We start from the raw sequence: 72,089 nt of genomic DNA on the forward strand, positions 1-72,089 counted from the left end.
AAAAGATATACCAAAAGATACGATTTATCTGATGTCTTTCAGAGTTCAATAATGGACTGTAACTGTCACACCCTGATCTGTTTCACCTGTCTTTGTGCCTGTCTCCAAACACCCCCTCCAGGCGTCGCCCATCTTCCTCCATTATCCCCTGTGCATTTATACCTGTGTTCTCTGTTTGTCTGTTGCCAGTTCATCTTGTCTCGTCAAGCCTACCAGCTTGTTTTTCGTACTCCTGTTTTCTTGAGCCCCTGTTTTCCGGTTTTGATCATTCTGCCTGCCCTGAGCCTGCCTGCCATTCTGTATGAATGAACGAATAGGAGTCGAAACTTCCCGATTCTACCGGTGGAACGAAAAATGTGTGAGTTCTAGCTTGTGGTTTGGATAATGTTGATGTTTATGATTTTTTTTAAATGTTGTCAACATAGTAATAACTATATGCCGTGGCAGAGCCAGGGTGAAATTCCCCTTTAACGGCCACGAACACAGTGCTGTGTACTGTATTTCAGTGCTCCTAGTGAAGGACAGTGTGAAGCACGCTCATTCCCTCTCTACACTACAAAAACCTTCTCTCATTCACTCAGTAGATTATACTGAAGCAACACCTCCCCTTACAGCTGCATTTGAGGTCTGCATACATCACTGATGAGGTCACTTCCTTGCTCTCCTCTCTACTCAGTAAAGATGAGATATCAGTTTGGTTTTCAACAATCATTGAGAGTCAACATGTACAAACCTCTTATCATTATCACAGTCCCCCTCTTCTGGATCACAGGTAATTTAGCTACAGTTTCCTCCAATATTTATTAAATATGAACGTGTAACAATGTGTATTAAATCTGTAACAATAATTACTTCACAAATGTTCATGCAAACATAAATAATTTTGGTACAATTGGTCGTTATGTATTGTGAAGTAATGTTAATGCTCAGTCTCTCCTCACTTTCTCTCTCCTCACTCTCTCTCCTCTCTCTCGCTGTCTCTCTTTCTCGCTGTCTCTCTCTATCATCTCTCTCGCTGTCTCTTTGTCGCTGTCTTTCTCTCGCTCTCATTCTCTGTCTCTCTCCCTGTCTCTCTCTCCTCTCTCTCCTCTTTCACTGTCTCTCTCTCCTCTCTCGCTGTCTCTCTTTCTCGCTGTCTCGCTCTCTCTCTCTCTCTGTCTCTGTCTCTCTCCCCAGGTGTCTCTCTCAGTAAAGTAGTGTACCAGTCTCCCTCTACACTGCTGGTAGAGCCTAATGCGTCTGTCTCTGTCTCTCTCCCCAGGTGTCTCTCTCAGTAAAGTAGTGTACCAGTCTCCCTCTACACTGCTGGTAGAGCCTAATGCGTCTGTCTCTGTCCCACTCAGCTGCAGTCATAAAATCCCTAGCTATAACACTATCCTCTGGTACCAGCGTCCTGTGGGAGACACAGCTCTGAAACTCATAGCATATGTATACATTACAAGTCAGACTGTTGAACCGTCATATAAAGGTTACTTTGACGTGAAAGGTGATGGAAGGAACGAAGCCTTCCTTCATCTCCTCAAACTGAGACAAGCTGAAGACAGCGGGGAGTATTTCTGTGCTGCTAGTTATGCACAGTGTTACAGAGGCCCAGTCTACTCTACAAAAACCTCTACCTATCAGACCCATCTGGTACTGTATCAAAACACCTGCATTAAACCACATGAACTAACAAACCTTTGTTCAGATACTGTCAGAGAGGTGAGAGGGAGATTTAACATGGTGCCAATATTCTGTAACCACAGATCAAGAATGAGTACTAGAATGAGCCTCCTTATTTAAGTCAATGATGTCATAATGCTGTGCACTGGCAGACATCCTTTCAGAGATTCTACTGACTATTCTAGAGACATTCTGTCATAACATCTCTGATGATGTCACTTCCTGTTCCTCCTCATCTCTAGTCAGTTGAGATGAGATGTCAGTTGGTTTTCATGTTCAGCTCTGAGAGTCAACATGTACAAACATTTCTTCATTATCATTGTTCTACATCTTTGGCTCACAGGTAATAACATTCATCTTGGACATTGTCAATTATTTAGCTGAATTGTAGGCCTACAAATGTGTATGTTCAGCCTTTATCTATGCATATGATAGTGAAAGTGTTCTCTCTATCTCTCCCCAGGTCTCTCTCTCAGTGTTGAGGTTCACCAAACTCCCTCTGAAGTCTTCAGTAGACCTGGAGAGAATGTTCAACTCTTCTGCCACCATAACAAATCTGACTATAGGGTTATTTTGTGGTACCAGAAATTACAAGGAGAAACTGCACTAAAACTCATAGGATATCTGTATTATCAGAATCCAACCATTGAAAGTTCATATGGAAAGCATTTCAACATGAGCGGGGATTTGGGCGGAGATCGTCCGAAGAATGTCTCTCTTAATATTTTCAATTTTCAACATCCCGAACACAGCGCTATGTATTTCTGTGCTGCTAGTGATGCACAGTGTTGCACAAGCCCCTCTCTACACTACAAAAACCCCTCTCAGTAGATTATACAATAACGATTTAACATCTTCCTCACACCTGTTTTTGAGGTCTGGATTTGAATCAGTGTCAATTTAACAGGGATTTGTCTTGACATCACTGATGAGGTCACTTCCTGTTCCTCCTGCTCTCCAGTTAGTTGAGATGGTTTGTTGGTTGTTTCAGATTAGTTGGTTGTTGATGATCATCAACGATGAGGTCACTTCCTGTTCCTCCTGCTCTCCAGTCAGTTGAGATGGTTTGTTGGTTGTTTCAGATTAGTTGGTTGTTGAAGATCATCACTGACAGTCAACATGTACAAACCTCTTATCATATACACACTACTTTTCTTCACAGGTAAGAGTCCAGGAAATGATCGTGTTTTAGATTCATAGTATGGGTATGGTATGTTCATTCCTTATCTATTCATATGATAGTGAAAGTGTTCTCTCCATCTCTCCCCAGCTCTCTCTCCCAGTGTTGAAGTTCACCAAACTCCCTCTGCAGTCTTCAGCAGACCTGGAGAGAACGTTTAACTCTTCTGCCACCATAACAAATCTGACTATAGGGTGATGTTGTGGTACCGGCGTACACCTGGAAAAGCAGCACTGAAACTCATAGGAGATCTGTATTATTAGAATACAACCATTGAAAGTTCATATGAAAAGTATTTATTTATTTATTTATTTATTTACTTCCGCCGAAGTTGGTTCCTCCCCTTGTTCGGCATCGCCGGTCTTCTAGCCATCATCGATCCACTTTTCATTTTCCATTTGTTTTGTCTTGTCTTCCCACACACCTGATTTCAATTCCATCATTACATGTTGTGTATTTAAACCTCTGTTCCACAAATGTCCTTGTCCGGAATTGTTTGTTTGTAAGTGCTTGTGCACGTTATTCTGGTGTGCGACGGGTTCTGTAACCATTTATTGATTGTTCTGTTTCCGGTGGTTTTTATTATTAACCTCTCTGGGCTAGGTGGCACCAAATCGTCCCACCTACGTAACAGCCAGTTGAATCCTGTGGCGCGATTTTCAAATACCTTAGAAATGCTATTAGTTCTATTTCTCAAACATATGACTATTTTACAGCTATTTAAAGACAAGACTCTCGTTAATCTAACCACACTGTCCGATTTCAAAAAGGCTTTACAACGAAAACAAAACATTAGATTATGTCAGCAGAGTACCCAGCCAGAAATAATCAGACACCCATTTTTCAAGCTAGCATATAATGTCACAAAAAACCCAGAAGACAGCTAAATGCAGCACTAACCTTTGATGATCTTCATCAGATGACACACCTAGGACATTATGTTATACAATACATGCATGTTTTGTTCAATCAAGTTCATATTTATATCAAAAACCAGCTTTTTACATTAGCATGTGACGTTCAGAACTAGCAAACTTCCGGCGAATTCACTAACAATTTACTAAATTACTCACGATAAACGTTCACAAAAAGCATAACAATTATTTTAAGAATTATAGATACAGAACTCCTCTATGCACTCGATATGTCCGATTTTAAAATAGCTTTTCGGTGAAAGCACATTTTGCAATATTCTAAGTAGATAGCCCGGCATCACAGGGCTAGCTATTTAGACACCCAGCAAGTTTAGCCTTCACCAAAATCAGATTTACTATAACAAAAATGTTATTACCTTTGCTGTTCTTCATCAGAATGCACTCCCAGGACTTCTATTTCAATAACAAATGTTGGTTTGGTCTCAAATAATCCATCGTTATATCCAAACAGCGGCGTTTTGTTCGTGCGTTCTAGACACTAGCCGAAATGGTAAATCAGGGTTACGAGCATGGCGCATTTCGTGACCAAAAAATTCTAAATATTCCATTACCGTACTTCGAAGCATGTCAACCGCTGTTTAAAATCAATTTTTATGCAATTTATCTCGTAAAAAAGCGATAATATTCCGACCGGGAATCTGCGTTTCGGTAAATAGAGGAAAAAAAAGAAAGACGGGGGTGACCAGTGCACGCGCCTAAGCCCACTGTCCCCTGATCGGCCACTTGACAAAGGCGATAATGTGTTTCAGCCTGGGGCTGGAATGACGACATTCAGCTTTTTCCCGGGCTCTGAGAGCCTATGGGAGCCGTGGGAAGTGTCACGTTACCGCAGAGATCCTTTGTTTTGGAAAGAGATGTCAAAGAAAGCCAATAAATGGTCAGACAGGCCACTTCCTGTAAAGGAATCTCTCAGGTTTTTGCCTGCCATATGAGTTCTGTTATACTCACAGACATCATTCAAACAGTTTAAGAAACTTTAGGGTGTTTTCTATCCAAAGCCAATAATTATATGCATATTCTAGTTACTGGGCAGGAGTAGTAACCAGATTAAATCGGGTACGTTTTTTATCCGGCCGTGTAAATACTGCCCCCTAGCCCTAACAGGTTAAACTGCGCCGTTGTAACACAGTTTTTGCTCTCCTGCGCCTGACTTCTCTGCCGCCAGTACGCACCCCTTACATATATTTTTCAGGATGAAATCACTTGAGATGCACTGTCTTGTTTGCAAGAGTGTCCAAATGAAAACAACTCAACAAACCAACAATAAATAGTAACACAGAACAATATGGCAACTACTGTAATAATACAAAAAAAAATGTAAGTACATTATAGCAGCAATATGTAACTTTTTGGGCAACCCTTCCAAATTCACATAGACATTTTTGTTATAGATCTGTCATTCTCATTGAAAGCAAGTCTAAGAAGCGGTAGATCTGTTCTACGTGTTCTATTTCTATGCTTCCTTTTATTTAAAAAAAATTCTTCATCTTTTACTTTCAGTTTTGTACAATAGCTTCAAACAGCTGAAAATACAATATTTTTGGTTATGGTGAAGATATTTCACTGTGATTTCAATGGTACAATGATTCTCTACTACACTATCCTTGCTTGTTTTGTCACATAAACTGAAATATATGCGAACTATTCTAATTTTAGCAACCAGGAAATGACGGAGTGATTTCTGTATATTGAACAGCATAATAAAGTTGTTGTACATTTTTGAATAGATCTGCTAGAGGATACATTCTAACATTTGCAGACCACTTTATACATTTGGGTTCCAGTCCATCTAGGCCTCCGCCTTTGTTGATATTGATGTCATTGAAGAGAAGCATCAGTTGGTTTAATCTTTTTAAATTGAAACGTCTGATTTGGGGTGTTTATCTCCTGGTTCCATGTACAGTGCTTTCAGAAAGTATTCAGACCCCTTTACTTTTTCAACATTTTGTTATGTTACAGCCTTATTCTAAAATTGATTAAATGTGATTTTTTTCCCTCAGCAATCTACACACAATACATTATAATGGCAAAGCAAAACATTTTCGCAAATGTATAAAACAACAAAAAATTGAAAAATCACATTTACAGAAGTATTTATACCCTTTACTCAGTACGTTGTTGAAGCACATTTGACAGCGTTTACAGCCTTGAGTCTTCTTGGGAATGATGCTACAAGCTTGGCACACCTGTATTTGGGAAGTTTCTCCCATTCTTCTCTGTAGATCCTCTCAAGCTCTGTCAGGTTGGATGGGGAGCATCGTTGCACAGCTATTTTCAGGTCTCTCAGGAGATTCAAGTCTGGGCTCTGGCTCGGCCACTCAAGAATATTCAGAGATTTGTCCCGAATCAGCTCCTGTGCCGTCCTGGCTGTGTGCTTAGGGTCGTTGCCCTGTTGTAAGGTGAACCTTCGCCCCAGTCTGAGGTTCTGAGCGCTCTGGAGCAGGTTTTCATCAAGGATCTCGCTGTACTTTGCTCTGTTCATCTTACCCTCAATCCTGACTGGTCTCCCAGTCCCTGCCGCTGAAAAACATCCCCACAGCATGATGCTGCCAGCACTATGCTTCACCATAGGGATGGTGCCTGGTTTCCTCCAGACTTCATACTTGGCATTCAGGCCAAAGAGTTCAATCTTGGTTTCATTTGACCAGAGAATCTTGTTTCTCGAGTCCTTTAGGTCCCTTTTGGCAAACTCCAAGCGGGCTGTCATGTGCCTTTTACTGAGGAGTGGCTTCCGTCTGGCCACTCTACCATAAAGGCCTGATTGGTGGAGTGCTGCAGAGATGGTTGTCCTTCTGGAAGGTTCACCCATCTCCACAGAGGAGCTCTATTAGAGTGACCATTGGGTTCTTGGTCACCTGCCCGACAAAGGCTCTTCTCCCCCAATTGCTCAGTTTGGCCGGGCGACCAGTTCTAGGAAGAGTCTTGGGGGTTCCAAACTTCTCCGTTTAAGAATGATGGAGGCCATTGTGTCCTTGGGGACCTTCAATGCTGCAGAATATTTTTGGTACCCTTCCCCAGATCTGTGCCTCGACACAATCCTGTCTCGGAGCTTCATTTGACCTCATGGCTTGGTTTTTGCTTTGACATTGTTAGGTTCTAATTTTTCAGAGTAAATAACTTACGGACACTAGAGAAGCTTAACCAAGTTTAATTCTTCCCAAAGGGTCGTTACAGCTATAATTCAGACAAAGACACATTCCCACCATCACAAGTATATATACTCCACTTTAGACACCCCTCCTTCTCTCCAATCCTTACATCTTATGGTTCAACAGGAAGAGGGTAATAGGATAATAAACCATTATTTCTTCCTTCAGGGGATCTGACCTGACCTCTTGACCTCCAAGTACCCCTCCTTCGCCTTATCCACAGATGTCCTCTCGTATCACCTATCGCACTCCTGTGACTCCCTCCCGTCCACCCAGCACATTCCACAGCCACTCTGTCTTTCTACATAGAACCAATAACTTCTCACTCCTTTATATACTACGCGTCTGATCTATCATGTCTTTTATATCTCAATGTTCAAAGTTTACCCCCGAATCCAACAACATGCACTGCTAACTGTGGGACCTTATATAGACAGGTGTGTGCCTTTCCAAATCATGTCCAATCAATTCAATTTATTACAGCTGGATTCCAATGAAGTTGTAGAAACATCTCAAGGATGATCAATGGAAACAAGATGCACCTGAGCTCAATTTCGAGTCTCAAAGCAAAAAGGCTCTGAATATTCTGTTTTTTCTGGGGTTTGTAAAAATAAATTACAAAACTTTATAAAAAACTTTTTTTTTCTCACTTTGTCATTGAGGATTTGTATTTATTTAATCAATTTTTGAATAAGGCTGTAACGCAACAAAATATGGAAAAAGTCAAGGGCTAAGAAAATCTTCAGAATGCACTGTATATTGTGTGGAAAACATTTCATCACAGGTAAGACATATAACTTGTTTAGTATAGTCCCTTAGTAATTCCCCTCACTACTTGTAGTTGTATAGTCTGTTAGTAACTCCACTCACTACTTGTATAGTCTGTTAGTAACACAAATCACTACTTGTAGCTGTATAGTCTGTTAGTTACTCCACTCACTACTTGTAGTTGTATAGTCTGTTTGTAACTCCACTCACTACTTGTACAGTCTGTTAGTAACTCCACTCACTACTTGTAGCTGTATAGTCTGTTAGTAACTCCACTCACTACTTGTAGCTGTATAGTCTGTTAGTAACTCCACTCACTACTTGTAGCTGTATAGTCTGTTAGTAACTCCACTCACTACTTGTAGCTGTATAGTCTGTTAGTAACTCCACTCACTACTTGTAGCTGTACAGTCTGTTAGTAACTCCAATCACTACTTGTAGCTGTATAGTCTGTTAGTAACTCCACTCACTACTTGTAGCTGTATAGTCTGTTAGTAACTCCACTCACTACTTGTAGCTGTATAGTCTGTTAGTAACTCCACTCACTACTTGTATAGTCTGTTAGTAACTCCACTCACTACTTGTATAGTCTGTTAGTAACTCACTCACTACTTGTAGTTGTATAGTCCCTTAGTAATTCCCCTCACTACTTGTAGCTGTATAGTCTGGTAGTAACTCCACTCACTACTTGTAGCTGTATAGTCTGTTAGTACCTCCACTCACTACTTGTAGTTGTATAATCTGTTAGTAACTCCACTCACTACTTGTAGTTGTATAGTCTGTTAGTAACTCCACTCACTACTTGTATAGTCTGTTAGTAACTCCACTCACTACTTGTAGTTGTATAGTCTGTTAGTAACTCCACTCACTACTTGTATAGTCTGTTAGTAACTCCACTCACTACTTGTAGCTGTATAGTCTGTTTGTAACTCCACTCACTACTTGTATAGTCTGTTAGTAACTCCACTCACTACTTGTATAGTCTGTTAGTAACTCCACTCACTACTTGTAGTTGTATAGTCTGTTAGTAACTCCACTCACTACTTGTAGTTATATAGTCTGTTAGTAACTCCACTCACTACTTGTAGTTGTTTAGTCTGTCAGTAACTCCACTCACTACTTGTAGCTGTATAGTCTGTTAGTAACTCCACTCACTACTTGTAGCTGTATAGTCTGTTAGTAACTCCACTCACTACTTGTATAGTCTGTTAGTAACTCCACTCACTACTTGTAGCTGTATAGTCTGTTAGTAAATCCACTCACTACTTGTAGATGTATAGTCAGTGTGTTTGGTCTTGGCTAGCTTAATGTTCCAGTTGGTAGCTTGCTAGCACTCACGTGGCTGCTAGCACAGTCATGAAAAGACGCATGAGGGAAGCCCTACAATAGTATGTTTTTCGAGGGAGTGAGAACGCTTGGGTGCAGACAATGTTTAAAAGTAATCTTTAGACGTGGTACTTTTCTTAAATGTAGTTTTGTAATTGACTAAAACAAGCAGACAAGAAAATTGCATTTGAAAAAGGTGATTTTTTTGTTGTTGCTGTGAGCCAATGGGGTATCCTAGGTAACCACAGGTTTTTTTCCCAACAGGAAGGCAGGGTCGCGAACATTCTATCTAATACCAACTACATCTATGGCTTGGTCCTTCATAATGACATCAGCATGTGTTCAGCATGTTTATTTATTTATTATTATTATACAGTATTTTTTTGTGACCAACTTTTTATTTAGTTGTGTCCTTTTTTTTTTAGAAACATTTTGACCGAATTTTGTGACGGAAATCTCTCTCCTGCTTCTTGGAAGGTGGGGCTGAGCTGAGGGGTGGCCATAGTCTGGGTATTTTTTGCTAACATTCCACTCTTCGCCACTACTGTCATTTTCCAAAGAGACTGGCCCTTTTTTAATAGAAATTCCATGCATGTTGAAGGATACGAATTCAAATGTGTTACAGAAATCTATACATCCTCCCTGACCAAGGCCCTTCTCCCCCGATTGCTAAGTTTGCCGAGCGGCTCTAGGAAGAGTCAAACTTCTTCCATTTAAGAACGATGGAGGCCACTGTGTTCTTGGGGAACGTCAATGCTGCAGAATATTTTTGGTACCCTTCCCCAGATCTGTGCCTCGACACAATCCTGTCTCGGAGCTCTACGGACAATTCCTTCGACCTCATGGCTCGGTTTTGCGCTGACATGCACTGTCAACTGTGGGACGTTATATAGACAGGTGTGTGCCTTTCCAAATCTTGTCCAATCAAATTAATTTACCACAGGTGGACTCCAATCAAATTGTAGAAACATTTCAAGGATGATCAATGGAAACAGGATGCACCTAAGCTAAATTTCGAGTCTCACAGCAAAGGGTCTGAATACTTGTGTAAATAAGGTATTTCTGTTTTTGTTTATTAAGATAAATTAGCAAAAATGTCTTTGTCATTATGTGGTATTGTGCGTAGATAGATTTTTTATTTTATGTAACCTTTATTTAACCTCTTACATCTAGATGTGCCGCTAGCGGAACGCCTCGCGAATATCCAATGATAGGGCGTGGCACGAATTACAAAATCCTCAAAAATCCAAAAACTTAAATTTTTCAAACATATGACTATTTTACACCATTTTAAAGACAAGACTCTCCTTTATCTAACCACATTGTCCGATTTCAAAAAGACAGTTTTAGAAACTTTAGGGTGTTTTCTATCCAAATCAAACAATTATATGCATATTCTAGTTTCTGGGCAGGAGTAATAACCAGATTAAATCGGGTACGTTTTTTATCCGGCCGTGAAAATACTGCCCCCTATCCTAAACAGGCTAACTGGGCAAGTCAGTTAAGAACAAATTCTTATTTACAATGACGGCCTACAAAAAGGCAAAAGGCCTCCTGCGGGGACAAGGGCTGGGATTATATATATATAGGACAAAACACATATCACAACAAGAGAGACACCACAACATAAAGAGAGACGTATGTGGAGGATGCGGGCTGCAGTAAATATCTCAGATAAGGGGGAGTAAGGCCTAAGAGGGTTTTATGAATAAGCATCAACCAGTGGGTCTTGCGACGGGTATACAGAGATGACCAGTTTACAGAGGAGTATAGAGTGCAGTGATGTGTCCTATAAGGAGCATTGGTGGAAAATCTGATTGCCGAATGGTAAAGAACATCTAGCCACTCGAGAGCGCCCTCACCTGCCGATCTATAAATTACGTCTCCGTAATCTAGCATGGGTAAAATGGTCATCTGAATCAGGGTTAGAATGGCAGCTGGGTGAAAGAGGAGTGATTATGATAAAGGAAACCAAGTGTAGTTTTAACTTTAGCCTGCAGCTTTGATATGTGCTGAGAGAAGGACAGTGTACCGTCTAGCCATACTTCCAAGTACTTGTATGAGGTGACTACCTCAAGCTCTAAACCCTCAGAGGTAGTAATCACACCGATGGGGAGAGGGGCATTCTTCTTACCAAACCACATGACCTTTGTTTTGGAGGTGTTCAAAACAAGGTTAAGGGCAGAGAAAGATTGTTGGACACTAAGAAAGCTTTGTTGTATAAGACTGTATAATCTGCATATAAATGGATGAGAGAGCTTCCTACTGCCTGAGCTATGTTGTTGATGTCAATTGAGAAGAGAGTGGGGCCTAGGATTGAGCCTTGGGGTACTCCGTTGGTGACAGGCAGTGACTAAGACAGCAGATGTTCTGACTTTATACACTGCACTCTTTGAGAGAGGTAGTTAGCAAACCAGGCCAAAGACCCCTCAGAGACACCAATACTCCTTAGCCGTTCCACAAGAATGGAATGGTCTACCGTATCAAAAGCTTTGGCCAAGTCAATGAATATAGCAGCAAAACATTGCTTAGAGTCAAGGGCAATGGTGACATCCTTGAGGACCTTTAAAGTTGCAGTGACACATCCATAACCTGAGCGGAAACCAGATTTCAGAGAGAATACATAGACATCAAGATTGTCAGTCAGTTATTATTGACAAGTTTTTCCAACACTTTTGATAAACAGGGCAAAATAGAAATAGGAAATACAGCAGGACACTAATTTGTGGAATGACTCCAGATAACCTGAGTTTTACAGCAGGACACTGTAGAATGACTCCAGATAACCTGAGTTTTAAAGCAGGACACTGTGGAATGACCCGAAATGACCTGAGTTTTACAGCAGGACACTGTGGAATGACTCCAGATGACCTGAGTTTTACAGCAAGACACTGTGGAATGACTCCAGATGACCTGAGTTTTACAGCAGGACACTGTGGAATGACTCCAGATAACATGAGTTTTACAGCAGGACCCTGTGGAATGACTCCAGAAAACCTGAGTTTTACAGCAGGACACTGTGGAATGACTCCAGATAACCTGAGTTTTACAGCAGGACGCTGTGGAATGACCCGAAATGACCTGAGTTTTACAGCAGGACACTGTGGAATGACTCCAGATGACCTGAGTTTTACAGCAGGACACTGTGGAATGACTCCAAATGACCTGAGTTTTACAGCAGGACACTGTGGAATGACTCCAGATAACATGAGTTTTACAGCAGGACCCTGTGGAATGACTCCAGATGACCTGAGTTTTACAGCAGGACACTGTGGAATGACTCCAAATGACCTGAGTTTTACAGCAGGACACTGGAATGACTCCAGATAACCTGAGTTTTACAGCAGGACACTGGAATGACTCCAGATAACCTGAGTTTTACAGCAGGACGCTGTAGAATGACTCCAGATAACCTGAGTTTTACAGCAGGACAGGACCTGAGTTTCAGAAAGAGAAAAGGTCAAAAGAGAAGAGGGGTAGACTAAATTGATGACATGGTCTGGAGAGGTACTCTGTGGTCCGCAGGCTACCTCTAACCACATGTAACCCCATAACACAAACCATACAAACATTACCCAATTCATGTTTATAGCATGCTGTCACGCCCTGACCTGAGAGAGCCGTTTTTCTCTGTTTAGTTAGGTCAGGGTGTGATATGGGGGTGGCCATTCTATGTATTTTATTTCTATGTTTTGGCCAGGTATGGTTTCCAATCAGAGGCAGCTGTCTATCGTTGTCTCTGATTGGAAACCATACTTAGGCAGCCCTTTTTCCCTCCTTGAGTTGTGGGATCTTGTTTTTGTGCAGCTGCCTTTAAGCAGCCCCAGAACGTCACGTTTCTTTCTGTTTATCCTGTTTATTGTTTTGTTCGGTTTCACTTCTAAATAAAGGATGTGGAATTACCGGCATGCTGCGCCTCGGCTTATTTATGACTGGGAGTGAGTTAGCTATATCAACAATTCCATTTTTAGTAATGGAGTGTTTTCCAGCCAAGGGTGGAATAAATGGCTACCAGGTTGAGATATAAAATAAGAGTAACAGCTAGCTTACGTTATCTAACGTCAGTCAAAGATAGAACAAACAAAATAAACGTATTTACTCTGCTGAAGGCAGCTATCAGTCTAGTAGGAACTACCATGGCAAAATCCATGTCCTCAGGACCCTTTCAAACGTCCGAAATCGACGGCTCTTTCTTGTGACCAGCCTGGTTGTAACCAATGACATATATAAACCCTGGATCGCTGATGCTTTGTGTTGACCATTGAGAGGCTTTAAAGCCACCAGTCAGTCATATTCGCACTAATCTTTCCAAGTAAAGTGTATACATTTTTTGGGTGGAATTGAAACAACAACAAAAATCCACAGATACTAAAAGATACGATTTATCTGATGTCTTTCAGAGTTCAATAATGGACTGTAACTGTCACACCCTGATCTGTTTCACCTGTCTTTGTGCCTGTCTCCAAACACCCCCTCCAGGCGTCGCCCATCTTCCTCCATTATCCCCTGTGCATTTATACCTGTGTTCTCTGTTTGTCTGTTGCCAGTTCATCTTGTCTCGTCAAGCCTACCAGCTTGTTTTTCGTACTCCTGTTTTCTTGAGCCCCTGTTTTCCGGTTTTGATCATTCTGCCTGCCCTGAGCCTGCCTGCCATTCTGTATGAATGAACGAATAGGAGTCGAAACTTCCCGATTCTACCAGTGGAACGAAAAACGTGTGAGTTCTAGCTTGTGGTTTGGATAATGTTGATGTTTATGATTTAAAAAAAATGTTGTCAACATAGTAATAACTATATGCCGTGGCAGAGCCAGGGTGAAATTCCCCTTTAACGGCCACGAACACAGTGCTGTGTACTGTATTTCAGTGCTCCTAGTGAAGGACAGTGTGAAGCACGCTCATTCCCTCTCTACACTACAAAAACCTTCTCTCATTCACTCAGTAGATTATACTGAAGCAACACCTCCCCTTACAGCTGCATTTGAGGTCTGCATACATCACTGATGAGGTCACTTCCTTGCTCTCCTCTCCACTCAGTAAAGATGAGATATCAGTTTGGTTTTCAACAATCATTGAGAGTCAACATGTACAAACCTCTTATCATTATCACAGTCCCCCTCTTCTGGATCACAGGTAATTTAGCTACAGTTTCCTCAAATATTTATTAAATATGAACGTGTAACAATGTGTATTAAATCTGTAACAATAATTACTTCACAAATGTTCATGCAAACTTAAATCATTTTGGTACAATTGTTCGTTATGTATTGTAAAGTAATGTTAATGCTCAGTCTCTCTCTCTCCTCACTTTCTCTCTCCTCTCTCTCTCTCCTCTCTCTCGCTGTCTCTCTCTCGCTGTCTCTCTCTCCTCTCTCTCCTCTCTCACTGTCTCTCTCCTCACTTTCTCTCCTCTCTCTCGCTGTCTTTCTCTCGCTCTCACTCTCTGTCTCTCTCTCGCTGTCTCTGTCTCTCTCCCCAGGTGTCTCTCTCAGTAAAGTAGTGTACCAGTCTCCCTCTACACTGCTGGTAGAGCCTAATGCGTCTGTCTCTGTCCCACTCAGCTGCAGTCATAAAATCCCTAGCTATAACACTATCCTCTGGTACCAGCGTCCTGTGGGAGACACAGCTCTGAAACTCATAGCATATGTATACATTACAAGTCAGACTGTTGAACCGTCATATAAAGGTTACTTTGACGTGAAAGGTGATGGAAGGAACGAAGCCTTCCATCTTCCTCCTTCTCTTCTTCCTCTCCTCTTCCCCCTCTTCCTCTCATCTTCCTCCTCCTCTTCTTCCTCTCTTCCTCATCCTCGCCTTCTTCCTCCCCTTCCTCCCCTCTTCCTCTTCATGTCCTCTTCCTCTCCACTTCTTCCCCCTCTTCCTCTCCTCTTACCCCTCTTCCTCTCATCCTCCTCTCCTCTTCCTCTCCTCTTCCTCTCCTCCCAGGGTTGTGTCTAGGTGCCAGGGTTCTCCAGACTCCTTGGTAATGACCCCCAGGGGACTCCGCTGATCGCTTCTGTTCCCACACTAAAAAATACTATGATGTTATTCTCTGGTACAGACAGTCTTACTCTCAGGACATACAGCTACAACTGTTGGGGTACCTTTACACAGAAAACAAAACCCAGAATCTAGTTTCAAGGACAAAAGGAAAATGAGAGGAAACATTATTGTGATTTAATATTTTCCAACCTGACACAAGAGGATAGTTCAGTATATTTCTGTGCTGTCAGACAGGACAGTTGAGCAGATCTCAAAGATAGTCAGTTACACTACGGAGTCCATAAGGAGAGGCTGAGAAAGTAGAGATGTGCTGATGGCTGTGGACCTGTCTCTAACTCTGAATGACCACAACCTCCCTGGATGTGACTAAAGTACTCCCTCCACCGCTCAGTCCTCCCTGGATGTGACTAAAGTACTCCCTCCAGAGCTCAGTCCTCCCTGGATGTGACTAAGATACTCCCTCCACCTCTCAGTCCTCCCTGGATGTGACTAAGATACTCCCTCCTCCCTCCACCTCTCAGTCCTCTCTGGATGTGACTAAAGTACTCCCTCCAGAGCTCAGTCCTGCCCTGGATGTGACTAAGATACTCCCTCCACCTCTCAGTCCTCCCTGGATGTGACTAAAGTACTCCCTCCAGAGCTCAGTCCTCCCTGGATGTGACTAAGATACTCCCTCCACCTCTCAGTCCTCCCTGGATGTGACTAAAGTACTCCCTCCAAAGCTCAGTCCTCCCTGGATGTGACTAAGATACTCCCTCCACCTCTCAGTCCTCCCTGGATGTGACTAAAGTACTCCCTCCAAAGCTCAGTCCTCCCTGGATGTGACTAAGATACTCCCTCCACCTCTCAGTCCTCCCTGGATGTGACTAAGATTCTCCCTCCTCCCTCCACCTCTCAGTCCTCCCTGGATGTGACTAAGACACTCCCTCCACCGCTCAGTCCTCCCTGGATGTGACTAAGATGCTCAGTCCTCCCTCCACCACTCAGTCCTCCCTGGATGTGACTAAGATACTCCCTCTACCACTCAGTCCTCCCTGGATGTGACTAAGATTCTCCCTCCACCTCTCAGTCCTCCCTGGATGTGACTAAGATACTCCCTCCACCGCTCAGTCCTCCCTGGATGTGACTAAGATACTCCCTCCACCGCTCAGTGCTCCCTGGATGTGGCTAAGATGCTCAGTCCTCCCTCCACCGCTCAGTCCTCCCTGGATGTGACTAAAATTCTCCCTCCACCGCTTCATCTAGAAGTGTCGGGACAAGTTGTATTCTTTCAAGACAGCGATGCTCTCTTTGCACACCAAGCACACAGCTTTCCCTGATACCTCAATAAATAAATATTTCAATGTCCACTCTTGCTGGAACACCCTACATTAATTTTTCTACTTTCCTTTTCTTTTAAATCTTTGAAAAAACATATTTTTTGCACAATTTTTCTAGCTAGCTACTATTTGTAACTGTGACGTGTGTGTCAGCCTGTCAGTTGTTATTTATACGGGCCTTCAAAATAAATGTCCCACAAGTGGTGGGAGTTAAATCATTACACAAAGGTGAGTATTCATTAGGCTTTTAATTTGAATAACAAATATATATATATATATTTTTTTTACTTTACTATCGCAAATTCTTTACGTGATCTGAGCATGATTCCGCGGGCCGTATTGAATCAGGTCGCTGGCCGCATACGACCCACCCGTGCCAGCCTTTGGCCAGGCCTAATCTGCCTCATTGTTCTGTCTGTGGTAGTGTACAAATAGATGTAGTTAATCTGATGTCCAGCGGGGGCAGTGTTGCTTCAGTCATCTATCCTGTAGCTTAGTTCATGATGACAAACAGGCAGCTGCTCTCCCCTAGAGAACACTGAATATATTCCTCTGCTGTTGAACAATACAATGATGGTCGGAGCTTCTGTTAACTTCTCCATACTACTGCTCCTGTTGCCAGGTAAACCTATCTAGCTTTCAGAATTAAAAAAAATTACCTCAGAAAACATCTACAGAGGACAACATCTGTCTCTTCATATAAGGGACTTTTCAATGGTTTTGGTTTTCTTACTGTTTCTCATAACTTTTTGCTTGATATGTCCAACTTTCCCTCCTTGTATTTCTATCTCCTGTCTCTGATGAAGGAGTTTTGAACAGCAGCAGACTCTCCCAGACGCCTGCAGCAGTAATAGTGAGGCCAAAAGGAAGCAGTAGTCTCAGCTGTAGCGACAACACCTCAAACGTTTTCTACATGTACTGGTACAGACGACCAGCACAGAGCAGAGCCCTCACACTAGTGGGTTACCTGTACTTAGACACAGCCAACCTAGAGACAGACTTTACCGACGATCGCTTCAGTCTCCAAGGAGACTCAGATAGTCGTGGAGACCTGCAGATATCCAATCTTACCACAGAGGACTCTGGGGAGTATTTCTGTGCAACCAGCACAGCACACTGATCTAGATCCTTCTCCTTCCTCTACAAAACCCCCCCCTCTCTCTGGTACACCACACAGTTCATAGTCTTTGACTGGCATACACAGTGAGAACTTACTACACTACAAGGTGTAAATGTTTTTGGATTACCTTGGTTATTAGATGTGTTCTTGTTCTAGGTTTAGGTTAACTTCTATTCACATTATGTTAAGGAACAAAGTAGGGCAGTGTATCTTGTTGTCGTTACAGAAGTTGGGATGATGTCATTTCCTGCCCATTCCCTCTCCTCAGACATGTCAGCGCGTTTGTAAATTTGTCACCTCAGTCATCTCTCCGCCACCACTCTACATTCACAATTCACATTTCAGTCATTTAGCAGACGCTCTTATCCAGAGCGAGTTACCGAGACAACATGATCACAGTTGTCTTCTCCCTCACCGTCTCCATCGTCTTCCACACAGGTACCGATTTATTGGTGATTCTAATCATGTCTTGATGTCTTGAAATGGAGACAGTGAGGGAGACAGTGAGGGAGCCAGTGAGGGAGACAGTGAGGGAGCCAGTAAGGGAGCCAGTGAGGGAGCCAGTGAGGGAGCCAGTGAGGGAGCCAGTGAGGGAGACAGTGAGGGAGCCAGTGAGGGAGCCAGTGAGGGAGACATTGAGGGAGACATTGAGGGAGACAGTGAGGGAGACATTGAGGGAGACATTGAGGGAGACATTGAGGGAGCCAGTGAGGGAGCCAGTGAGGGAGCCAGTGAGGGAGCCAGTGAGGGAGCCAGTGAGGGAGCCAGTGAGGGAGCCAGTGAGGGAGACAGTGAGGGAGCCAGTGAGGGAGACAGTGAGGGAGACATTGAGGGAGACAGTGAGGGAGACAGTGAGGGAGACATTGAGGGAGACAGTGAGGGAGACGATCTCAGTAAATTACACCCTAAATTAAAATCCTAAATTTCTGAAATGTAAATGTGACTTGAAATGGAAAACCTTAGCACAATTTTTTTGGACAATAGTGATTGAATTTTTTTATTTATTTTTTATTCTTGACTGAAATGTGTCGTTTTCTCCACTCTTCTATTAATCTCTCTCCCTTCTCTCTTCTCTCCCTCCTCTCTTCTCTCCCTCCTCTATGTTCCAGGTGTGATACAGACAGTGGAGATCAGCCAGTGGCCCAGTTCCATCTGTAGCCATCCCAACACCTCCATGGACATGCACTGTTCTCAGGACGCAGGCTATGACTACATGTACTGGTACAGGCACCTCCAGGGAGAGGGCCCTAAACTAATGGCCACGCTCGTAGCTGGATCAGCAAGCTATGAGACAGAGTTTAAGTCTGGCTTCAGAGTCTGGAGAACAGAAAACTCAGAGGGAATGAGCTCAGTAAGGCAGTGGTCTCTGACAGTACAGATGGTGCAGAGAAAGGACCAGGCAGTGTATCTGTGTGCTGCTAGTCCACACAGTGAAGCAGGCATGCTCAACTCTGTCACAATATCACATTTTGGGAGGCTGCCAAGGAGGCTCTGTCTGGCAGCTGGCTGATGTTACCTGGCAGGGTTTATATCTCTCTACACCTGACTGATGTTACCTGGCAGGGTTTATATCTCTCTACACCTGACTGATGTTACCTGGCAGGGTTTATATCTCTCTACACCTGACTGATGTTACCTGGCAGGGTTTATATCTCTCTACACCTGACTGATGTTACCTGGCAGGGTTTATATCTCTCTACACCTGACTGATGTTACCTGGCAGGGTTTATATCTCTCTACACCTGACTGATGTTACCTGGCAGGGTTTATATCTCTCTACACCTGACTGATGTTACCTGGCAGGGTTTATATCTCTCTACACCTGACTGATGTTACCTGGCAGGGTTTATATCTCTCTACACCTGACTGATGTTACCTGGCAGGGTTTATATCTCTCTACACCTGACTGATGTTACCTGGCAGGGTTTATATCTCTCTACACCTGACTGATGTTACCTGGCAGGGTTTATATCTCTCTACACCTCACTGATGTTACCTGGCAGGGTTTATATCTCTCTACACCTGACTGATGTTACCTGGCAGGGTTTATATCTCTACACCTGACTGATGTTACCTGGCAGGGTTTATATCTCTCTACACCTGACTGATGTTACCTGGCAGGGTTTATATCTCTACACCTGAGTGATGTTACCTGGCAGGGTTTATATCTCTCTACACCTGACTGATGTTACCTGGCAGGGTTTATATCTCTCTACACCTGACTGATGTTACCTGGCAGGGTTTATATCTCTCTACACCTGACTGATGTTACCTGGCAGGGTTTATATCTCTCTACACCTGACTGATGTTACCTGGCAGGGTGTCTCTCCGATAGAGGGAGGCACAGCCCAGATATTAGAACAGTAATCAAGAGGATGTGATGATGAATAAAACTTTCTCTTTCAGTCACTCTCTCGCGCTCTCTCGCTCTCTCCTCTCTCTCTCTCTTCTCTCACTTACTCTCTTTACACAAGACAGCTTTGGGAGGTAGCTGGCACTGTGTATGTAGAAGGATGTCTCCAACAACACTTGGACTCGGCTTGTTCTTCATCTTATTTCCACGTGAGATTTCCTCAATCTGAATATGACTAAATATTATAGCTAAGTATTGTATTAAAGTTACATGGGACTGTATCGAAATAGCACTCTCTCTTCCCAAGCTTTGGTGAACTCTGAACTCATCATCGTCATCCTCTGTCTGAACTGTCTCTTTCACAGCTCATGTAAAGTGTGCAGAGTTTCATCAGTCTCCTTCCCTGACAGTGAAGGAAAGAGACCGCGTGGAGGTCCACTGTAGCCACAATGACAAAACCTGGTGGTGATGCTGTGGTACCAACAGAAACAGGCCAGTCCTGCTATGACTCTGATAGGTGACGATCCATCATGTGACTGCTGCCACCGACTTCTAAACCCTATTGTTGTTGAGGAGAGGTGCATTTCATCCTACCACATGTATCCTGATGATAAACTTTGATTTGATAGGGTACGGTTACAGCGCCACAGAGCCTAACTACGAGGGTCTGTTCAAGGAGAGGTTTCAGCTGAAGAGAGAGGACACCCTGAAGGGATCTCTGGTCATCTCCAACCTAACATCAGCAGACTCTGCTGTGTATTTCTGCGCAGCCAGTCACACAGTGATGTGGATAGATGTCTGTCTCTCGCTCAAAACCTGACACACACTCACTCACAGGAAATCGAAACGCAGGCACCAACTTTCTACTCTGGTCTTGTATCATGTATTGTAACGGCTGTTGAATGGAGTAGACCAAGGCGCAGTGTGGTTAGTGCTCATCTTTGTAATTTAATGGAAAAAAGAGAACACTTTACAAATAAACAAAAGACAACAGCCAAACAGTTCTGTCAGGTAACAAAATGACTAAACAGAAAACAACCACCCACAAAACCCAAAGGAAAACAGGCTGCCTAATTATGGCTCCCAATCAGCAACAACGATATACAGCTGTCCCTGATTGAGAGCCATACCCGGCCGAAACAAAGAAATACCAAACATAGAAAAAAGGACATAGAATGCCCACCCCAACTCACGCCCTGACCAACCAAAATAGAGACATAAAAGGATCTCTAAGGTCAGGGCGTGACATGTATTGTGGTGTCAGGTAAAGGAAAACAGTTGATCAGGGTCAGTGGGAGCAGTAGTAATGAAAGCCAAAGTGTGTACAGTAGGTCACAATATACAGAATCCAGCACAGACCCAATTTGTTTTCTTGTTAGAAGTAAGAAATGATCTTACTACAGTTAGTTCATTTTTTCTGATTAACTTTAACTTTTATTTTGTATCTCTCCCCTCTCTCTCTCTCTCCAGAGTTTCTATTAAATAACATATTTTCCACACTGTTTGCTCACTGTGTGTCACGATTGTTGTAAGGAGTGGACCAAAACACAGCAGGAAAATGTATACTCATCTTCATTTTTTATTTGAAGAAGGAAAAACAAATAAACACATATACAAAACAAACAACTCCAAACAGTCCCGTCAGGTGCAACAAACACTAAACCAGGAAATAACTACCCACAAATCCCATGGCAAAAACACCCCTAATAAATAGGACCTTCAACTAGAGGCAACGAGGAACAGCTGCCTCCAATTGAAGGTCAACCCAAAAACTATACATAGAAATAGAACAAATAGAACTAACATAGAAATATACTAACATAGAACATAAACCAAAAAAAAATGAAACACTCTAAACAAACACCCCCTGCCACGCCCTGACCAAACTATAATAACAAACAACCCCTTTTACTGGACGTGACACTGGGTACTCCTCTATTTATTTATATTTTCTCTTTCAAGCAGTGCAGATCGTTAAGATGAAATAACGTTATAAAAGCGTTATAATAACGTTATAATAATGTTAGAATAAAGCTGCTGATCCAACTTCTCTCAGACCTTTCTTTTCTTCTTCTCATAGGTCATAGGTCATCATAGGTCCCCGAAGCTTCTTCTGATGGATTCTCTTCTTCTCATAGGTCATAGGTCATCATAGGTCCCCGAAGCTTCTGCTGATGGATTCTCTTCGTAAATAATGCTCACTCTGCTAGCGACCCAGAGAGGCGGTCTAAATAGCGATGAAATGTTGTTTTTCATCGCCATTGCAAACATTGGCTAAGCAGGAAGCAGACATGCCATTCAAAGTAGTAGTGTTTTTTGTTTCAGCAAATCTCAGGCCACGATATGTCAAATAGCAGTAGGCACCAGCGGTGGCGATTTTAGTACGTAAATCTAGGCGGGGCAACAAACAAAAAAAAGTGGGATGCATGCCAGCAAAGCCTCTACACAACACAACACTAAACAATACATTAAAGCTGTCCCAACAGCAGTCCCAACACCTTACCACTGCTACACCTGGTTATCAGCGAAGCCTTGTCTGGCAGCGAAACAGTTAATTCAGCCTCATTTAATGCCTTTAAAAAACACATAGCTGATATGGTTGACTTGCTTAGACAAATGTGGTTTCTACTTACAATTGAGATGTACAAACTATGGCATAAGGGGACGACAAGCAGATAAGAGGCAATCCGTAATTTCGATTAAGACATCAATGAGCGACGACGGACGTAGTCAATATAACTATTTGTTCAGCACTTTTGAAATGTACAGCCACAGAATTCAGAACATGGGCCGTTCTTACAGTGTACTCCCTCTATACCAAGTCAGAACTGTAGGATAATTAAAGGGGGCATATAAACAGACAATGAAGCTCTTACAATATTTGATGATTACATTTCTCTAAAACGGGTTATAGGCTACATGTGCACCACCAAGTCAGAACAGTAGACGAAATTAAGAGGTGAAAATAGACCAAATTATTAGGGTGAGGCACATGGGCTACTAACAGCTTACTACACAACATACACTTAGTATTACTTTCTTAGCTACAGTATTCATATCTCCCTGGTATATTACATCATTTATGCAGCAGCATACAAGACATTTTTGGACTGACCTTGCGATGTGCTCCCTTAAACAGGAAGCTGGCGCGGCGGTCCTTTGTGGGCAAATTTTGTAATCAAACTCTATCATCAAAGTCTGACATTCTCTGGATTTATGGTGGGAACTCTGGGGGGGAAAAAACACAGCCACAGTGAATAACAGGCTAGTGGCTAGACACTCTACTGTCGTCTTGCCGAGGAACTTGAAGTTTCTGACCATCTCCACGGCGACCCCGCTTTGCAGTGCAGTGAGCCACTGATTCTTTCCAAATGACTCATTGTTGTGTAATCTTTATGTCCAACGGCCGATGAGCACTGATACGTTTTTCCATGATTTCTCTTCATTATTTCTCTTTATATGACAAGGACTAAAAAGGATTTGCCAGTAGATTGTCGACTTGATTCATGATGATGACTGCTAGCTAATACTTTGAAAGTAAGATGTTGACATGATCAGTCTAAATCTAAGCTACGGTAGATATAACGTGATTTGACATCATTTTATCTGTGGCCAATGACCTTGAGGCCTTCTTGGAAGGGCACTTGTAATATAACTATGGCAGGACTCAAAAGGCTGACATTTTGAGTTCCTCTCTCCAGTGTCAATGTTGTTTTGCCCATCTTAATCTTTTATTTGTATTTGCCAGTCTGAGATATGGCTTTTTCTTTGCAACTCTGCCTAGAAGGCCAGCATCCCGGAGTCGCCTCGTCACTGTTGATGTTGAGACTGGTGTTTTGGCGGTACTATTTAATGAAGCTGCCAGTTGAGGACTTGTGAGGCATCTGTTTCTCAAACTAGACAATCTGATGTACTTGTCCTCTTGCTCAGTTGTGCACCGGGGCCTCCTACTCCTCTTCCTATTCTAGTTAGAGCCAATTTGACTGTTCTGTGAAGAGAGTAGTACACAGCGTTGTACGAGATCTTCAGTTTCTTGGCAATTTCTTGCATGGAATAGCCTTCATTTCTCAGAACAAGAATAGACTGATGATTTTCAGATGAAAGTTATTTGTTTCTGGCCATTTTGAGCCTGTAATCAAACCCACAAATGCTGATGCTCTAGTCTAAACTAGTCTAAAGAAGGCCAGTTTTATTGCTTCTTTAATCAGAACAACAGTTTTCAGCTGTGCTAACATAATTGCAAAAGGGTTTTCTAATGATCAATTAGCCATTAAAATGATAAACTTGGATTAGCTAACACAACGTGCCATCGGAACACAGGAGTGATGGTTGCTGATAATAGGCCTCTGTACGCCTAAGTAGATATTCCATTATAATTCAGCCATTTCAAACTACAATAGTCATTTACAACATTAACAATGTCTACACTGTATTTCTGATCAATTTGACATTATTTTAATGGACAAAAAAATAAAGGGTTCTTCAGCTGTCCCGGTAAAACCCGTTTTGGTTCCAGATAAAACTCTTTAGGGTTCCATGTTGAACCTTTTTCACAGAGGGTTCTACTTGGAACCAAACAGAGTTCTCCAAAGGATTATCTGATGGGGGTGGGACTCTGCTGTCCTAGCTTCAGGGGGAAGCTGGTTCCACCATTGGGGTGCCAGGACAGAGAAGAGTTTGGACTGGACTGAGCGGGAGCCCTCCTGTGGTGGTAGAGCGGAGTGCTCGGTTTGGGATGTAAGGTTTGAGCATTGCCTGGAGGTAGGGAGGGGCAGTTCCTCTTGCTGCTCCGTAGGTAAGCACCATGGTCTTGTAGTGGATGTGAGCTTCGACTGGAAGCCAGTGGAATGTACGGACGAGTGGAGTGACATGAGAAAACATGATAAGGTTGAAAACCAGGTGGGCTGCAGCGTCCTGGATAAGTTGCGGGGGTTTGATGGCACAAGCGGGAGCCCAGCCAAGTTGCAGTAGTCCAGACGGGAGAGGACAGGTGCCTGAATTAGGACCTGCACCGCTTCCTGTGTGAGATAGGGTTGTACTCTATGCAATTTGTAGAGCATGAACCTGCAGGAGTGAGTCACTGCTTTGATTTTTGCAGAGAACAACAGGGTGTTGTCCAGGGTCACGCCAAGGTTATTTGCACTCTGGGAGAGTGACACTGGGGCATTGTCAACCGTGATGGAGAGGTCTTTGAGCTGGCTGGCCGTCTTGTCGAGGTTGAGCTTGAGGTGGTGGGCTGACTTCCAAGTTGAGATATCTACCAGGCACGCAGAGATGCATGTCGCCACCTGGGTGTCAGGGTTGGGGAGGATAAAAGTAGTTGAGTGTCACCTGCATAGCAATGATAGGAGAGACCATGTGAGGATATGATAGAGCTGAGTGTCTTGGTGTATAGATAGAAGCTGAGAGAGAGAGAGAGAGAGAGAGAGAGAGAGAGAGAGATTTTAAGGAAAAAACTTAGAACACTATCCAACCAAAAGCACAGAGACCCAAATAATGGAGAATTATGCCTTCATTACTGTGAGACTTTAAAACTCTATAAATGTACACTCAGAACCAAAAAAAGCACAGTACAACAGCAAGCAGCTGACACTAATTGAGGAGGCAATAAACACAAACAACTTCTGGCAAAATTGGAAAAAACTAAAACAAATCGAAACAAGGAATTAGCAATACAAAATGGTGACATATGGACAACCCATTTTAAAACACTCTACAACACCGTTCAAATTGACACAAATGCAGAACAACGCAAAATTCATGAGAAGCTGAATGGATTAGAAAAAGCTATAAAGGACAATCAAAATCCATTGGACTCCCGAGGAGCTCTATAAGAAACTTCAGGCCCTCAAATTTAAAAAGCATGCGGACCTGATGGCATCCTAAATGAGATGCTCAAACTCAGTAGTGCAAAATTTTAATTGGTTATATTAAAACTGTTTAATTTGATCCTGAGTATAGGTTATTTCCCTGACATCTGGAATCAAGGACTCATAACTCCAATCTTTAAGAATGGAGACAAATTTGACCCTAACAATTACAGAGGCATTTGTGTGAACAGTAACCTGGGGAAGATTTTCTGTAGTATTATAAATGTAAGAGTTCTAAACTTCCTTAATAAGCACAATGTCTTGAGTAAAAGCCAAATTGGATTTATACCAAAACATCGCACAACTGATCATATTTACACCCTACACACCCTGATAGATAAACCTGTCCACCAAAATAATATCAAAATGGACTGTTCTACAAAGTTATTGAAAGTGGTGTAGGGGGTAAAACATATGACATAATTCAATCAATGTATACTGGCAATACGTGCAGCATTAAAATTGGCAAGAAAAGAACAGAATTCTTTAACTAGGGACGGGGCCTTCGCCAGGGTTGCAATCTGAGCCCTGCACTCTTCAATATTTACATCAACGAATTGGCCACTATTCTAGAAAAATCCTCAGCCCCTGGTGTTAGTCTCCATAATTCAGAGTTTAAATGCCTACTCCTCGCAGATGACCTACGCCTGCAGTCACCCACAGCACATGGCCTACAGCAGAGCCTGGACCTGCTAGAGCAGTACTGCCAGACATAGGCCCTGGCAGAAACTCCAAAAATACTAAAATAATGATTTTCCAGAAAAGATCCAGATCTCAGGGAATTAGACCAAAGTTCTCAAATGGTACAAAATATATATAGTACTGCACACACTACAATTATTTATGTTTAAAATAAGCTCAACTGGACACCTTAATGAGGCAGTGAATGAACTGAGAGAGAAAGCACGCAGGGCATTCTATGCCATTAAAAAACGAATTCAAATCGAAATACCTATTAATATTTGGCTAAAACTAATTGAATGTGTCATTGAACCAATTGCACTTTATGGCAGCAAGGTCTGAGGTCCACTTGCAAAACAAGATTTCATCAAATGGGACAAACACCCCATTGAAACCCTGCATGCAGAGTTATGTAAGATTCTCCTACATGTCTAGAGGAAAACTACAAACAATGCATGCAGGGCAGAATTAGGCCAATATCCACTAATAATAAAAACTCAAAAAAGAGCAATTAAGTTTTGGAAACATCTAAAATACAGTGACCCCCTCTCATATCATTACCAATTCCGCAATGCCAAGAGCTGAACAAAGAAAAGGGTTCCCCTCATCCATCTGGTCCTGGGGCTGAGATCACAAACCTGTTCTACTAACACACTGAAGCCTTAGGACCAGAACATCCAATCAATCAGAATAAACCAAATTACAACACTGTCAAAGCAAAACTACACTGCTTATTGGGAAACACAAGCACAAGCACAAAGCAAAATGCAGTGCTATCTGGCCCTAAATCTACAGTACACCGTGGCTAACTATTTGACCATGGTTACAGATCAAAACCTTAGAAAAACCTTGACAAAGTACAGGCTCAGTGAGCACAGCCTTGCCATTGAGAAGGGTAGACACAGGAAAACCTGGCTCCCTGTAGAGGAAAGGCTGTGCAACCACTGCACAACAGCAGAACCTGAGACGGAGCTGCATTTCCTGACAAAATGTCAAAAATATAAAACAATTAGAGAGTGTCATTTCCCCAAATTTGAAACCCTTATTCAAGGTTTCAAAGACCTCTCTGATGAGGACAGGCTACCCGTCCTGTTGGGGGAGGACGCAGAGAGCTGTGTGTTGGCAGCGCACTACATTGCTGCCTGCCATAAGATGAGGGACAGTGTCTGACAGACCAATCAACCTGCACATGTCCTCTACTGTATGCTTATTGTTATTGTTGAATGTATGGTTATTTTGACCCTTGGTTATTGTTGTTACTGTTGTCCCGCTGACAATTTTGATTCTTATTCTTTTCATATTGTAAATATCCAAAGTAAGCTTTGGCAATATGTACATTGTTACGTCATGCCAATAAAGCAAATTGAATTGAATTGAAAAATGAGAGAGAGAGAGATACTATGTGAAGAGGCATATTTTGTACTCAAACTGATATTATAGCAGCAGGATATGACATCACTTCCTGGTCTATAATATTACTTCCTGGTCCAATGAACAGGTGAGAGGTCTAAGGAAGAAGGAGAGTGAACAGTCTGCCTGTCAGTATGAAGTGCGTGTGACTCTGGCTCTCCTCCTCAGTGCCAGTAAGAATCAACCACCAGGAAGTTGGGAACAGGGCTGTGTATTACTGTGCTTCCTGTACAGCACGATGCCTCAGAACAGAGGCACAGCTAGTGTGGTTGATATCTCTGGGGGGGTAGTTCAGCTAGTGTGGTTGATATCTCTGGGGGGTAGTTCAGCTAGTGTGGTTGATATCTTTGGGGGGGTAGTTCAGCTAGTGTGGTTGATATCTCTGGGGGGGTAGTTCAGCTAGTGTGGTTGATATCTCTGGGGGGGTAGTTCAGCTAGTGTGGTTGATATCTCTGGGGGGGTAGTTCAGCTAGTGTGGTTGATATCTCTGGGGGGGGTAGTTCAGCTAGTGTGGTTGATATCTCTGGGGGGGGTAGTTCAGCTAGTGTGGTTGATATCTTTGGGGGGGTAGTTCAGCTAGTGTGGTTGATATCTCTGGGGGGGTAGTTCAGCTAGTGTGGTTGATATCTCTGGGGGGGTAGTTCAGCTAGTGTGGTTGATATCTCTGGGGGGGGTAGTTCAGCTAGTGTGGTTGATATCTCTGGGGGGCTAGTTCAGCTAGTGTGGTTGATATCTCTGGGGGGGGTAGTTCAGCTAGTGTGGTTGATATCTCTGGGGCGGGGTAGTTCAGCTAGTGTGGTTGATATCTCTGGGGGCGGTAGTTCAGCTAGTGTGGATGATATCTCTGGGGGGTAGTTCAGCTAGTGTGGTTGATATCTCTGGGGGGGGGTAGTTCAGCTAGTGTGGTTGATATCTCTGGGGGGTAGTTCAGCTAGTGTGGTTGATATCTCTGGGGGGGTAGTTCAGCTAGTGTGGTTGATATCTCTGGGGGGGTAGTTCAGCTAGTGTGGTTGATATCTCTGGGGGGGTAGTTCAGCTAGTGTGGTTGATATCTCTGGGGGGGTAGTTCAGCTAGTGTGGTTGATATCTCTGGGGGGTAATTCAGCTAGTGTGGTTGATATCTCTGGGGGGGTAGTTCAGCTAGTGTGGTTGATATCTCTGGGGGGGTAGTTCAGCTAGTGTGGTTGATATCTCTGGGGGGGGTAGTTCAGCTAGTGTGGTTGATATCTCTGGGGGGGTAGTTCAGCTAGTGTGGTTGATATCTCTGGGGGGGTAGTTCAGCTAGTGTGGTTGATATCTCTGGGGGGGTAGTTCAGCTAGTGTGGTTGATATCTCTGGGGGGGTGGTTCAGCTAGTGTGGTTGATATCTCTGGGGGGGGTGGTTCAGCAAGTGTGGTTGATATCTCTGGGGGGGGTAGTTCAGCTAGTGTGGTTGATATCTCTGGGGGGGGTAGTTCAGCTATTGTGGTTGATATCTCTGGGGGGGTAGTTCAGCTAGTGTGGTTGATATCTCTGGGGGGGTAGTTCAGCTAGTGTGGTTGATATCTCTGGGGGGGTAGTTCAGCTAGTGTGGTTGATATCTCTGGGGGGGTAGTTCAGCTAGTGTGGTTGATATCTCTGGGGGGGTAGTTCAGCTAGTGTGGTTGATATCTCTGGGGGGTAGTTCAGCTAGTGTGGTTGATATCTCTGGGGGGGGGTAGTTCAGCTAGTGTGGTTGATATCTCTGGGGGTGGTAGTTCAGCTAGTGTGGTTGATATCTCTGGGGGGGTAGTTCAGCTAGTGTGGTTGATATCTCTGGGGGGTAGTTCAGCTAGTGTGGTTGATATCTCTGGGGGGTAGTTCAGCTAGTGTGGTTGATATCTCTGGGGGGGTAGTTCAGCTAGTGTGGTTGATATCTCTGGGGGGGTAGTTCAGCTAGTGTGGTTGATATCTCTGGGGGGTAGTTCAGCTAGTGTGGTTGATATCTCTGGGGGGGTAGTTCAGCTAGTGTGGTTGATATCTCTGGGGGGGTAGTTCAGCTAGTGTGGTTGATATCTCTGGGGGGTAGTTCAGCTAGTGTGGTTGATATCTCTGGGGGGTAGTTCAGCTAGTGTGGTTGATATCTCTGGGGGGGTAGTTCAGCTAGTGTGGTTGATATCTCTCGGGGGGTAGTTCAGCTAGTCTGGTTGGTATCTCTGGGGGGTAGTTCAGCTAGTGTGGTTGATATCTCTGGGGGGGTAGTTCAGCTAGTGTGGTTGATATCTCTGGGGTGGGTAGTTCAGCTAGTGTGGTTGATATCTCTGGGGGGGTAGTTCAGCTAGTGTGGTTGATATCTCTGGGGGGGGTAGTTCAGCTAGTGTGGATGATATCTCTGGGGGGGTAGTTCAGCTAGTGTGGTTGATATCTCTCGGGGGTAGTTCAGCTAGTCTGGTTGGTATCTCTGGGGGGGTCGTTCAGCTAGTGTGGTTGATATCTCTGGGGGGTAGTTCAGCTAGTGTGGTTGATATCTCTGGGGGGGTAGTTCAGCTAGTGTGGTTGATATCTCTGGGGGGGGTAGTTCAGCTAGTGTGGTTGATATCTCTGGGGGGGGTAGTTCAGCTAGTGTGGTTGATATCTCTGGGGGGTAGTTCAGCTACTGTGGATGATATCTCTGGGGGGGGTAGTTCAGCTAGTGTGGTTGATATCGCTGGGGGGGTGTTCAGCTAGTGTGGTTGATATCTCTGGGGGCGGGGTAGTTCAGCTAGTGTGGTTGATATCTCTGGGGGGGGTAGTTCAGCTAGTGTGGTTGATATCTCTGAGGTGGTAGTTCAGCTAGTGTGGTTGATATCTCTGGGGGGGTAGTTCAGTTAGTGTGGTTGATATCTCTGGGGGGGTAGTTCAGCTAGTGTGGTTGATATCTCTGGGGGGGTAGTTCAGCTAGTGTGGTTGATATCTCTGGGGGGGAGTAGTTCAGCTAGTGTGGTTGATATCTCTGGGGGGGTAGTTCAGCTAGTGTGGTTGATATCTCTGGGGGGGGTAGTTCAGCTAGTGTGGTTGATATCTCTGGGGGGTAGTTCAGCTAGTGTGGTTGATATCTCTGGGGGGGGGTAGTTCAGCTAGTGTGGTTGATATCTCTGGGGGGTAGTTCAGCTAGTGTGGTTGATATCTCTGGGGGGGTAGTTCAGCTAGTGTGGTTGATATCTCTGGGGGGTAGTTCAGCTACTGTGGTTGATATCTCTGGGGGGTAGTTCAGCTAGTGTGGTTGATATCTCTGGGGGGTAATTCAGCTGGTGTGGTTGATATCTCTGGGGGGGTAGTTCAGCTAGTGTGGTTGATATCTCTGGGGGGGTAGTTCAGCTAGTGTGGTTGATATCTCTGGGGGGTAGTTCAGCTAGTCTGGTTGATATCTCTGGGGGGTAGTTCAGCTAGTGTGGTTGATATCTCTGGGGGGGTCGTTCAGCTAGTGTGGTTGATATCTCTGGGGGGGGTAGTTCAGCTAGTGTGGTTGATATCTCTGGGGGGGGTAGTTCAGCTAGTGTGGTTGATATCTCTGGGGGGGTAGTTCAGCTAGTGTGGTTGATATCTCTGGGGGGGTAGTTCAGCTAGTGTGGTTGATATCTCTGGGGGGGTAGTTCAGCTAGTGTGGTTGATATCTCTGGGGGGGTAGTTCAGATAGTGTGGTTTATCTCTGGGGGGGTAGTTCAGCTAGTGTGGTTGATATCTCTGGGCGGGGTAGTTCAGCTAGTGTGGATGATATCTCTGGGGGGAGGGGTAGTTTAGCTAGTGTGGTTGATATCTCTGGGGGGGTAGTTCAGCTTGTGTGGATGATATCTCTGGGGGGTAGTTCAGCTAGTGTGGTTGATATCTCTGGGGGGGGTAGTTCAGCTAGTGTGGTTGATATCTCTGGGAGGGGGTAGTTCAGCTAGTGTGGTTGATATCTCTGGGGGGGTAGTTCAGCTAGTGTGGTTGATATCTCTGGGGGGTAGTTCAGCTAGTGTGGTTGATATCTCTGTGGGGGGGTAGTTCAGCTAGTGTGGATGATATCTCTGGGGGGTAGTTCAGCTAGTGTGGATGATATCTCTGGGGGGTGGGGTAGTTCAGCTAGTGTGGTTGATATCTCTGTGGGGGTAGTTCAGCTAGTGTGGTTGATATCTCTGGGGGGGTAGTTCAGCTAGTGTGGTTGATATCTCTGGGGGGGTAGTTCAGCTAGTGTGGTTGATATCTCTGGGGGGGTAGTTCAGCTAGTGTGGTTGATATCTCTGGGGGGGTAGTTCAGCTAGTGTGGTTGATATCTCTGGGGGGGTAGTTCAGCTAGTGTGGTTGATATCTCTGGGGGGTAGTTCAGCTAGTGTGGTTGATATCTCTGGGGGGGGTAGTTCAACTAGTGTGGTTGATATCTCTGAGGGGGGGGTAGTTCAGCTAGTGTGGTTGATATCTCTGAGGGGGGGTAGTTCAGCTAGTGTGGATGATATCTCTGGGGGGGGTAGTTCAGCTATTGTGGTTTATATATCTGGGGGGGGGGGGTAGTTCAGCTAGTGTGGTTGATATCTCTGGGGGGGGGGGTAGTTCAGCTAGTGTGGTTGGATATCTCTAATTTGATGATATTTTACATTAAACCGTCCTTCAGTTATTGTTTTTGCATCAGATAACTGATCCTATGAGATAGGAGAGTACAGGTACCAACCACCATGCTAGAGTTGATGTCCTCTTACCTGCAGGCCAAGTCAGTGGTCCTACACTTTCAGAGATAGATATAACAAACAGTATATTGGTGTTTCTCTGACTGTCTGACTGTCATCCAGGTGTCCCTGGTATATAGGCCTACCCTTGTATCAAATTAAACTCTTTGATTAAAAAGGGAGATGTTTCTCAGTTATGATCTTACACTGACCTCTGGAGGGTAAATGTCAGATTACACAGAAATCAAACCATGAGTCTATTCTATCCTGGATTCAATTAAACTCCATGATTTGAGATATAAAACAAAAAGAAAACATATTTAAGATTCCCTCTAAATACATATTAATCCCTGATTGATATTGCATCTTTCTGAACAATATAATGATACTGTTACTACCAGCAGATATGATCAAATGGAAGTTACAATCACGTTAGATGGTTCTGCAAGTTTAGGACCTGAGGTTGACAGCCATGCTCTATGACAGACAGTTACTGTCACATGATGCTGCATGGAGGGGGGGGTGGGAGTTGTTGGGTGAAGAGGGGAGGCGTTTTAGAGACTTAGAGAGGCGTCAACTCCATTATAGGACGAAACGGAAACATAACATTACCTGTCCCCTCCTTTCCTCCTGTCTTGTCTTCTGCTTCCTCCCTTCTGCTTTTCTTAGCGCTGCTGACAGAAATAGAAAGAGTCAGTTCTGAACAGGATCCAACTCCAGGAACCCCCATATCAACACACCTGCTGCTACAGACAGATACTGAGAAGGAGAGATGGGTAGAGAGATAGAGAGAGAGACAGGGTGGGGGGGAAGGAGGGAAGAGAAAGAAGAGAGAACGAGAGAGAATTCATGTTTTTGTGTGATGCTTTAACACTGTGGGGACAGGGGGCCACGGTGATATATTCACATAGAGACGCCGTACAAAAACCTCCTCCCATTCACTTCCGTACAAAACAACCTCCCATTCGCTTCCATACAAAAACCTCCTCTCGTTCACTTCCATACAAAAACCTCCTCCCATTCACTTCCATACAGGATAGTGCTGGGGCCAATTCACACACATTGAGGAGACTGTTAAGGAGCCTGGAGAGATGCTTCTGAAGAGATCAATAATACTGAACAGGATTTTCTTCGTACCATCAAGATTTGCCTGCCTGGAAAACACAACTAAGTTATCAAGTTAGATTCATTAGATATTGGAGTTTGTTTGATTCCTGCTTGACGACAAAACGTATTCTAAACCAACTAGGTGATGGTGTTTTAAAGTCCCCATGGATTGTCTGTTCATTTTCCCTAGAGGGTGAATGACAGAGAGATCTGAGGTATTATCTGTTCTCAATTCAAATCAATTCAAGATATTGCCAAAGCAAGTGAGGTAGATAATATACAAAAGTGAAATAAACAATATAAATGAACAAGCTGTGTCTGAATCCTGACCTAGGAAGGCCATCAAAACCCCTGAAATGTCCATCCCTAACTATAACATTTTCCGACAAGATAGAACTGCCAAAGGGGGCGGAGTTGCAATCTACTGCAGAGATAGCCTGCAGAGTTCTGTCTTACTATCCAGGTCTGTACCCAAACAATTCGAGCTTCTACTTTTAAAAATCCACCTTTCCAGAAAAAAGTCTCTCACCGTTGCCGCTTGCTATAGACCACCCTCTGCCACCAGCTGTGCCCTGGACATCATATGTGAATTGATTGCCCTCCATCTATCTTCAGAGCTCGTACTGTTAGGTGACCTAAACTGGGACATGCTTAACACCCCGGCCTGTGCAGCTGTATTCATCGACCTGGCCAAGGCTTTCGACTCTGTCAATAATCACATTCTTATCGACAGACTCAACAGCTTTGGTTTCTCAAATGACTGCCTCGTCTGGTTCACCAACTACTTCTCAGACCGAGTTCAGTGTGTCAAATCGGAGGGCCTGTTGTCCGGACCTTTGGCAGTCTCTATGGGGGTGCCACAGGGTTCAATTGGGCCGACTCTTTTCTCTGTATACATCAATGATGTCGCTCGTGCTGCTGGTGATTCTCTGATCCACCTCTATGCAGACGACACCATTCTGTATACTTCTGGCCCTTCGTTGGACACTGTGTTAACTAACCTCCAGACGAGTTTCAATGCCGTACAACTCTCCTTCCGTGGCCTCCAACTGCTCTTAAATGCAAGTAAAACTAAATGCATGCTCTTCAACCGATCGCTGCCCGCACCCGCCCGCCCGTCCAGGCATCACTACTCTGGACGGTTCTGACTTAGAATATGTGGACAACTACAAATACCTAGGTGTCTGGTTAGACTGTAAACTTTCCTTCCAGACTCACATTAAGCATCTCCAATCCAAAATTAAATTTAGAATCAGCTTCCTACTTCGCAACAAAGCCTCCTTCACTCATGCTGCCAAACATACCCTCGTAAAACTGACTATCCTGCCGATCCTTGACATCGGCGATGTCATTTAGAAAATAGCCTCCAACACTCTACTCAGCAAATTGGATGCAGTCTATCACAGTGCCATCCGTTTGTCACCAAGCCCCATATACTACCCACAACTGCGACCTGTATTTTCTCGTTAGCTGGCCCTCACTTCATATTCGTCGCCAAACCCAATGGCTCCAGGTCGTCTATAAGTCTTTGCTAGTTAAAGCCCCGCCTTATCTCAGCTCACTGGTCACCATAGCAGCACCCACCCACAGCACGCGCTCCAGCAGGTATATCTCACTAGTCACCCCCAAAGCCAATTCCTCCTTTGGCCGCCTTTCCTTCCAGTTCTCTGCTGCCAATGACTTGAACGAATTGCAAAAATCACTGAAGCTGGAGACCCATATCTCCCTCACTAACTTTAAGCACCAGCTGTCAGAGCAGCTCACAGATAAATACACCTGTACATAGCCCATCTGTAAATACTGTTATAAATGTTTTTGCTCCTTTGCACCCCAGTATCTCTACTTGCACATTCATTTCTTCACATCTATCACTCCAGTGTTTAATTGCTAAATTGTAATTATTTCGCCACTATGGACTATTTATTGCCTTACCTCTCTTATCTCACCTCATTTGCACACACTGTATATATACTTTTTTTTCTCTATTGGGTTATTGACTGTATGTTTGTTTATTCCATGTGTAACTCTGTGTTGTTGTTTGTGTCACACTGCTTTGCTTTATCTTGGCCAGGTCGCAGTTGTAAATGAGAACTTGTTCTCAACTGACCTACCTGGTTAAATAAAGGTAATAAAAATAAAACTGTGGTATTTCACCCAGTAGATTTGGGAGTTTATCAAAATCGGGGTTGTTTTCAAATTATTTGTGGATCTGTGTAATCTGAGGGAAATATGTGTCTCTAATATGGTCATACATTTGGCAGGAGGTTAGGAAGTGCAGCTCAGTTTCCACCTCATTTTGTGGGCAGTGTGCACATAGCCTATCTTCTCTTGAGAGCCAGGTCTGCCTACGGCAGCCTTTCTCAACAGCAAGGCTATGGTCACTAAGTCTGTACATAGTCAAAGCTTTCCTTAAGTTTTGGTCAGTCACAGTGGTCAGGTATTCTGCCACTGTGTACTCTCTGTTTAGGGCCAAATAGCATTCTAGTTTGCTCTGTTTTTTTGTTAATTGTTTCCAATGTGTCAAGTAATTATCTTTTTGTTTTCTCATGATTTGGTTGGGTTCTCTCTATCTCTGGGTATCTCTGTTCATTTCCCCTAGAGGGTGAATGACAAAGAGATCTGAGGTACTATCTGTTCTCTGTATCTCTGTTCATTTCCCCTAGAGGGTGAATGACAAAGAGATCTGAGGTACTATCTGTTCTCTGTATCTCTGTTCATTTCCCCTAGAGGGTGAATGACAGAGAGATCTGAGGTATTATCTGTTTTCTGTATCTCTGAGTATCTCAGTTCATTTCCCCTAGAGGGTGAATGACAGAGAGATCTGAGGTATTATTGGAATAGGAGAGTAGCGATGTGACACTGGAAGTGTGCCCTACTTTGGAAATGGAACAAAGCTCACTGTTTTAGGTAAGTTAACTTCTTAAAGATTCATAATGTGTATATACACATGTAGCCCTGAAGCTGTTTCATTGCCAATGAGAGTCTCATAAAGTGTCCATGGTCAAGCTGAACTTAAAGGTTGATGTGAAAACGCTGTGACTTCAAACCAACCAGCCTTCTTTGGCAATGGAACCAAACTCACTGTTTTAGGTAAATACTTTCTACTTTCTTATCGTGAAATTGATGATTTTTGAACTTTCTTTCTTTATAAAAAAAAGTGAACGATAGACTAAAAGCAAGCATTCCTAAAGTATTTCTGATGCCAAATGCATAGAACAAGGCAGTAGTGGCTGGTACATTACTGTTCAGTATGTCTGCACTGTGACAACTATGATCCTGCGTTCTTTGGAGCAGGGACCAAACTGACTGTTCTGGGTAAGAGAATGTTCACCGTGGTAGAAGTAATGGGACTCTATGTGTGGTCTAGTAGCATAGTGATGTGATGAGTTAGTTAGTTGTGGATTCAGTACATTAGATTAGTTCATACTAGTGTTTCGTCCAGTCAATGCTTTTTGATGTTAAGACCGTACACTGTGCCAACTATGAGGCACATTTTGGTTCAGGCACCAAATTAACAGTTCTCGGTAAGTAATCCGTACACTATGTTTACCTTATGTGTCGTTTGAGTTTAGACAACATAATTGTGAGAAGAGAGATTTGATGTCCTAGTAGATTATAGTATGTTCGTCTCATCCATGTGTTCTAAACTGGTCAGAACAGAGTGTTGGTTGGTATTGGGAGAATAGATTTATCGAAGGTCATGATCGGGATGGAAAGTTCTAGAAAAAAGCACAGCTAGAGACTAAATCTATATTAGAGCAGCGTTCCACCGTACTGTGCTAATAGTGCCAGCCAGGCTTACTTCGGTGGAGGAACCAGGTTAACTGTCCTAGGTAAGAAATGACACCTTGCAGTCATCTATGTGGTAATTAACCTTTCTAAGCCATGTGGTTATAAACCATCTAAGCTATGTGGTTATAACGTATGTGGTTGTATGATTTGTAGAGAAATGTACTGTAACAGAATGACTGGGTAGTGTCTTTAAATGTCCTCCTGACGTGGTCACGTTAAAGGGGAGTAAATGGACAGTGCTGGCGGAGTCAGCCAGGCTTACTTCAGTGGAGGAACCAGGTTGAACTGTTCTAGGTTGAGACAAAAACACCAAAACAATCCACAATAATATATTTGGTTTTAATTTAGATTATATCTGTTGCTGAGTTACTGTGAAGAGTATTTGAATGTACTTCTAACAGAGTAAGAAAGGTTGAGAAAGTCCAGAGTCTTAGAGCTAGAGACCTTAGGATGCAGCCTTGTCGCTCTGTGCTCGTACTCGGAAGCATACTTTGGAGCCGGCACCAAACTCACCGTTTTAGGTAAGAAAATATACGACCAAATGTTATGTACTAGCATGGAGAAAACATGTAAAATATTCTGCAATATAAAAACATTTACACTTTAAACTAAGTTTATTTTAATAGTAAATGCATCAGTTATGTTCCCCTAAAATTTTTACACAACAATGTATCAGACCCAGTATTGAGGTATAAAGTGGTCTGGCTCTATGCCCAGAACCAGTCTACATCTCTCATGGTATTGAGGTATAAAGTGGTCTGGTTCTATGCCCAGAACCAGTCTACATCTCTCATGGTATTGAGGTATAAAGTGGTCTGGTTCTATGCCCAGACCCAGTCTACATCTCTCATGGTATTGAGGTATAAAGTGGTCTGGTTCTATGCCCAGAACCAGTCTACATCTCTCATGGTATTGAGGTATAAAGTGGTCTGGTTCTATGCCCAGACCCAGTCTACATCTCTCATGGTATTGAGGTATAAAGTGGTCTGGTTCTATGCCCAGACCCAGTCTACATCTCTCATGGTTCTAGTTATTGTCAGCTCTGTTAGGAGCGGTGAGTTTCAAGACACAGACTTCCTTAACTACAGCAAATACAGTACTACCCCCTTTGTTAAAGACAAACTACTAGAAAATACAGTATTACCTCCTTTGTTAAAGACAAACTACAGGAAATACAGTACTTGCTAGCGAGCATCAGCCTGGTTTTCTGTCTGTGAGTATGTGGTGTGCTCTGGTGTTTATCCTGCCTACTTTGGAGAGGGAACTAAGCTAACAGTTCTGGGTAAGGACGCTGTAAGAATACTGATAAAATACTGTAAAAAAATATATACTGTAATAATCGTATATTATACCTTTCATGTTCTATGGTCTTGACAATGACTTTGGCAGCTGGGTTACAAAGAGGTTCACTCTGAGCTTCTGAATGAAATGCTGTGTTATTATGTGCTTGTCTGGACACAGAATTTGGTGGTTCAGGTTGCCTTGATGTTACTGTCAAGAATGAGAAAGACAGTACCAGATTATATAATGAGAAAGACAGGACCGGTTTATAGAAGGAGAAAGACAGGACCAGTTTATAGAAGGAGAAAGACAGGACTGGTTTATAGGAGAAAGACAGGACTGGTTTATAGAAGGAGAAAGACAGGATCGGTTTATAGAATGAGAAAGACAGGACCAGTTTATAGAAGGAGAAAGACAGGATCTGTTTATAGAATAAGACAGGACCAGATTATAGAAGGAGAAAGACAGGACCAGTTTATAGAAGGAGAAAGACAGGACCGGTTTATAGAATGAGAAAGACAGGACTGGTTTATAGAAGGAGAAAGACAGGACCAGTTTATAGAAGGAGAAAGACAGGACCAGTTTATAGAAGGAGAAAGACAGGACCGGTTTATATAATGAGAAAGACAGGACCGGTTTATATAATGAGAAAGACAGGACCGGTTTATAGAAGGAGAAAGACAGGACCGGTTTATAGAAGGAGAAAGACAGGACCGGTTTATAGAAGGAGAAAGACAGGACTGGTTTATAGAAGGAGAAAGACAGGACCAGTTTATAGAAGGAGAAAGACAGGACCAGGTTATATAATGAGAAAGACAGGACCGGTTTATAGAAGGAGAAAGACAGGACCGGTTTATAGAAGTAGAAAGACAGGACTGGTTTATAGAAGGAGAAAGACAGGACTGGTTTATAGAAGGAGAAAGACAGGACCGGTTTATAGAATGAGAAAGACAGGACCAGTTTATAGAAGGAGAAAGACAGGATCTGTTTATAGAATAAGACAGGACCAGATTATAGAAGGAGAAAGACAGGACCAGTTTATAGAAGGAGAAAGACAGGACCAGTTTATAGAAGGAGAAAGACAGGATCATTTCTGTGTCTCTTTTAAAGCACTCAGGTTCAGAGCCATTGATTGACTGTTAAAGGTTAAAAAATCTTCTATTTCCTCCCTGCAGAGCCAGACATCCCTGTCACTCCACCCAAAGTCAAAGTCCTTCCACCCTCCACTAAGGAGTGTGAAGATAGAAACAAGAAGAAGAAGAAGACGTTGGTGTGTGTGGCCACCGACTTCTACCCCGACCACGTCACTGTGTTCTGGCAGTTAAATGGAGGCGCCAACATCACCGATGGAGTTGGGACCGACAACACGGCCTTGAGGGATGGAAACAGACGTTACAGTATCACCAGCAGACTGAGAGTCCCAGCCAAGAAATGGAACAAGGCCTCTAACAGATTCACCTGCACCGTCCGCTTCTTCAATGGGAACGATGACATCTATGTTGCAGATCACATTAACGGAGAAGAAGGTATGGTCACATTAGGAACTGAAACGCTGTCCTTGTTTATGAGAAGAAACACGTTTCATTGAACTGCAATAGTACGCTTCTGTTTTTTTGTCATTCTCTAGTAAAATAGTAAGTAAACTAGTAAGCTTCTCTACAGCGTTATGTGGAACTAGGATGGACACTGGCCTGCGTCATGTGAAACACTGCTTTGTTTCTTCCAGGTCAAGGTGGCGATGGAGAGATGACGACAGGTAAATGTTCCCATTCTATACCGAACTACTTCTTGTTCATGCCAAAATACATGGAATACATATAACCTATAGTTTACAAAATACTGTTTACAATACTATCTTATTTAGTCATGCCTAATCTGCCGAACAATATTACCAGACACCGTCTTAATCACAGTCATTTCAATGTATTATTGTCCTTGTAGAGGACTATGTGATGAGCACCAAGACTGCCAAGCTGGCCTACAGCATCTTCATCGCTAAGAGTACCTTCTACGGCCTGGTCGTCATGGCTCTGATTTGGAGGCTTCAGGTGAGTTCACTGCAACTATGATGAGGGACATCACACAGCCATGTCTCTCTCTTCTTCGATCTATGTCTTGTGCCAGCTAGCCTGGTCCCAGGTCTGTTTGTGTGCTGTCTTGCCAACTCTTATTGTCAGCATGACGATGACATAATGTAGGAGTTGGCAAGAAAGCACAAACAGATCTGGGACCAGGCTAGCTTTGTGCTAATAAAGGTTCAAAAATGGCACCATACTGTCTTTATCCTGTATCTCTGTGTTTCCCATACAGACACCATACTGTCTTTAACCTGTATCTCTGTGTTCCCCATACAGACACCATACTGTCTTTATCCTGTATCTCTGTGTTTCCCATACAGACACCATACTGTCTTTATCCTGTATCTCTGTGTTTCCCCATACAGACACCATACTGTCTTTATCCTGTATCTCTGTGTTTCCCTTACAGACACCATACTGTCTTTATCCTGTATCTCTGTGTTTCCCCATACAGACACCATACTGTCTTTATCCTGTATCTCTGTGTTTCCCATACAGACACCATACTGTCTTTATCCTGTATCTCTGTGTTTCCCCATACAGACACCATACTGTCTTTATCCTGTATCTCTGTGTTTCCCATACAGACACCATACTGTCTTTATCCTGTATCTCTGTGTTTCCCATACAGACACCATACTGTCTTTATCCTGTATCTCTGTGTTACCCATACAGACACCATACTGTCTTTATCCTGTATCTCTGTGTTTCCCATACAGACACCATACTGTCTTTATCCTGTATCTCTGTGTTTCCCATACAGACACCATACTGTCTTTATCCTGTATCTCTGTGTTTCCCATACAGACACCATACTGTCTTTATCCTGTATCTCTGTGTTTCCCCATACAGACACCATACTGTCTTTATCCTGTATCTCTGTGTTTCCCCATACAGACACCATACTGTCTTTATCCTGTATCTCTGTGTTTCCCATACAGACACCATACTGTCTTTATCCTGTATCTCTGTGTTTCCCATACAGACACCATACTGTCTTTATCCTGTATCTCTGTGTTCCCCATACAGACACCATACTGTCTTTATCCTGTATCTCTGTGTTTCCCATACAGACACCATACTGTCTTTAACCTGTATCTCTGTGTTTCCCCATACAGACACCATACTGTCTTTATCCTGTATCTCTGTGTTTCCCCATACAGACACCATACTGTCTTTATCCTGTATCTCTGTGTTTCCCATACAGACACCATACTGTCTTTATCCTGTATCTCTGTGTTTCAAATACAGACACCATACTGTCTTTATCCTGTATCTCTGTGTTTCCCATACAGACACCATACTGTCTTTATCCTGTATCTCTGTGTTTCCCATACAGACACCATACTGTCTTTATCCTTTATCTCTGTGTTTCCCCATACAGACACCATACTGTCTTTATCCTGTATCTCTGTGTTTCCCATACAGACACCATACTGTCTTTATCCTGTATCTCTGTGTTTCCCATACAGACACCATACTGTCTTTATCCTGTATCTCTGTGTTTCCCCTACAGCGCTCCTCAGATAAACAGATGTAATTGATCCCTGACCGAGACCCGGCCACCCGTGGAAGCTGAGCTCGGTGGACTGGAGGGCTTCATGTGTGGCATAAGGCTCTGGTGAAAAGTAGTGCACTATAAAGTAGTGCACTATAAAGGGAATAGGGTGCCATTTGGGACAGAGAACATACCCATGTCTATCATGTGATTACAATGTACAGTGTGCTGTCTATTAACTGTCACTTACTATACAATGTGAGGATGTATTTTATCATCCCCAATAAACAGAATCATTATTAATGTATTCACTGAGTGTACAAAACATTAAGAACACCTTCCTCATATTGAGTTGCCCTCAGAATAGTCTCAATTCGTCGGGACATGGACTCTACAAGGTGTCGAAAGCGTTCCACAGGGATGCTGGTCCATGTTGACTCCAATGCTTCCCACAGTTGTGTCAAGTTGGCTGGATGTCCTTTGGGTGGTGGACCATTCTTGATACACACTGGGAAACTGTTGATCGTGAAAAACCCAGCAGCGTTGCAGTTCTTGACACAACCAGTGTGCCTGGCACCTACTTCCATACCCCGTTCAAAGGCACTTAAATATTTTGTCTTGCCCATTCACCCTCTAAATGGCAGACACACACAATCCATGTCTCAATTGTCTCAAGATTTAAAAATCCTTCTTTAACCCGTCTCCTCCCCTTCATCTACACTGATTGAAGTGGATTTATTAACAAGTGGGATCGTAGCTTTCACCTGAATTCACCTGGCCAATTTATGTCATGGAAAGAGCAGGTGTTCCTAATGTTTTGTCCACTCAGTGTTTATGAGTTAATTCAGGAAGTGTGACAATTATTATTATAATTTTTTTCTCCATTAACTTACAAAACCAACGTTTATGTTAATTTTTGTATTATTTTTTGTTGCAGGAATTACATCATAGTGTGTACAGTATAAATACATGTTGCTTCCAATTTCAATGTTTTCCTTTATGAATAACGCATCCAATAATGTGCATATAGCATCGTCCGGGTTTGGCCCCGAAAGGCCGGCATTGTAAATAAGAATTTGTTTTTAATTGACTTGCCTCGTTAAATTAAGGTTAAATAAACAACATATATAATTAGTCTCCTCAAGTGTCATTTTATCAGTCTGAGTTGTCAGGTAACACTTTCCTTTAGCACTTTGTGACATCTGCTATAGTTTAAAAAAATGGCTTTCTAAAATACATTGGCTTGATTTTCATCATCAGTTGTTACTATATACTCACCTGTTACTCAATAAAAAAAAGTTGGAAATGTGAATATTTGACTGAAACTTATTTCCACCTAAGAGAAGTTAGTAATGTTGAAACCGTGAATGATTCATTATGACTGACTTCCATCAAAGAGCTCATTTCAGAAATCAATACACAGTCATTATCAAGCTCTTTAATACATATACTGGCATGTAATCCTGTTTACAGTCCCCCCCCCAGCATGTGGGTGATTACTGAACATGATACACTGTTTGTGAGATTACCCAGATACAGGAAATAACTTCACCTGAAATAAGGTCAAGACATGGTAGATAGATTCTGTGCTCTTCGGAGAAGAAACTCTCTACAATTTTGATTTCGACTGTAACTTGTTTCTTTCCATCGAGGGAGTATATTGTGATGTTTATGTCTGTATCACGTCCGTTTCTGAGAAACACACCGCTTCCTGCTTCCTGCCCACACAGAGAGGAAGTTTTCCGTGACACTCTGCAGCGCTGCAGTGCATCATGGTCTCAGGCCTACCTAAGCTCAGGTGGAACAGTTATGTGTGGGTTCATCTGAGTCAAATCTTATTTTTCCACAAATAAGGGAGTTGTGTGTAGACTACGTTCACAACAGTTCAAAACTTTCAGTTGACGTCTAAAATCATGCGAGTCGAACACTGAGCATACAAAACATTAGGAACACTTGTTACAGTATATACAATACCAGACAAAAGTTTGGACACACCTACTCATTCAAGGGTCTTTATTTATTTTTTACTATTTTCTACGTTGTACAAAAAAAATTGTGAAGACATCAAAACTATGAAATAACACATATGGAATCATGTAGTAACCAAAAAAGTGCTAGACAAATCAAAATATAGTTATATATTTGAGATTCTTCAAAGTAGCCACCCTTTGCCTTGATGACAGCTTTGTACACTCTTGGCATTCTCTCAACCAGCTTCATGAGGTAGTAACCTGGAATTCATTTAAATTAACAGGTGTGCCTTGTTAAAAGTTAATTTGTGGAATTTCAATATAAAAAATAAGTAGTATTCAGACCCCTTCAATTTCTCCACATTTTGTTACGTTACAGCCTTATTCTAAAATTGATTAAATATATTTTTTTTCTCATCAATCTAAACATAATACCCCATAATGACAAATCAAAAACAGGTTTTTAGAAATGGTAGCAAATTTATAAAAGATTTAAAAAAACGGAAATATCACATTTACATAAGTATTCAGGCCCTTTACTCAGTACCTTGTTGAACGACCTTTGGCAGTGAGGCTACAAGCTTGGCACACCTGTATTTGGGGAGTTTCTCCCATTCTTCTCTACAGATCCTCTCAAGCTCTGTCAGGTTGGATGGGGAGCGTCGCTGCACAGCTATTTCCAGGTCTCTCTAGATGTTTGATCAGGTTCAAGTCCGGGCTCTGGCTGAGCCACTCAAATAAAATAAAATGTTATTTGTCACATACACATGGTTAGCAGATGTTAATGCGAGTGTAGCAAAATGCTTGTGCTTCTAGTTCTGACAGTGCAGCAATATCTAACAAGTCATCTAACAATTCCACAACAACTACCTTATACACACAAATCTAAAGGGGTGAATGAGAACATGTACATATAAATATATGGATGAGCGATGGCCGAGCGGCATAGGCAAGATGCAATAGATGGTATAAAATACAGCATGTACATGTGATATGTATAATGTAAGATATGTAAACATTATTAAAGGGGCATTATTTAAAGTGACATTGTTTAAAGTGACTAGTGATCCATTTATTAAAGTGTCCAGTGATTGGGTCAGTATGTAGGCAGCAGTCTCTCTGAGTTAGTGATGGCTGTTTAACAGTCTGATGGCCTTGAGATAGAAGCTGTTTTTCAGTCTCTCGGTCCTCGCTTTGATGCACCTGTACTGACCCCGCCTTCTGGATGATAGCGGGGTGAACAGGCAGTGGCTCGGGTGGTTGTTGTCCTTGATGATCTTTTTTGGTCTTCCTGTGACATCGGGTGGTGTAGGTGGAATGGAGGGTGGGTAGTTTGCCCCCGGTGATGCATTGTGCAGACCGCACCACCCACTGGAGAGTCTTGCTCAAGGACATTCAGAGACTTGTCCCAAAGCCACTCCTGCGTTGTCTTGGCTGTGTGTTTAGGGTCGTTGTCCTGTTAGAAGGTGAAGCTTCGCCCCAGTCTGAGGTTCTGAGCGCTCTGGAGCAGGTTTTCATTAAGGATCTCTCTGTACTTTGCTCCGTTAATCTTTCCCTCAATCCTGACTAGTCTCCCAGTCCCTGACGCTGAAAAATATCCCCACAGCATGATGCTGCCACCACCATGCTTCACCGTAGGGATAGTGCCAGGTTTCCTCCAGACGTGACGCTTGGCATTCAGGCCAAAGAGTTCAATCTTGGTTTCATCAGACCAGAGCATCTTGTTTCTAATGGTCTGAGAGTCCTTTAGGTTCCTTTTGGCAAACTCCAAGTGGGCTGTCATGTGCCTTTTACTGAGGAGGGGCTTCCGTCTGGCCACTCTACCATAAAGGCCTGATTGGTGGAGTGCTGCAGAGATGGTTGTCCTCTGGAAGGTTCTCCCATCTCCACAGAGGAACTCTGTCAGAGTGACCATTGGGTTCTTGGTCACCTCCCTGACCAAGGCCCTTCTCCCCCATTGCTCAGTTTGGATGGGCGGACAGCTCTAGGAAGAGTCTTGGTGGTTCCAAACTTCTTCCATTTTAGAATGATGGAGGTCTCTGTGTTCTTGGGGTCCTTCAATGCTACTGAAATGTTTTGGTAGCCTTCCCCATATCTGTGCCTCGACACAATCCTGTCTCGTAGAGCTACGGACAATTCCTTCGACCTCATGGCTTGGTTTTTGCTCTTACATGCACTGTCAACTGTAGGACCTTATATAGACAGGTGTGTGCCTTTCCAAATCGTGTCCAATCAATTGAATTTACCACAGGTGGACTACAATCAAGTTGTAGAAACATCTCAAGGATGATCAATGGAAACAGGATGCACCTGAGCTCAATTTAGAGTCTGATCGCAAAGGGTCTGAATACTAACGTAAATAAGGTATTTCTGTTATTTATTTTTATAAATTTGATACAATTTTGAAAAACCTGTTTTCGCATTGATGAGGGGAAAAAATAATTGTATACATTTTAGAATAAAGCTGTAACGTAACAAAATGTGGATAAAGTCAAGGGGTCTGAATACTTTCCGAATGCACAGTACATACATTGAATTAAGACTGCCATTTAAGTACTGTGGTCGGTTTGTATTACCTTATAAATTAAAGTAAGTATAGTGGTTGGTTGGGGGTCTACTTGGGGAGAGTGGGTCCACCAAGACGAGTGGTGAGTGGAGGCCCCACGCAAACCTCAGAGAAGTGTCTGATCCCATCCCAGTCCCCCAGATAAAGCCCATCTCTATTCTCACCAATAACCACCATTAAATCTTAGTTATTATGGACAAACAAGGAATAATAATGATTCGACATCCTTTCCTAATCTGTCCAGAACACTTATTCATTTTACAATGGGTTTGCAAGTCACACAAATATTGAATACATTTACATTGTAGAATAATTAAGTCCTTCTTTCTCCCTCTCCTAAACTAAATCCATCCCTCTTCACCAGCCCCTCCCAGTTCTCCCCCTTTACCTCACCCAAGCCAAGCTTATCCCAAAATACCATCTTTACCTCACCCAAGCCAAGCTTATCCCAACATAACCAAGCCAAGCTTATCCCAACATAACCAAGCCAAGCTTATCCCAACATACCATCTTTACCTCACCCAAGCCAAGCTTATCCCAACATAACCAAGCCAAGCTTATCCCAACATAACCAAGCCAAGCTTATCCCAACATACCATCTTTACCTCACCCAAGCCAAGCTTGTCCCAACATAACCAAGCCAAGCTTATCCCAACATAACCAAGCCAAGCTTATCCCAACATACCATCTTTACCTCACCCAAGCCAAGCTTATCCCAACATAACCAAGCCAAGCTTATCCCAACATAACCAAGCCAAGCTTATCCCAACATACCATCTTTACCTCACCCAAGCCAAGCTTATCCCAACATAACCAAGCCAAGCTTATCCCAACATAACCAAGCCAAGCTTATCCCAACATACCATCTTTACCTCACCCAAGCCAAGCTTATCCCAACATAACCAAGCCAAGCTTATCCCAACATAACCAAGCCAAGCCTATCCCAACATACCATCTTTACCTCACCCAAGCCAAGCTTATCCCAACATAACCAAGCCAAGCTTATCCCAACATAACCAAGCCAAGCTTATCCCAACATAACCAAGCCAAGCTTATCCCAACATACCATCTTTACCTCACCCAAGCCAAGCTTATCCCAACATAACCAAGCCAAGCTTATCCCAACATAACCAAGCCAAGCTTATCCCAACATACCATCTTTACCTCACCCAAGCCAAGCTTATCCCAACATAACCAAGCCAAGCTTATCCCAACATAACCAAGCCAAGCTTATCCCAACATACCATCTTTACCTCACCCAAGCCAAGCTTATCCCAACATAACCAAGCCAAGCTTATCCCAACATAACCAAGCCAAGCTTATCCCAACATAACCAAGCCAAGCTTATCCCAACATACCATCTTTACCTCACCCAAGCCAAGCTTATCCCAACATAACCAAGCCAAGCTTATCCCAACATAACCAAGCCAAGCTTATCCCAACATACCATCTTTACCTCACCCAAGCCAAGCTTATCCCAACATAACCAAGCCAAGCTTATCCCAACATAACCAAGCCAAGCTTGTCCCAACATAACCAAGCCAAGCTTATCCCAACATAACCAAGCCAAGCTTATCCCAACATACCATCTTTACCTCACCCAAGCCAAGCTTGTCCCAACATAACCAAGCCAAGCTTATCCCAACATACCATCTTTACCTCACCCAAGCCAAGCTTGTCCCAACATAACCAAGCCAAGCTTATCCCAACCTACCATCTTTACCTCACCCAAGCCAAGCTTGTCCCAACATAACCAAGCCAAGCTTATCCCAACATACCATCTTTACCTCACCCAAGCCAAGCTTGTCCCAACATAACCAAGCCAAGCTTATCCCAACATACCATCTTTACCTCACCCAAGCCAAGCTTGTCCCAACATAACCAAGCCAAGCTTGTCCCACCCTCCCATCTTTACACATCCTTGCCCCCCCCCCCCCAAGCCAATCTTATCACCCCCCTTCTGCCCTCGGAATAGCCTCAATTCATTGGGGTATGGACTCTAAAATGGACTCTAAAAGGTGTCGAAAGTGTTCCACATAGATGCAAGCGCATGTTGACAACAATACTTCCCACAGTTGTGTCCAGTTGGCTAGATGTCCTTTGGGTGGTGGACCATTCTTGATACATATGGGATTACCCAGCAGCGTTGCAGTTCTTGGAACACTCAAACCGGTGTGCCTGGTACCTACTAGCATACCCCGTTCAAAGGCACTTAAATCATTTGTCTTGTCCACTCATCCTCTGAACGGCACCCATGCACAATCCATGTCTCAATTGTCTCAAGGCTTAAAAATCTTTATTTAACCATGTCTCCTCCCCTTCATCTACACTGACTGAAGTAGGTTTAACAAGTGACATCAATAAGAGATCATAGGATTCACCTGGTCAGTCTATGTTATGGAAAGAGCAGGTGTTCATAATGTTTCGTACACCCAATGTATGTTCTTAAGAATAACTTCATAATTATTATATTTGACTGCTACTTGTTGCAAAAGGCATATAATATGATACAAGTGGTTGAGCAATGAAACAACAGCAAGGTGACAGGAAGTTCGATGCTCTCTCCATCACATAGAGGAGTGGGGGGAGGGGAGGGGTGTTAGCGGTGAAACTGAGCCCTGGAGGCCTGCAGCTCTGTGGGGGTGGAGGTGGAGAGAGAGAGAGATAAAGAGCCAATGAGAGGATATGGTAAGAGAGAGAGGGGGAGAGAGAGAGAGAGAGAGAAAGAGAGAGAGCGAGAGAGAGAGAAACAGCCGATGAGAGGATGTGGTGAGAGAGAGAGAGAGAGAGAGAGAGAGAGAGAGAGAGAGAGAGAGAGAGAGAGAGAGAGAGAGAGAGAGAGAGAGAAAGAGAAAACAGCCGATGAGAGGATGTGGTAAGAGAGAGACACAACACCCTGAGTGCTGAAACACAGGCAGGATGATGAGAAACAACGAACGTGTACCCTTCCATCTCACCACAACCCAAACCACCCCTCTGCTCTGCTCAGGCTTCTGCAAACACAACCGTTTGTCACAGAGGGTTTGACGCGGGAGAATGTTCCATTTCTATCTGTGTCACATACACAGCTGTTTCTGTTGAATCTGGTGCAAAGAAATGACAAGAAGTGTAGGTTATCTTGTTTAGTGTAGTGCCCAATGCATATACTGTTTAGTATCTCACCTGGGTTATGTCTCTATGTTCTATGAGTGTAACTGTACATTATATACAACTCCCTATACTGTTCTGAAATCAAGGAGTTTGTAAGACTCACGTCTCCAATACTGTTACTGTGAGTCCCTGGGAATTTAGTGTTCCAGCTCGGATGACTGTTACAGCAAAGGTCATTATGCAGCTCTGTTGATTTGGAAAGTGGAGAAGATCATGACTCCTGTAATCAACTCCCTGTAAATAGCAGCACCACATTTAAACACTCTATTTCTAAAGGCCATTGACAGTGCGTGCCTGCTGTGACATTATGTCCCTGTGAGAGTTAATGACTCTTAATGATGGTGTGTGTGTGTGTGCGTGTGTGTGTGTGTGTGTGTGTGTGTGTGTGTGTGTGTGTGTGTGTGTGTGTGTGTGTGTGTGTGTGTGTGTGTGTGTGTGTGTGCGTGCGTGCGTGCGTGCGTGCGTGCGTGCGTGCGTGCGTGCGTGCGTGTTTGTGATGGTGGGTTTTCGTACATTGCCCTGGCTGATCTGTCATAGTTTGGGCGCTGGCAGCACAGTATCAGACAGTACCAGACAGACCAGACAGTACCAGACAGACCAGACAATACCAGACAGTATCAGACAGTACCAGACAGTATCAGACAGTATCAGACAGTACCAGACAGTATCAGACAGTATCAGACAGTACCAGACAGACCAGACAGTATCAGACATACCAGACAGTATCAGACAGTATCAGACAGTATCAGACAGTATCAGACAGTACCAGACAGTATCAGACAGTATCAGACAGTACCAGACAGTATCAGACAGTATCAGACAGTACCAGACAGACCAGACAGTATCAGACAGTACCAGACAGTACCAGACAGACCAGACAGTATCAGACAGTATCAGACAGTATCAGACAGTATCAGACAGTACCAGACAGTATCAGACAGTACCAGACAGACCAGACAGTATCAGACAGTATCAGACAGTATCAGACAGTATCAGACAGTACCAGACAGTACCAGACAGACCAGACAGTACCAGACAGACCAGACAGTACCAGACAGTACCAGACAGACCAGACAGACCAGACAGACCAGACAGTATCAGACAGTACCAGACAGTATCAGACAGTATCAGACAGTACCAGACAGACCAGACAGTATCAGACATACCAGACAGTATCAGACAGTATCAGACAGTACCAGACAGACCAGACAGTATCAGACATACCAGACAGTATCAGACAGTATCAGACAGTATCAGACAGTATCAGACAGTACCAGACAGTATCAGACAGACCAGACAGTACCAGACAGACCAGACAGTATCAGACAGTATCAGACATACCAGACAGTATCAGACATACCAGACAGTATCAGACAGTACCAGACAGTATCAGACAGTACCAGACAGTATCAGACAGTATCAGACATACCAGACAGTATCAGACATACCAGACAGTATCAGACAGTACCAGACAGACCAGACAGTATCAGACAGTACCAGACAGACCAGACAGTACCAGCAGCAGACTGTCTCCAGACTCACTGACTTCCCCAAGCTTCTTTTTGTTTTGCAGACTTGTTTACGCTGCTGTGCGTTTTTGTTGCCGATCTTACTTTGATACCTGACGGTTTTTTACTTTTTCATTACCGTATATTTTTACTTTTTCCCTCACTCAACTTTTTTCATTCATCCCCGGAGGTTTTATCTGGACATGGTTCGTCAGGACTTCAAACAGCCGAAGCTAAGTAACATTAACATGATGCCTTCTAATTGCAGTCGTTGTACTTATAATATACAGGAGAACGATCGCCTTACGGCAAGGATAGCTGTGCTGCAAGCCCAGCTTCAGACGCGATCGTTAGGCAAGGGTAATTTCAGTGTAGGAAAGGATGAAACAGCGTCTGTGCCACCAGTAAGTACAGATAGTAACGTTAGTATAAACCCCCTCGCACGGTCCCCGCAGCCGGACATCTTTCTCATGGCTTCTGGAGGGAAACGCTGTAGGAATGCTCAACCGGTGTCGCTTATTCAGCCGACAGAAACTTTCAACCGGTTCTCCCCATTAAGCGAGTCGGAGGCCGAGACTTCTCTGGTCTCTACTCCTCCCGTTGTGGGGTCTGAGACGCCGACGGCTCCCACCATTAGCTCTGACAAATTGAAAACCCTAGTCATTGGCGACTCCATTACCCGCAGTATAAGACTTAAAACTAATCATCCAGCGATCATACACTGTTTACCAGGGGGCAGGGCTACCGACGTTAAGGCTAATCTAAAGACGGTGCTGGCTAAAGCTAAAACTGGCGAGTGTAGAGAGTATAGAGATATTGTTATCCACGTCGGCACCAACGATGTTAGGATGAAACAGTCAGAGGTCACCGAGCGCAACATAGCTTCAGCGTGTAAATCAGCTAGAAAGATGTGTCGGCATCGATTAATTGTCTCTGGCCCCCTCCCAGTTAGGGGGAGTGATGAGCTCTACAGCAGTCTCACAACTCAATCGCTGGTTGAAAACTGTTTTCTGCCCCTCCCAAAAGATAGAATTTGTAGATAATTGGCCCTCTTTCTGGGACTCACCCACAAACAGGACCAAGCCTGGCCTGTTGAGGAGTGACGGACTCCATCCTAGCTGGAGGGGTGCTCTCATCTTATCTACGAACATAGACAGGGCTCTAACTCCTCTAGCTCCACAATGAAATAGGGTGCAGGCCAGGCAGCAGGCTGTTAGCCAGCCTGCCAGCTTAGTGGAGTCTGCCACTAGCACAGTCAGTGTAGTCAGCTCAGCTTCCCCCCATTGAGACCGTGTCTGTGCCTCGATCTAGGTTGGGCAAAATTAAAAATGGCGGTGTTCGCTTTAGCAATCTCACTAGTATAAAGACCTCCTCCATTCCTGCCATTATTGAAAGAGATTGTGATACCTCACATCTCAAAATTGGGTTACTTAATGTTAGATCCCTCACTTCCAAGGCAGTTATAGTCAATGAACTAATCACTGATAATAATCTTGATGTGATTGGCCTGACTGAAACATGGCTTAAGCCTGATGAATTTACTGTGTTAAATGAGGCCTCACCCCCAGGTTACATTAGTGACCATACCCCCCGTGCATCCGGCAAAGGCGGAGGTGTTGCTAACATTTACGATAGCAAATTTCAATTTACAAAAAAAAAACAACAATGACGTTTTCGTCTTTTGAGCTTCTAGTCATGAAATCTATGCAGCCTACTCACTCACTTTTTATAGCTACTGTTTATAGGCCTCCTGGGCCATATGCAGTGTTCCTCACTGAGTTCCCTGAATTCCTATCGGATCTTGTAGTCATAGCAGATAATATTCTAATTTTTGGTGACTTTAACATTCACATGGAAAAGTCCACAGACCCACTCCAAAAGGCTTTCGGAGCCATCATCGACTCAGTGGGTTTTGTCCAACATGTCTCTGGACCTACTCACTGCCACAGTCATACTCTGGACCTAGTTTTGTCCCATGGAATAAATGTTGTGGATCTAAATGTTTTTCCTCATAATCCTGGACTATCGGACCACCATTTTATTACGTTTGCAATTGCAACAAATAATCTGCTCAGACCCCAACCAAGGAGCATTAAAAGTCGTGCTATAAATTCTCAGACAACCCAAAGATTCCTTGATGCCCTTCAGACTGCCTCTGCCTACCCAAGGACGTCAGAGGACAAAAATCAGTTAACCACCTAACCGAGGAACTCAATTTAACCTTGCGCAATACCCTAGATGCAGTTGCACCCCTAAAAACTAAAAACATCTGTCATAAGAAACTAGCTCCCTGGTATACAGAAAATACACGAGCTCTGAAGCAAGCTTCCAGAAAATTGGAACGGAAATGGCGCCACACCAAACTGGAAGTCTTCCGACTAGCTTGGAAAGACAGTACCGTGCAGTATCGAAGAGCCCTTACTGCTGCTCGATCATCCTATTTTTCCAACTTAATTGAGGAAAATAAGAACAATCCGAAATTTCTTTTTGATACTGTCGCAAAGCTAACTAAAAAGCAGCCTTCGCAAATGGAGGATGGCTTTCACTTCAGCAGTAATAAATTTATGAACTTCTTTGAGGAAAAGATCATGATCATTAGAAAGCAAATTACAGACTCCTCTTTAAATCTGGGTATTCCTCCAAAGCTCCATTGTCCTGAGTCTGCACAACTCTGCCAGGACCTAGGATCAAGGGAGATACTAAAGTGTTTTAGTACTATATCTCTTGACGCAATGATGAAAATAATCATGGCCTCCAAACCCTCAAGCTGCATACTGGACCCTATTCCAACTAAACTACTGAAAGAGCTGCTTCCTGTGCTTGGCCCTCCTATGTTGAACATAATAAACGGCTCTCTATCCACCGGATGTGTACCAAGCTCACTAAAAGTGGCAGTAATAAAGCCTCTCTTGAAAAAGCCGAATCTTGATCCAGAAATTATAAAAAACTATCGGCCTATATCGAATCTTCCATTCCTCTCCAAAATTTTAGAAAAAGCTGTTGCACAGCAACTGACTGCCTTCCTGAAGACAAACAATGTATACGAAACGCTTCAGTCTGGTTTTAGACCCCATCATAGCACTGAGACTGCACTTGTGAAGGTGGTAAATGACCTTTTAATGACGTCAGACCGAGGCTCTGCATCTGTCCTCGTGCTCCTAGATCTTAGTGCCGCTTTTGATACCATCGATCACCACATTCTTTTGGAGAGATTGGAAACCCAAATTGGTCTACATGGACAAGTTCTGGCCTGGTTTAGATCTTATCTGTCGGAAAGATATCAGTTTGTCTCTGTGAATGGTTTGTCCTCTGACAAATCAATTGTAAATTTCGGTGTTCCTCAAGGTTCCGTTTTAGGACCACTATTGTTTTCACTATATATTTTACCTCTTGGGGATGTCATTCGAAAACATAATGTTAAATTTCACTGCTATGCAGACGACACACAGCTGTACATTTCAATGAAACATGGTGATGCCCCAAAATTGCCCTCGCTAGAAGCCTGTGTTTCAGACATAAAGAAGTGGATGGCTGCAAACTTTCTACTTTTAAACTCGGACAAAACAGAGATGCTTGTTCTAGGTCCCAAGAAACAAAGAGATCTTCTGTTGAATCTGACAATTAATCTGGATGGTTGTACAGTCGTCTCAAATAAAACTGTGAAGGACCTCGGCGTTACTCTGGACCCTGATCTCTCTTTTGAAGAACATATCAAGACTGTTTCAAGGACAGCTTTTTTCCATCTACGTAACATTGCAAAAATCAGAAATTTTCTGTCCAAAAATGACGCAGAAAAATTAATCCATGCTTTTGTTACTTCTAGGCTGGACTACTGCAATGCTCTACTTTCCGGCTACCCGGATAAAGCACTAAATAAACTTCAGTTAGTGCTAAATACGGCTGCTAGAATCCTGACTAGAACCCAAAAATTTGATCATATTACTCCAGTGTTAGCCTCCCTACACTGGCTTCCTGTTAAGGCAAGGGCTGATTTCAAGGTTTTACTGCTAACCTACAAAGCATTACATGGGCTTGCTCCTACCTATCTTTCCGATTTGGTCCTGCCGTACATACCTACACGTACGCTACGGTCACAAGACGCAGGCCTCCTAATTGTCCCTAGAATTTCTAAGCAAACGGCTGGAGGTAGGGCTTTCTCCTATAGAGCTCCATTTTTATGGAATGGTCTGCCTACCAATGTGAGAGACGCAGACTCAGTCTCAACCTTTAAGTCTTTACTGAAGACTTATCTCTTCAGTAGGTCCTATGATTAAGTATAGTCTGGCCCAGGAGTGTGAAGGTGAACGGAAAGGCTGGAGCAACGAACCGCCCTTGCTGTCTCTGCCTTGCCGGTTCCCCTCTTTCCACTGGGATTCTCTGCCTCTAACCCTTTTACAGAGGCTGAGTCACTGGCCTACTGGTGTTCTTCCATGCCGTCCATGGGAGGGGTGCGTCACTTGAGTGGGTTGAGTCACTGACGTGGTCTTCCTGTCTGGGTTGGCGCCCCCCCCTTGGGTTGTGCCATGGCGGAGATCGTTGTGGGCTATACTCGGCCTTGTCTTAGGACGGTAAGTTGGTGGTTGGAGACATCCCTCTAGTGGTGTGGGGGCTGTGCTTTGGCAAAGTGGGTGGGGTTATATCCTGCCTGTTTGGCCCTGTCCGGGGTATCATCGGATGGGGCCACAGTGTCTTCTGATCCCTCCTGTCTCAGCCTCCAGTATTTATGCTGCAGTAGTTTATGTGTCGGGGGCTAGGGTCAGTCTGTTACATCTGGAGTATTTCTCTTGTCTTATCCGGTGTCCTGTGTGTATTTAAATATGCTCTCTCTAATTCTCTCTTTCTCTCTTTCTGTCTTTCTCTCGGAGGACCTGAGCCCTAGGACCATGCCTCAGGACTACCTGGTATGATGACTCCTTGCTGTCCCCAGTCCACCTGGCCGTGCTGCTGCTCCAGTTTCAACTGTTCTGCCTGCGGCTATGGAACCCTGACCTGTTCACCGGACGTGCTTGTTGCACCCTCGACAACTACTATGATTATTATTATTTGACCATGCTGGTCATTTATGAACATTTTAACATTTTAACATTTTGACCATGTTCTGTTTTAATATCCACCCTGCACAGCCAGAAGAGGACTGGCCACCCCTCATAGCCTGGTTCCTCTCTAGGTTTCTTCCTAGGTTTTTGGCCTTTCTAGGGAGTTTTTCCTAGGGAGTTTTTCCTAGCCACCGTGCTTCTTTCACATGCTTTGCTTGCTGTTTGGGGTTTTAGGCTGGGTTTCTGTACAGCACTTTGAGAATATCAGCTGATGTACGAAGGGCTATATAAAAATAAATTTGATTTGATTTTGATTTTGTTTTATAGAAATATGAAATGCTCCGAGGCTAATTTAATTAGCATTTTGGCATGTTTTTCTAGATTTACAACATAAAACAACAACTTTATAAAGCAAACATTATCCCTTAAGTCTTGCACAGCAGATACTTCCATTGTTCAAGCATCTGTTGTAGAACAGTGGAGATGACAACAATTGACCAAATCTCCGGACGCATCTTTTCAGAATTCCAGTTTTGAGTTAAATAGTGTTTAAAGTCACAGAGAGCTATTGCAAGAAACTACATGAGATCATTTTTCAAGTTAATAGACATTATTGACCGTTTTTTAAATTTTTTTATTATTCTTTTTTGGAGAGTTGGAAATTGGGATCCTTTGCTCCGAACAAGGGAATTTCCAGACATAGAGCTGACATGGAAATTAATAATAACATTCAAAGTATTTAGAAAATTCCCAAAACAATTATTTTCTCTATAAAAATACATTTCCCCTGCAAGGATTGTCTTGACTTTCAAGATTCTCTGATCTAATTTCCTGCTATTCTACACATTTTGACATGAGACAGAGAAAAATCTGCAGTTTTAATGACAATTTCCTGCCATTCTAAATATTTATTTCATGACTTATGGCGTGTTAATATGGTATCTGGGGGACCCGATCTCCAGATAACTCGAGGGCCCCATTGCCCTACGGATGCTGCAGGGGTTTATAATATTCCAGTACCTATTCCCTGTAGGCCCTGGTCAGAAATAGTGGACTGTAAAGGGAATTTATCTGGGCAGCATACAATTACTTTAAAAACTTAAGGATCCCAGTCACCCTTGCGGACTAGTGTTATGTTATCTAACGGAGGGTTAAACTTACACTGGGATTTTTTTATTTTTATTTTTACCTTTATTTAACCAGGTAGACAAGTTGAGAACAAGTTCTCATTTACAACTGCGACCTGGCCAAGACAAAGCAAAGCAGTTCGACACATATAACAACACAGAGTTACACATGGAGTAAAACAAACATACAGTCAATAATACAGTAGAAAAATAAGTCTATATGCAATGTGAGCAAATGAGTATAAGAGAATAGTGGGCAACTTCATGACTGGTTCCTGTAAAAATGACTGAAGAAGTGGAAACTACAGGTGTCACCACAAAAACATTAAATAAAAAAAAAAACATCTCAAAGTCACACTGAAGTGGGTGTAAACACACAAAACAGATCCAGTGTTAACACCAGTCTCAGGTTTAGCCTGACCTCTAGTGGTTATGAGTGGTAGTACACCAGTCTCAGGTTTAGCCTGACCTCTAGTGGTTATGAGTGGTAGTACACCAGTCTCAGGTTTAGCCTGACCTCTAGTGGTTATGAGTGGTAGTACACCAGTCTCAGGTTTAGCCTGACCTCTAGTGGTTATGAGTGGTAGTACACCAGTCTCAGGTTTAGCCTGACCTCTAGTGGTTATGAGTGGTAGTACACCAGTCTCAGGTTTAGCCTGACCTCTAGTGGTTATGAGTGGTAGTACACCAGTCTCAGGTTTAGCCTGACCTCTAGAGTGGTTATGAGTGGTAGTACACCAGTCTCAGGTTTAGCCTGACCTCTAGTGGTTATGTGTGGTAGTACACCAGTCTCAGGTTTAGCCTGACCTCTAGAGTGGTTATGAGTGGTAGTACACCAGTCTCAGGTTTAGCCTGACCTCTAGTGGTTAAGAGTGGTACAGTCTATTTTCTTTACTGCCAACGCTTCCTATGGAGAATCTTGAGTTCTTCAAGCTGACGACTATTCTGTAGGGACTTGGTGAGAGTCAAGACGCATTGTTCAAGAGGTTCCCGATAGACTCAGCCACAAAATATTTAATCAAAATCACATTTTTTTATTAATCACAATAATTGCAAACAGTAGAATGAAACAAAAATTAACAAAACGAGTTGATAAGATAAAGCAGCAACAGTGATTAAGAGGAATTTATCTGGTCCAGTAGGAAGACAATATGAGTTTATATAACAGTGATTAAGAGGAGTTTATCTGGTCCAGTAGGAAGACAATTTGTCAGTGGAAGAACAATGGAGTGACTGTTGAATTTATTCAGTTTAAAGAAAAATCTACCTACAAGGCAAGAAGGACCCTGACATCACAGATGCATGTGTCTGTCTGTGTGTGTCTGTGTCTGTCTGTGTCTGTGTGGGAGGGGGGGTCCCTCTTATCTCCATAACAACCAGTCCCTCTTGTCTCCATAACAACCAGTCCCTCTTATCTCCATAACAATCAGTCCCTCTTATCTCCATAACAACCAGTCCCTCTTAGCTCCACAACAACCAGTCCCTCTTATCTCCATAACAACCAGTCCGTCTTAGCTCCACAACAACCAGTCCCTCTTAGCTCCACAACAACCAGTCCCTCTTAGCTCCACAACAACCAGTCCCTCTTATCTCCACAACAACCAGTCCCTCTTATCTCCATAACAACCAGTCACTCTTATCTCCATAACAACCAGCTCTTAGTGGTAGAGTGGTTCAATTTGACATAGATTGTACAGTATAGTATATTCCCTGAATGAAAGCATGATCTAGATTATACAGCTCTATCTGAACAGATGCAGCTAAACATAAAGAGTCAGTTCCTCTGATTCTTGATGACAGTCCCTTTGATTCATGATGACAGTCCCTTTGATTCATGATGACAGTCCCTTTGATTCTTGATGACAGTCCCTTTGATTCATGATGACAGTCCCTTTGATTCATGATGACAGTCCCTCTGATTCATGATGACAGTCCCTCTGATTCATGATGACAGTCCCTCTGATTCATGATGACAGTCCCTCTGATTCATGATGACAGTCCCTTTGATTCATGATGACAGTCCCTCTGATTCATGATGACAGTCCCTTTGATTCATGATGACAGTCCCTCTGATTCATGATGACAGTCCCTCTGATTCATGATGACAGTCCCTTTGATTCATGATGACAGTCCCTTTGATTTTTACACAGTGAATGATTGAAACATGACGACAGTCCTGTTTCCATAGATGCAGAAGACCAAAGGGCTGTTGGAGTCTGTTTGGCGGTTCAGAGGTAAAGGGCCAGTTTCCAAGACCCAGGTTAATTAAGACCAGTCCTGGACTGAAAAAGAACCTTCAATGGAGATTATAAATTGAAAGTGGTTTTCAGTCCATGCAGCACTGGGTTTTTAATCTGAATGCCGGAAACATGGCCCCAACCTCAACCCTTCCCCACCACAGGGCCCCAACCTGGACCCTTCCCCCTCCACAGGGCCCCAACCTGGACCCTTCCCCTCCACAGGGCCCCAACCTGGACCCTTCCCCTCCACAGGACCCCAACCTGGACCCTTCCCCTCCACAGGGCCCCAACCTGGACCCTTCCCCAACCTGGACCCTTCCCCTCCACAGGGCCCCAACCTGGACCCTTCCCCCTCCACAGGGCCCCAACCTGGACCCTTCCCCTTCCACAGGGCCCCAACCTGGACCCTTCCCCCTCCACAGGGCCCCAACCTGGACCCTTCCCCTCCACAGGGCCCCAACCTGGACCCTTCCCCCTCCACAGGGCCCCAACCTGGACCCTTCCCCCTCCACAGGGCCCCAACCTGGACCCTTCCCCTCCACAGAACCCCAACCTGGACCCTTCCCCTCCACAGAACCCCAACCTGGACCCTTCCCCTCCACAGAACCCCAACCTGGACCCTTCCCCTCCACAGGGCCCCAACCTGGACCCTTCCTCTCCACAGGGCCCCAACCTGGACCCTTCCCCTCCACAGAACCCCAACCTGGACCCTTCCTCTCCACAGGGCCCCAACCTGGACCCTTCCCCTCCACAGAACCCCAACCTGGACCCTTCCTCTCCACAGGGCCCCAACCTGGACCCTTCCCCTCCACAGAACCCCAACCTGGACCCTTCCCCTCCACAGGGCCCCAACCTGGACCCTTCCCCTCCACAGGACCCCAACCTGGACCCATTTTACTCTATTGTTTGTAAACAATGTAATTGTAAATGCTGTGTAGCCTCAAAAGATGGTTAAAACTATAATTGTGACATCAGGGATGGTCAGTCCTTGCAGCCAAAGCTCTGTGTATAAATTTGAACGCATCGTCCCTCAGACGGACAACACAGACACTGACAACAACATGATATTGGGTGGTGGTCCGTTTCCCGGTCTTTCTAATCACTGAGCTCTAAAAAGCACACAACAGCGCCCCCATCTGGATGACAGAATTAATCCTCTCTGGATTACACACCATGATCAAAGGGAGAGCATGTTTATTTTATTCCTCACGTTTGTGAAGCTACTGACGTTCAGTGTTCAATAAATGTGTTTCAAACAGTGAATTCTACTCTTTATTATATATAAAAGAATGAATATAGTGTTATGGTTACATGACATGTTGTTTATGTTCAGTACTCTTAGATACGGTTCAACACCTCACTATCTATAGTCCCCGTAGATAGGGTTCAACACCTCACTATCTATAGTCCCCGTAGATACGGTTCAACACCTCACTATCTATAGTATCCGTAGATACGGTTCAACACCTCGTGATCTATAGTCCCCGTAGATAGGGTTCAACACCTCACTATCTTTAGTCCCCGTAGATAGGGTTCAACACCTCACTATCTATAGTCCCGTAGATAGGGTTCAACACCTCGTGATCTATAGTCCCCGTAGATAGGGTTCAACACCTCACTATCTATAGTCCCGTAGATACGGTTCAACACCTCACTATCTATAGTATCCGTAGATACGGTTCAACACCTCGTGATCTATAGTCCCCGTAGATAGGGTTCAACACCTCACTATCTATAGTCCCCGTAGATAGGGTTCAACACCTCACTATCTATAGTCCCCGTAGATAGGGTTCAACACCTCGCTATCTATAGTCCCCGTAGATAGGGTTCAACACCTCACTATCTATAGTCCCCGTAGATAGGGTTCAACACCTCACTATCTATAGTCCCCGTAGATAGGGTTCAACACCTCGCTATCTATAGTCCCCGTAGATAGGGTTCAACACCTCGCTATCTATAGTCCCCGTAGATAGGGTTCAACACCTCACTATCTATAGTCCCCGTAGATAGGGTTCAACACCTCACTATCTATAGTCCCGTAGATAGGGTTCAACACCTCACTATCTATAGTCCCCGTAGATAGGGTTCAACACCTCGCGATCTATAGTCCCGTAGATAGGGTTCAACACCTCGCTATCTATAGTCCCCGTAGATAGGGTTCAACACCTCACTATCTATAGTCCCCGTAGATAGGGTTCAACACCTCGCTATCTATAGTCCCCGTAGATAGGGTTCAACACCTCGCTATCTATAGTCCCGGTAGATAGGGTTCAACACCTCACTATCTACAGTCCCCGTAGATAGGGTTCAACACCTCGTGATCTATAGTCCCCGTAGATAGGGTTCAACACCTCACTATCTATAGTCCCCGTAGATAGGGTTCAACACCTCACTATCTATAGTCCCCGTAGATAGGGTTCAACACCTCGTGATCTATAGTCCCCGTAGATAGGGTTCAACACCTCACTATCTATAGTCCCGTAGATAGGGTTCAACACCTCGTGATCTATAGTCCCCGTAGATAGGGTTCAACACCTCGCTATCTATAGTCCCGTAGATAGGGTTCAACACCTCACTATCTATAGTCCCCGTAGATAGGGTTCAACACCTCGCTATCTATAGTCCCCGTAGATAGGGTTCAACACCTCGTGATCTATAGTCCCCGTAGATAGGGTTCAACACCTCACTATCTATAGTCCCCGTAGATAGGGTTCAACACCTCACTATCTATAGTCCCCGTAGATAGGGTTCAACACCTCGTGATCTATAGTCCCCGTAGATAGGGTTCAACACCTCACTATCTATAGTCCCCGTAGATAGGGTTCAACACCTCGCTATCTATAGTCCCCGTAGATAGGGTTCAACACCTCACTATCTATAGTCCCGTAGATAGGGTTCAACACCTCGCTATCTATAGTCCCCGTAGATAGGGTTCAACACCTCACTATCTATAGTCCCCGTAGATAGGGTTCAACACCTCACTATCTATAGTCCCAGTAGATAGGGTTCAACACCTCGCTATCTATAGTCCCCGTAGATAGGGTTCAACACCTCACTATCTATAGTCCCCGTAGATAGGGTTCAACACCTCACTATCTATAGTCCCCGTAGATAGGGTTCAACACCTCGCTATCTATAGTCCCCGTAGATAGGGTTCAACACCTCGTGATCTATAGTCCCCGTAGATAGGGTTCAACACCTCACTATCTATAGTCCCCGTAGATAGGGTTCAACACCTCACTATCTATAGTCCCCGTAGATAGGGTTCAACACCTCGCTATCTATAGTCCCCGTAGATAGGGTTCAACACCTCACTATCTATAGTCCCCGTAGATAGGGTTCAACACCTCGTGATCTATAGTCCCCGTAGATAGGGTTCAACACCTCGTTATCTATAGTCCCCGTAGATAGGGTTCAACACCTCGTGATCTATAGTCCCCGTAGATAGGGTTCAACACCTCACTATCTATAGTCCCCGTAGATAGGGTTCAACACCTCACTATCTATAGTCCCCGTAGATAGGGTTCAACACCTCACTATCTATAGTCCCCGTAGATAGGGTTCAACACCTCGCGATCTATAGTCCCCGTAGATAGGGTTCAACACCTCACTATCTATAGTCCCCGTAGATAGGGTTCAACACCTCGTGATCTTTAGTCCCCGTAGATAGGGTTCAACACCTCACTATCTATAGTCCCCGTAGATAGGGTTCAACACCTCACTATCTATAGTCCCCGTAGATAGGGTTCAACACCTCACTATCTATAGTCCCCGTAGATAGGGTTCAACACCTCGTGATCTATAGTCCCCGTAGATAGGGTTCAACACCTCGCTATCTATAGTCCCCGTAGATAGGGTTCAACACCTCACTATCTATAGTCCCCGTAGATAGGGTTCAACACCTCGTGATCTATAGTCCCCGTAGATAGGGTTCAACACCTCGCTATCTATAGTCCCCGTAGATAGGGTTCAACACCTCACTATCTATAGTCCCCGTAGATAGGGTTCAACACCTCACTATCTACAGTCCCCGTAGATAGGGTTCAACACCTCGCTATCTATAGTCCCCGTAGATAGGGTTCAACACCTCGCTATCTATAGTCCCCGTAGATAGGGTTCAACACCTCACTATCTATAGTCCCCGTAGATAGGGTTCAACACCTCGCTATCTATAGTCCCCGTAGATAGGGTTCAACACCTCGCTATCTATAGTCCCCGTAGATAGGGTTCAACACCTCACTATCTATAGTCCCCGTAGATAGGGTTCAACACCTCGTGATCTATAGTCCCCGTAGATAGGGTTCAACACCTCGTGATCTATAGTCCCCGTAGATAGGGTTCAACACCTCACTATCTATAGTCCCCGTAGATAGGGTTCAACACCTCACTATCTATAGTCCCCGTAGATAGGGTTCAACACCTCGTGATCTATAGTCCCCGTAGATAGGGTTCAACACCTCACTATCTATAGTCCCCGTAGATAGGGTTCAACACCTCACTATCTATAGTCCCCGTAGATAGGGTTCAACACCTCGCGATCTATAGTCCCCGTAGATAGGGTTCAACACCTCACTATCTATAGTCCCCGTAGATAGGGTTCAACACCTCACTATCTATAGTCCCCGTAGATAGGGTTCAACACCTCGCTATCTATAGTCCCCGTAGATAGGGTTCAACACCTCGCTATCTATAGTCCCCGTAGATAGGGTTCAACACCTCGTGATCTATAGTCCCCGTAGATAGGGTTCAACACCTCGTGATCTATAGTCCCCGTAGATAGGGTTCAACACCTCACTATCTATAGTCCCCGTAGATAGGGTTCAACACCTCGCTATCTATAGTCCCCGTAGATAGGGTTCAACACCTCGCGATCTATAGTCCCCGTAGATAGGGTTCAACACCTCACTATCTATAGTCCCCGTAGATAGGGTTCAACACCTCACTATCTATAGTCCCCGTAGATAGGGTTCAACACCTCGCTATCTATAGTCCCCGTAGATAGGGTTCAACACCTCGCTATCTATAGTCCCCGTAGATAGGGTTCAACACCTCACTATCTATAGTCCCCGTAGATAGGGTTCAACACCTCGCTATCTATAGTCCCCGTAGATAGGGTTCAACACCTCGCTATCTATAGTCCCCGTAGATAGGGTTCAACACCTCGCTATCTATAGTCCCCGTAGATAGGGTTCAACACCTCGTGATCTATAGTCCCCGTAGATAGGGTTCAACACCTCGCGATCTATAGTCCCCGTAGATAGGGTTCAACACCTCACTATCTATAGTCCCCGTAGATAGGGTTCAACACCTCGTGATCTATAGTCCCCGTAGATAGGGTTCAACACCTCACTATCTATAGTCCCCGTAGATAGGGTTCAACACCTCGTGATCTATAGTCCCGTAGATAGGGTTCAACACCTCGTGATCTATAGTCCCCGTAGATAGGGTTCAACACCTCGCTATCTATAGTCCCCGTAGATAGGGTTCAACACCTCACTATCTATAGTCCCCGTAGATAGGGTTCAACACCTCGTGATCTATAGTCCCCGTAGATAGGGTTCAACACCTCACTATCTATAGTCCCCGTAGATAGGGTTCAACACCTCACTATCTATAGTCCCCGTAGATAGGGTTCAACACCTCGCTATCTATAGTCCCCGTAGATAGGGTTCAACACCTCACTATCTATAGTCCCCGTAGATAGGGTTCAACACCTCGCGATCTATAGTCCCCGTAGATAGGGTTCAACACCTCACTATCTATAGTCCCCGTAGATAGGGTTCAACACCTCGCTATCTATAGTCCCCGTAGATAGGGTTCAACACCTCGTGATCTATAGTCCCCGTAGATAGGGTTCAACACCTCACTATCTATAGTCCCCGTAGATAGGGTTCAACACCTCGTGATCTATAGTCCCCGTAGATAGGGTTCAACACCTCGCGATCTATAGTCCCCGTAGATAGGGTTCAACACCTCACTATCTATAGTCCCCGTAGATAGGGTTCAACACCTCGTGATCTATAGTCCCCGTAGATAGGGTTCAACACCTCGCTATCTATAGTCCCCGTAGATAGGGTTCAACACCTCACTATCTATAGTCCCCGTAGATAGGGTTCAACACCTCACTATCTATAGTCCCCGTAGATAGGGTTCAACACCTCGTGATCTATAGTCCCCGTAGATAGGGTTCAACACCTCACTATCTATAGTCCCCGTAGATAGGGTTCAACACCTCGTGATCTATAGTCCCCGTAGATAGGGTTCAACACCTCGTGATCTATAGTCCCCGTAGATAGGGTTCAACACCTCACTATCTATAGTCCCCGTAGATAGGGTTCAACACCTCGCGATCTATAGTCCCCGTAGATAGGGTTCAACACCTCACTATCTATAGTCCCCGTAGATAGGGTTCAACACCTCACTATCTATAGTCCCCGTAGATAGGGTTCAACACCTCGTGATCTATAGTCCCCGTAGATAGGGTTCAACACCTCGCTATCTATAGTCCCCGTAGATAGGGTTCAACACCTCGCTATCTATAGTCCCCGTAGATAGGGTTCAACACCTCGCTATCTATAGTCCCCGTAGATAGGGTTCAACACCTCGCTATCTATAGTCCCCGTAGATAGGGTTCAACACCTCACTATCTATAGTCCCCGTAGATAGGGTTCAACACCTCGTGATCTATAGTCCCCGTAGATAGGGTTCAACACCTCACTATCTATAGTCCCCGTAGATAGGGTTCAACACCTCACTATCTATAGTCCCCGTAGATAGGGTTCAACACCTCACTATCTATAGTCCCCGTAGATAGGGTTCAACACCTCGTGATCTATAGTCCCCGTAGATAGGGTTCAACACCTCACTATCTATAGTCCCGTAGATAGGGTTTAACACCTCACTATGTTCAGTCCCCGTAGATAGGGTTCAACACCTCGTGATCTATAGTCCCCGTAGATAGGGTTCAACACCTCACTATCTATAGTCCCCGTAGATAGGGTTCAACACCTCACTATCTATAGTCCCCGTAGATAGGGTTCAACACCTCGTGATCTATAGTCCCCGTAGATAGGGTTCAACACCTCGCTATCTATAGTCCCCGTAGATAGGGTTCAACACCTCACTATCTATAGTCCCCGTAGATAGGGTTCAACACCTCGTGATCTATAGTCCCCGTAGATAGGGTTCAACACCTCGCTATCTATAGTCCCCGTAGATAGGGTTCAACACCTCACTATCTATAGTCCCCGTAGATAGGGTTCAACACCTCACTATCTATAGTCCCCGTAGATAGGGTTCAACACCTCACTATCTATAGTCCCCGTAGATAGGGTTCAACACCTCACTATCTATAGTCCCCGTAGATAGGGTTCAACACCTCACTATCTATAGTCCCCGTAGATAGGGTTCAACACCTCGTGATCTATAGTCCCCGTAGATAGGGTTCAACACCTCACTATCTATAGTCCCCGTAGATAGGGTTCAACACCTCGCGATCTATAGTCCCCGTAGATAGGGTTCAACACCTCGCTATCTATAGTCCCCGTAGATAGGGTTCAACACCTCGCTATCTATAGTCCCCGTAGATAGGGTTCAACACCTCGCGATCTATAGTCCCCGTAGATAGGGTTCAACACCTCACTATCTATAGTCCCCGTAGATAGGGTTCAACACCTCACTATCTATAGTCCCCGTAGATAGGGTTCAACACCTCACTATCTATAGTCCCCGTAGATAGGGTTCAACACCTCGTGATCTATAGTCCCCGTAGATAGGGTTCAACACCTCGCTATCTATAGTCCCCGTAGATAGGGTTCAACACCTCACGATCTATAGTCCCCGTAGATAGGGTTCAACACCTCGCTATCTATAGTCCCCGTAGATAGGGTTCAACACCTCGTGATCTATAGTCCCCGTAGATAGGGTTCAACACCTCACTATCTATAGTCCCCGTAGATAGGGTTCAACACCTCACTATCTATAGTCCCCGTAGATAGGGTTCAACACCTCACTATCTATAGTCCCCGTAGATAGGGTTCAACACCTCGTGATCTATAGTCCCCGTAGATAGGGTTCAACACCTCACTATCTATAGTCCCCGTAGATAGGGTTCAACACCTCGCTATCTATAGTCCCCGTAGATAGGGTTCAACACCTCGCGATCTATAGTCCCCGTAGATAGGGTTCAACACCTCGCGATCTATAGTCCCCGTAGATAGGGTTCAACACCTCACTATCTATAGTCCCCGTAGATAGGGTTCAACACCTCGTGATCTATAGTCCCCGTAGATAGGGTTCAACACCTCACTATCTATAGTCCCCGTAGATAGGGTTCAACACCTCACTATCTATAGTCCCCGTAGATAGGGTTCAACACCTCACTATCTATAGTCCCCGTAGATAGGGTTCAACACCTCGTGATCTATAGTCCCCGTAGATAGGGTTCAACACCTCGTGATCTATAGTCCCCGTAGATAGGGTTCAACACCTCACTATCTATAGTCCCGTAGATAGGGTTTAACACCTCACTATGTTCAGTCCCCGTAGATAGGGTTCAACACCTCGTGATCTTTAGTCCCCGTAGATAGGGTTCAACACCTCACTATCTATAGTCCCCGTAGATAGGGTTCAACACCTCGCTATCTATAGTCCCCGTAGATAGGGTTCAACACCTCACTATCTATAGTCCCCGTAGATAGGGTTCAACACCTCGTGATCTATAGTCCCCGTAGATAGGGTTCAACACCTCACTATCTATAGTCCCCGTAGATAGGGTTCAACACCTCGTGATCTATAGTCCCCGTAGATAGGGTTCAACACCTCGTGATCTATAGTCCCCGTAGATAGGGTTCAACACCTCACTATCTATAGTCCCCGTAGATAGGGTTCAACACCTCTCTATCTATAGTCCCCGTAGATAGGGTTCAACACCTCACTATCTATAGTCCCCGTAGATAGGGTTCAACACCTCACTATCTATAGTCCCCGTAGATAGGGTTCAACACCTCGCTATCTATAGTCCCCGTAGATAGGGTTCAACACCTCGCTATCTATAGTCCCCGTAGATAGGGTTCAACACCTCGCTATCTATAGTCCCCGTAGATAGGGTTCAACACCTCACTATCTATAGTCCCCGTAGATAGGGTTCAACACCTCACTATCTATAGTCCCCGTAGATAGGGTTCAACACCTCACTATCTATAGTCCCCGTAGATAGGGTTCAACACCTCGTGATCTATAGTCCCCGTAGATAGGGTTCAACACCTCGTTATCTATAGTCCCCGTAGATAGGGTTCAACACCTCACTATCTATAGTCCCCGTAGATAGGGTTCAACACCTCACTATCTATAGTCCCCGTAGATAGGGTTCAACACCTCGTGATCTATAGTCCCCGTAGATAGGGTTCAACACCTCACTATCTATAGTCCCCGTAGATAGGGTTCAACACCTCACTATCTTTAGTCCCCGTAGATAGGGTTCAACACCTCGTGATCTATAGTCCCCGTAGATAGGGTTCAACACCTCACTATCTATAGTCCCCGTAGATAGGGTTCAACACCTCACTATCTATAGTCCCCGTAGATAGGGTTCAACACCTCGCTATCTATAGTCCCCGTAGATAGGGTTCAACACCTCGCGATCTATAGTCCCCGTAGATAGGGTTCAACACCTCGTGATCTATAGTCCCCGTAGATAGGGTTCAACACCTCACTATCTATAGTCCCCGTAGATAGGGTTCAACACCTCGAGATCTATAGTCCCCGTAGATAGGGTTCAACACCTCGCTATCTATAGTCCCCGTAGATAGGGTTCAACACCTCGCTATCTATAGTCCCCGTAGATAGGGTTCAACACCTCACTATCTATAGTCCCCGTAGATAGGGTTCAACACCTCACTATCTATAGTCCCCGTAGATAGGGTTCAACACCTCGTGATCTATAGTCCCCGTAGATAGGGTTCAACACCTCACTATCTATAGTCCCCGTAGATAGGGTTCAACACCTCACTATCTATAGTCCCCGTAGATAGGGTTCAACACCTCACTATCTATAGTCCCCGTAGATAGGGTTCAACACCTCACTATCTATAGTCCCCGTAGATAGGGTTCAACACCTCACTATCTATAGTCCCCGTAGATAGGGTTCAACACCTCGCTATCTATAGTCCCCGTAGATAGGGTTCAACACCTCACTATCTATAGTCCCCGTAGATAGGGTTCAACACCTCACTATCTATAGTCCCCGTAGATAGGGTTCAACACCTCACTATCTATAGTCCCCGTAGATAGGGTTCAACACCTCGTGATCTATAGTCCCCGTAGATAGGGTTCAACACCTCGTGATCTATAGTCCCCGTAGATAGGGTTCAACACCTCACTATCTATAGTCCCCGTAGATAGGGTTCAACACCTCGTGATCTATAGTCCCCGTAGATAGGGTTCAACACCTCACTATCTATAGTCCCCGTAGATAGGGTTCAACACCTCGTGATCTATAGTCCCCGTAGATAGGGTTCAACACCTCGCTATCTATAGTCCCCGTAGATAGGGTTCAACACCTCACTATCTATAGTCCCCGTAGATAGGGTTCAACACCTCACTATCTATAGTCCCCGTAGATAGGGTTCAACACCTCACTATCTATAGTCCCCGTAGATAGGGTTCAACACCTCGTGATCTATAGTCCCCGTAGATAGGGTTCAACACCTCGTGATCTATAGTCCCCGTAGATAGGGTTCAACACCTCACTATCTATAGTCCCCGTAGATAGGGTTCAACACCTCACTATCTATAGTCCCCGTAGATAGGGTTCAACACCTCGTGATCTATAGTCCCCGTAGATAGGGTTCAACACCTCACTATCTATAGTCCCCGTAGATAGGGTTCAACACCTCGCTATCTATAGTCCCCGTAGATAGGGTTCAACACCTCGTGATCTATAGTCCCCGTAGATAGGGTTCAACACCTCGCTATCTATAGTCCCCGTAGATAGGGTTCAACACCTCGCTATCTATAGTCCCCGTAGATAGGGTTCAACACCTCGTGATCTATAGTCCCCGTAGATAGGGTTCAACACCTCGCTATCTATAGTCCCCGTAGATAGGGTTCAACACCTCGCTATCTATAGTCCCCGTAGATAGGGTTCAACACCTCGCTATCTATAGTCCCCGTAGATAGGGTTCAACACCTCGCTATCTATAGTCCCCGTAGATAGGGTTCAACACCTCACTATCTATAGTCCCCGTAGATAGGGTTCAACACCTCACTATCTATAGTCCCCGTAGATAGGGTTCAACACCTCACTATCTATAGTCCCCGTAGATAGGGTTCAACACCTCGCTATCTATAGTCCCCGTAGATAGGGTTCAACACCTCGCTATCTATAGTCCCCGTAGATAGGGTTCAACACCTCGCTATCTATAGTCCCCGTAGATAGGGTTCAACACCTCACTATCTATAGTCCCCGTAGATAGGGTTCAACACCTCACTATCTATAGTCCCCGTAGATAGGGTTCAACACCTCGCTATCTATAGTCCCCGTAGATAGGGTTCAACACCTCACTATCTATAGTCCCCGTAGATAGGGTTCAACACCTCACTATCTATAGTCCCCGTAGATAGGGTTCAACACCTCGTGATCTATAGTCCCCGTAGATAGGGTTCAACACCTCGTGATCTATAGTCCCCGTAGATAGGGTTCAACACCTCGTGATCTATAGTCCCCGTAGATAGGGTTCAACACCTCGATATCTATAGTCCCCGTAGATAGGGTTCAACACCTCGTGATCTATAGTCCCCGTAGATAGGGTTCAACACCTCTCTATCTATAGTCCCCGTAGATAGGGTTCAACACCTCACTATCTATAGTCCCCGTAGATAGGGTTCAACACCTCACTATCTATAGTCCCCGTAGATAGGGTTCAACACCTCGCGATCTATAGTCCCCGTAGATAGGGTTCAACACCTCACTATCTATAGTCCCCGTAGATAGGGTTCAACACCTCGTGATCTATAGTCCCCGTAGATAGGGTTCAACACCTCGTGATCTATAGTCCCCGTAGATAGGGTTCAACACCTCGCTATCTATAGTCCCCGTAGATAGGGTTCAACACCTCACTATCTATAGTCCCCGTAGATAGGGTTCAACACCTCGTGATCTATAGTCCCCGTAGATAGGGTTCAACACCTCACTATCTATAGTCCCCGTAGATAGGGTTCAACACCTCGTATCTATAGTCCCCGTAGATAGGGTTCAACACCTCGCTATCTATAGTCCCCGTAGATAGGGTTCAACACCTCACTATCTATAGTCCCCGTAGATAGGG

At 44.1% G+C, this 72,089-nt stretch overlaps 1 long non-coding RNA gene, 1 pseudogene and 1 gene segment (V, D, J or C); all 3 read left to right on the forward strand.

Moving 5' to 3' along the window:
* The first annotated feature begins 144 nt into the window (after positions 1-144).
* On the forward strand, positions 145-3,136 carry LOC123730381 (uncharacterized). The gene is made up of 3 exons (XR_006761756.1): positions 145-772; positions 1,262-2,005; positions 2,126-3,136. It is a non-coding gene; the product is annotated as an uncharacterized lncRNA (long non-coding RNA).
* A 13,536-nt stretch (positions 3,137-16,672) lies between these two features.
* LOC106585227 (probable non-functional immunoglobulin kappa variable 3-7) lies at positions 16,673-19,111 on the forward strand. The segment is given in 2 exon segments: positions 16,673-16,961; positions 18,569-19,111. Coding segments are annotated over 2 exon segments (453 nt in total).
* Positions 19,112-19,519: 408 nt separating this feature from the next.
* Positions 19,520-43,478, forward strand: LOC106599665 (M1-specific T cell receptor beta chain-like; annotated as a pseudogene).
* Positions 43,479-72,089: the final 28,611 nt, after the last annotated feature.

The sequence above is a fragment of the Salmo salar genome, chromosome ssa01, assembly GCF_905237065.1.
Source record: "Salmo salar chromosome ssa01, Ssal_v3.1, whole genome shotgun sequence".
NCBI classification, from domain to species: domain Eukaryota; kingdom Metazoa; phylum Chordata; class Actinopteri; order Salmoniformes; family Salmonidae; genus Salmo; species Salmo salar.